The sequence below is a fragment of the Citrus sinensis genome, chromosome 3 (assembly GCF_022201045.2).
Source record: "Citrus sinensis cultivar Valencia sweet orange chromosome 3, DVS_A1.0, whole genome shotgun sequence".
Taxonomy (NCBI): domain Eukaryota; kingdom Viridiplantae; phylum Streptophyta; class Magnoliopsida; order Sapindales; family Rutaceae; genus Citrus; species Citrus sinensis.
Window position 1 is genome coordinate 19,700,057 of NC_068558.1, and position 72,089 is coordinate 19,772,145.

General features: G+C 32.9%; 2 protein-coding genes, 1 long non-coding RNA gene and 1 other non-coding gene across 4 annotated transcripts; all 4 read left to right on the plus strand.

Annotated features, from left to right (window-relative positions):
* Window positions 1-13,496: 13,496 nt before the first annotated feature.
* On the plus strand, window positions 13,497-13,605 carry LOC127901580 (small nucleolar RNA R71). The gene has a single exon (XR_008053824.1). It is a non-coding gene; the product is annotated as a small nucleolar RNA R71 (small nucleolar RNA).
* Window positions 13,606-28,286: 14,681 nt separating this feature from the next.
* Window positions 28,287-32,201, plus strand: LOC102617714 (uncharacterized). Its single transcript, XM_052435814.1, has 3 exons — window positions 28,287-29,768; window positions 30,305-31,727; window positions 31,984-32,201. Exons 1-3 carry the CDS (start codon window positions 28,287-28,289, stop codon window positions 32,199-32,201), a joined length of 3,123 nt encoding a protein of 1,040 aa, XP_052291774.1.
* A 2,310-nt stretch (window positions 32,202-34,511) lies between these two features.
* Window positions 34,512-38,470, plus strand: LOC102629858 (caffeic acid 3-O-methyltransferase). The gene is made up of 4 exons (XM_006478027.4): window positions 34,512-35,036; window positions 37,370-37,680; window positions 37,770-37,834; window positions 38,039-38,470. Exons 1-4 carry the CDS (start codon window positions 34,615-34,617, stop codon window positions 38,339-38,341), a joined length of 1,101 nt encoding a protein of 366 aa, XP_006478090.2. The 5' UTR covers window positions 34,512-34,614; the 3' UTR covers window positions 38,342-38,470.
* Window positions 38,471-39,085: 615 nt separating this feature from the next.
* LOC127901060 (uncharacterized) lies at window positions 39,086-39,647 on the plus strand. Its single transcript, XR_008053072.1, has 3 exons — window positions 39,086-39,198; window positions 39,254-39,263; window positions 39,299-39,647. It is a non-coding gene; the product is annotated as an uncharacterized LOC127901060 (long non-coding RNA).
* Window positions 39,648-72,089: the final 32,442 nt, after the last annotated feature.

The following is a 72,089-nucleotide window of genomic DNA, read 5'->3' on the forward strand; positions in this document are numbered from 1 at the left end:
TAGAGACACCACCAAAATTGGAGCTCAAAGTACTGCCTGGCACTTTAGAGTATGCATTCTTAGGAGAATCTGCCAACCTACCTGTTATTATTTCTTTGTTCCTCGATCTTGAGCAAAAAAGTAAGTTGTTGGGTATTCTAGAAGAATATAAGGAGGCAATAGGATTGACCATTATTGATATTAAAGGTATTAATCCAGTAGATTGCATGCATCGTATTCATCTTGAAGAAAATACTAAGCCTATTAGGGAGATACAACGTAGGTTAAATCCTAACATAAAAGAAGTGGTAAGAGATGAAGTAATAAAATTATTAGATGCAAGAATTATTTATCCTATTTCAGATAGCTCTTGGGTTAAGCCCCATGCAAGTTGTTCTTAGGAAATCTGGTGTTATAGTAGTTACCAATTGATTAGTGTTAAAAATTGTATGTTTATTAAGGAGTAAAAATGATATTTTGTGCTATTAATGTAATTCATATTTGTAATTATGTAACATATTGTGAATTTCTAATTATTTTTCTAAGTATTTGATTTTGTGTATTTTTGTGTGTTTATTAGGTAAAAATAATAATTTCATTCAATTTGAAGATTCAAACAAATGTACGGATGTCAAATTTAGATTTTGGAAGTCCGAGAAATTATGTCATTGTCGAGGAGGATCCAAGACTTTTGTTGTAAATTTTTATGTTCTTACCACGGTAAATGTGGTAATTGTAAAATTATAATTTTTTATCATGTTAGGTATGGTATTTGTTAGTGGAATGTGTTAGATATGCTTAGTGGATTAAGTTATGTTTATGTTTTATTAGTGGGACAAATATAATGCTAAGATGTTATTAGATTTATTTATTTGTATGGTGTAGATTTATCATGTATTAGTATAAATAGATAGAGGGAGTGAACACATCTCTTTACACTTTCTCTTCTCATCTTTCCCCCCAAATTCTTTTTCTCATCTCTCTTTGTAATATATTTTCAATCAATAAAATTATTTTTATTTCAATTTTTAAATTCCATTTTTTTAATTATGTGTTTTTCAATTTTAATAATTTCCTTTATTTCAAAAATGTTTAATTAAATATTCATAGTTAAGGGAAGGTGAAATTCTTAGTAAAAAATATGGTTTAATCAAATTCTATTTTTAATTTTATAAATTAAATTGTTTTCTATTTAATTTTATCTATATTTTATATTTTGAAATTTTGATTTAGTGTTGATAAAAATAGGAATTTGGCACAATGAATTCTTAATATCTTAGTATAAAATATGGAAAAATGGTATTTTGATTTAGTGTAGACAAATTAAGTTTTGGCACATTAAATTCTTAATCCACAATAAAATAAATGGAAAAATAATTTTAATTTATACAATTAATCTTTTGGGAAATAAAATAAAAATAAAAAGAATTTTTTAAATTGTATTTATTACTAAGAGTGGATCCATAACGCTCGCTAACTAATTCAATTTTATACTTTTTCTTAAATAAATTACATATTTTTAAATTTTATTCTTATTTGGATAAACTTAAGTAAACAAATTAAATCATTTCTCTGTGGATCGACCTCGGACTCACCGAGATATATTATAATTAGGCACTCTTATATTTAGGAGTAAATCAAACATTTTAAGTAGTATCAAGTTTTTGGTGCCGTTGCCGAGGAGATGTTAATTCGTAGATCTCAATCACCACCACCAATCATGCACGAGATCCAAGACAAAAATAATTTGGGCCAACTTAATCCTTCAATTGATCAGGGAGACAATCAATCTCAACATGATCAGAATCAACCAAGAACTTTGAGAGACTACATAAATCCAACCAGAACTGGAGCACTGTCGTGTATAGTATTTCCTCCAGAAGTGTCTCGATTCAACTTCAAACTAGATATTATCCAACGTTTACCAACATTTCATGATTTAGAATCTGAGAATCCATACTTGCATCTAAGAGATTTTGAGGAAGTTTGTAATACATACACAGACCAAAATTGTAGCATGAACATAATTAGATTAAAGCTTTTTCCTTTTTCATTAAAAGATAAAGCTAAAACTTGGCTACAAAACCTTAGATCTAGAACAATAAGAACTTGGAATAACATATAAGAACAGTTTTTGAAAAAATTCTTTCCACCTCATAGAACGAATTCTTTTAAAAGGCAAATCACTTCTTTCACTTAAAAAAATGGAAAAACATTATACAAATATTGGGATAGATTTAAAGAATTGCTTAACATATGTCCACACCATGGTTTTGAAACTTGGCGATTGGTCACTTATTTCTACGAGGGCTTAACACCACAAAGTAGACAAGTTGTAAAAATATTGTGTAATGGTGAATTTAGAGATAAAAATCCTGAAGATGCACTAGATTACCTTAACCAATTAGCTAAAACTGTACAACATTGGGATACTGATGGAACTTATGAATTAACTAATAAACCATAACTATCTCCATCTAGTGGAGGAATCTATAACCTTAGGGAAGATCATGATTTACAAGCAAAATTTACTTTCCTAGTTAGAAAGGTTGAAGCTTTGGAAAATAAAAGGTGTGGTCAAGTAAAATTTGTTCATGAAATTGCATGTGATGTTTGTAGTTCTAATGATCGTTTCACTCAAGATTGTCCCACTCTGCCCGCACTTAAAGAATGTTTGCATGATCAAGTTAATGCCATCAACACTTTTAACAAGCCAAACCCATATTCACAGACTTATAATCATGGTTGGAGAAATCATTCAAATTTTAGTTGGAGGAATAATAATAATGTACAATCTTCACAAGCACCACCTCCACAAAATTTTCAAAATACTCAGCCTTATGCACCATATGTTCCACCACCATGGAAAAATTTGGAAGACATAATGCATTCATTCATTAGGAAGCAAGATGCTATTAACAATCAAAATGCACAAACCTTTTCTAATTTGAAAGATATTTTTGCTAAAATTGCTTATGCACTCACAATTCAAGAAAAAAAAGAAAATTTCAAGCTCAACCACAACCAAATCCTAAGATTCAAAATGCACCCATGGACCAAGTTAAGTTAGTTAGAACTCTTCGTTGTGGTAAGGTTATTGATCGGCCTATTCCTGAACCATGTGAAAATAAAAATTCAAAGGGTAAGGAAGAACTAAATAAACTTACACCTAGTGAAGAAATTACTATTGTTCCATCTGAATCATCATTTCCTTATGCATTGAATAAACCAAGGAAATCAAACCATTATTCTGAAATTTATGAAATCTTTAAGAAAGTGAAAGTTAACATTCCTCTGTTAGATACAATCAAGCAGGTACCTTCATATGCCAAATTTTTAAAGGACTTATGCACTGTTAAGAGGAAATTGAAGGTAAAAAAGAGTGCTTTCATGGCTGAACAGGTAAGTATTATTCTATCTACCAAAAATAAGTTGAAATATAAAGATCTTGGTTGTCCTACTATTTCTTGTATTATTGGAGATCACAAAATTGAGCATGTTTTGTTAGACCTTGGTGCTAGTGTTAATTTGTTTCCATATTCAGTTTATGTTCAACTTAATCTTGGCGAGTTAAAATCAACTTTAACTACACTTTTCCTTGCTGATAGATCAGTTAAAGTACCAAAAGGAATAATAGAAGATGATTTAGTACAAGTTAATAAATTCATATATCCCGTGGATTTTATTGTCTTAGAAACTGAAACTGAACATGTTGTGAATAATTATAAACCAATTCATGTAATTTTAGGTCGACCATTTTTAGCAACTATTAATGTTTTGATTAATTGTAAGAATTGTTTAATGAATTTGTCATTTGGAAATATGACTTTGGAATTGAATGTTTTCAACATGTGTAGGCAACCTAATGAAGAAAATGAGAATGAAGATGAAATTGATGAGCAAAAGGAATTGCTTGAATCTTGCATAGAGGAGAATATTCAAAAAGGGAATTTTTCTGAACTTAGTGACATTTGTTTGGTTAATTCTATTGAATCAAATAAACAACTTGAATATGATACTTCTAATATAAATTTGTTGTTTGATTCTTGTCAGACTTTACAAAGTGATGATGGGAAACGAAAAATTAAGGAGGTTGGAATCATTGCAAAGACTAAACAATAAGAAACACCTAAATTGGAATTGAAACCTTTGCTAGAGGGATTGAAGTATACTTATCTTGGAGAAGAACAAACTTATCCTATTGTAATTTTTTCGACCTTATCAAGCAACCAAGAAGGTAAGTTACTATCTATTCTTAAAAAGAATAAAAATATAATTGGATGAACTTTAAATGACATTAAAGGAATTAATCCATTAATTTGCACACATAGAATCAATTTGGAAGAAAATGCTAAAACATGTCAACAACCTCAAAGAAGATTAAACCCACACATGAAAGAAGTAGTAAAAATAGAAGTTCTTAAGTTACTTGATGCGGGAATTATCTACCATATCTTTGATAGTAAGTGGGTAAGTCCTACACAAGTAGTGCCTAAAAAAATCTGGAATCATTGTTGTTAAAAATGAAAAAGATGAATTAATTCCAACACAAATCACATCTAGTTGGCACATGTGAGAACTAAGCGGATAGCCAAAAGATGCTATTTGAGGTAAATATAAAATGATATTCTAAGATCAATAAATGAATGATACATGAATAATTAAATTACAAAGGTAAAATGGGAACAATATTGGGAGCAGTATAAAGATTTCATTTGGAAGAATTTACTACATTAGATGGGCTTGGAAATCAATGGTCAATGTTGGATACTTTAAGATATTTATGAAAAAAAAATAAACATAGTACATTTTTGTGCTTTTCCGCCTAAATGACATATATCCCTAAAAACATCATCTCCTTTTAACTTAAGGATGGTTCTAACTCTTAACTTTTATACACTCTTTTTACAATTAGCTTACACTATATAAATGGTTTATTCACCCATATTGGGGGCTATCATCTCTTTGCCACCTCTCATTCACTTTCATCTCATCTCCTTACCTCTTCTTCTCTCCTCTCTCTCTCTCACACATTCTCCTCTTCTCTCCATCTTTTAGATCATCACCCACTTCTCTATTTTTGGGAGGTCATTTTCAATTTTCCACATTCATTATTTTCTCTACCATGTTATCACCCCGTATATTTTTATTCACCGTCTTCTTATTTATCAATATCAAACATCTCTAATAAATATCCAGCTTATTTATTCATCTTGTATAATATAAAATCTTATATAACCTCTCATTTATGTAGTAGATTGATGATGATTTACTCTTGTGGACATAGACCAAAAGCCAAGCCACGTAAATATTGTGCGTTCTTTATATTTATATTTATTTTGTTATATTTTCAATTTGAGTGGCTATGTTGCTCTATTGTGTGGAGATTTCATTATGCACTTCATAAGATAATGGAGCATCTTCTTGTAAATCCGGTAAAGTTATGATAGACAATTAAACAATGACCAAATGAAATTAGAACACATATATATGTATTTCAACAAACTTTTTTTTTATGCAGTCTTCTTCTTTTAAGCAAGTTTTTTACAAATTGCAAATTATTTTCTCAAATTATTTGCTACTATTGGATCATTGGTTACATGTTCAACGTTATTGTTGGTACAACTTACTTCACCTATAGTTGTTGGTGAAACAATTGTTTCCACACTTGCATACTGAATTCGATTGGGTAGATCTTTCAGTGCCTTATCAATCGAATCCAATACAAATTTGTAACTACTTTCATCATCACCAAGCATGTCTACAACTTCAGTGAAATCAGTACACATTTTCTCATATCTCTCCTACTGAATGGATAAACTCTGCATACCATAACTAACTTTCACCTTGCTATAGAATCTTCTCACATCTTTCCTCCACTTTGATAAGATGTATATTTCAGGAAGTAATTTAACACAGCAAGGACATGTCTATAAAGAATACCTCTAAATTGAAACTTTGAACAGATATAGCTAACTTCACACTTAACTTCTTCAAAAATAACCTCAAAACTCATTTTCTTACCTTGACCATATGATTTACTGATTTCACATACGAATCCCACATAATTAATTATATCACAATACACTAGTGTACACTACAAGAAAAATGATATTTTATTACAAAAAATTTAGTCACTCAAGATAACATATTAGTCACCTTATATTTTCTATGACGATAAATAAACTGTCACACGTTAATCGCGGAAAGACCGTCTTAAAAGGTTTTAGTGACCATAATTATTTTCGTCATATTAAAAATATGTTTTGTGACAAAGACCATTGTCTTAAAATTAAGTTAAAATTGTCACAAATAGTGTTCAAAATGGTCAAATTAGAAATTCAAAAATGCAATCAATGACACTTCATATTTGTCACAATATGTGATTTACAGTGACTATAATATTTGTCTCAATAGGTGATTTATAATGACTAAAACATTGGTCTCAATAGGTGATTTAGAATGACTATAATATTTGTCTCAAGAGTATGTAAATATAGTCTCGATAATTACTAAAAATCGTTATTTTAGAGGTTCAATGATACAATTACCAATCGTTGACAATTTACATATCGCGACATTACACAATCGTCTCAAGTAGTTATCATTTGTGACAATTTTTACAAATACAATTGGTAATTAATTTAGTCTCAAATTTATTTTAAGGACAATTTTTATAGTCTCACATAAATTTAATAACAATATGTAGTCACAGAATTCAAAATTTAATGACAAAAGAACTTTGAAGTGAAAAATATTATTAACATAAATATAATTCATTACAAAGAAATCTAAAATCAAAAAGGTAAACAATCAATACTCTAAAAATAAGATTACATCATAGAAGAAAAATAAAAGAAACATTACACAAAAGCATAATTAAGTAAACAACAGGTTGTTGTTTCATGAATGCTTCAACTTCCTTAAATTTGCTATCTTCTTCCTTGATTTTAACTTTTTATCTGTGTTGTGCTAAGACAATGTTGTAGTAGAAGATGACTTTGAAGGTACCTGTCATTTTTTTATCTTTATAAAATTAAAGATTTTTCCAAAAGTATTTCACAATTTGATCATCTATTATTGGTACATCATTTTTCTCTATCTATCATTTGTCTTTACATGATTAAAAAATAATATTAATAATAAAAAACTTGAGAAAACACTTAATTGGTATAGGAGAATAATCTTATAAAAGAAAATCTTATTGCCAAAATGAAAGAATAGTAAATAGCAAGGCAAATAGCTATAAATAAAAATATTTAGGTAAGAATGCAAAAATAATTAAATTCTCAATGAAACATATCCGCAATCAATTCTTTCATCCAATAAAAAAATGGAAACAATTCTAAATGAAAGACATGAGATTACAAGCACATACTTGCTTTCATTATTACTTCAAATTAACAATATAATCACAAGATTACAAGCACATAATCAACCTCGATTCACTTGCACAAATTTTACATCCAAAGCTCTGAACTTAATCGATTAAACAGTTGGTGTCAAACTTGAACTAAATTAAATTATTAAGCAGTCAATAAATCAACATTTACAGTACAATAAATATAAAGTTGAAAGAAATAAAAGATTAAGTCAAAAAATAAAAATAAGATAACTTACACATTTAGATTTTGTATGGAGACTACTTGAACCTTTTTCGCTCACTCTAATACATTTTCTTAAACAAAGTAATCGAGGAAACTCTCTCCATACAATTTTGACTAAACATACAACGACCACTTGGGGAAAAAAAAGGCTTTTTGACCTTTATTTAGTCACTTCATCTACACTTCCTAGCAAATCCAGCAAATCCAACAATATTTTCAGCAAACTTTAGCAACCCAAGCTTCAAAATCGTCCTTCCAACCAACACGTGTTTTATAATTAAAAGTTTGTAGCTTAACTTATTATTATATCGGTTGGACTCGAATAACTTATTAACTCTTTTTACTATATGAATACTAGCTATAATTATCTTTAAAAAAATAAAGAAAGATGATTAATTACATACCAAGTTGAAGTGAACAAAAATTAGAAAGATCCCATTTTCGAAAGTTCTTATGAAAGAATATTAGGAAAAAAAAATCTGATATCAGCACACCTAAACCCACTGCTCAAATTGAAAAACAAATTCATCTTAATATCCTAATTTTGCAAAAGTTTCTCAAAACCTACTAAACTTTGCTTCAAATTCCTTCATTCATTTGCATATATTTTATGTTTTTCTTTTACTAGATTCTCTTAGGAATTTTATCAAGCACCTGATAAGCATAAAAATATTCAAATAATAGATCTAAGAATTTCAATCCCTAATTTTACCAAACACAAAAATATGAATTTCACATAATCCAATCACAATTAAACTAATCAAAATTAAATTGGCTGAGTTTATATATACTCACAATTTCGAAGTAGAACGAGAGATGAGAGTGAATTTTGCTGAGTGGCTAATTTTGGCATGCATGAGTGGACTGGTGAGGGTGGCGTGCTTTTGGGCGGCGGCAAAGTGAGGTGGCCTCCATAGTCATGCGTTTTTGTTCTGTTATCATCATTCACACACACTCACGCATAAATTGGAAAGGATTACAAAAGATAAAGATGGGTAGTTTTTTAATACAAAACCAATTAAAGTGAAGTGGCCTGGGAGAGAGTGGGAGGAAATTAAATGGTTTTGTTTGGATAACAACAAAATTGGCCAGGGAATCAGTGGGAGGGGATTTATTTGTATTTCACGATTTCATTAGAGAAACTTATATTCTATTTAAGTTTAGTTATTCTTTTATTTTAATTTTTATCCAATATAATATGTATTCTTTCTGTAACTCCAACATAATTAATTATTATAGGATTCTTTTAAAAAATTAAAAAGAAGCTTGACACAACTTAAAAGTAAATTTTAACTCCCAAGTATAAGAGTGTCTTGTTGTATTATAACTCGGTGAGTCCGAGGTCGATCCACAGAGAAAAGATTTAATTAGTTTATTTTATTTTATCTAAAAATTGAAATTAAAACTTGAATATAAACAACTTAATTTAAATGAAACTATGGAATTGAACTAGTTAGGGTTATGGATCCACTCTTAGAAATAAATAAAACTTAATAAATTCTTTTTGCCAATTTGTTTTAGATTTATTACTCAAAAGATTAATTATACAAATTATTATTATTTTCCCTTTAATTTTATGATGGATTAAGTATTTATTGTGCCAAAATTTAATTTGTCTACAATAAGTCAAAATACCATTTCACCATGCCTTATATTAAGATCTTAAGAATTTATTGTGCCAAATTCATTTGTTTGTCTACAATAAGTCAACACATTCTTGACTAAATTCGTTTTATCTCCCTATTTGCTAATTCAACTTGACCATTTGTTTGAGGATGATAAGGGGTAGCAATTTTATGTGTAATTCCATATTTCTTCATTAAAGACTCAAATGACTTATTACAAAAATGCTTACCTCCATCACTGATAATGGCTCGAGGGATTCCAAATCGACTTAAAATGTTTTCTCTTAAAAATTTAATCACAGTTTTACTGTCATTATTTCGACAAGAAATTGCTTCAATCCATTTTGAGACATAATCAACTGCAACTAATATATACACAAATCCAAAAGATGATGGAAATGGACCCATGAAATCAATTCCCCAACAGTCAAATATTTCAATTTCAAGTATGGGATTTAAGGGCATCATGTTTCTTTTTGTAATTGATCCCAATTTTTGACATTTTTCACAACTTTTGCAAAATTCATATGTGTCTTTAAACATGGTAGGCCAATAAAATCCACACTGCAAAATTTTAGCAGTAGTTTTTCTTGAAGAAAAGTGACCACCACATGCTTCAGAATGACAAAAATTAATGACACTACTTACCTCATTATCAGGAATACATCGCCGAAAAATTTGATCTGGGCAATATTTGAACAAATAAGGATCATCCCAATAAAATTTCTTTACTTCAACAAAAAATTTCTTCTTCTCTTGAGCATTCCATTGCAAAGGCATTTTACCTGTAACAAGAAAATTAACAATATTAGCATACCATGGCATTGAAGTAACAGAAAATAAAAATTCATCAGGGAAAGAATCATTTATGGGTGTTATATCATTGCAGAATTCGGATGTGAGTCTTGATAGATGATCAGCAACAACATTTTCAGCACCCTTTTTATCTTTGATGGTAAGGTCAAATTCTTGTAGTAACAAAATCCAACGAATTAGTCTCGGTTTGGCATCCTGTTTACTCATCAAATATCTCACAGCAGCATGGTCAGTAAACACAACAGATTTAGAGCCAAGCAAATATGAACGGAATTTGTTTAATGCAAATACCACAGCAAGTAATTCTTTTTCAGTTGTAGAATAATTCATTTGAGCACTATCCAAAGTCTTGCTCGCATAATAAATCACAAAAGGCTTACCATCCCTTCTTTGTCCTAAAACAGCACCAACAGCAAAATCACTTGCATCACACATTAATTCAAATGGCAAAGACCAATCAGGAGATTGCATAATAGGTGCAGATGTTAAAAGACAAATTATTTTTTCAAAAGATTTTTGGCAATCATCATTCCATTCAAACGGTGCATCTTTTAATAAGAGGTTACAAAGTGGTTTAGATATGGCACTAAAGTTTTTTATAAACCTCCTATAAAATCCTGCATGTCCTAAAAAGGATCGCACATCTCTAACTGTTTTTGGTTGTGGCAATTTAGATATGACTTCGATTTTTGCTTTGTCAACTTCAATTCCTTTAATAGAAACAACATGACCCAAAACAATTCCAGAAGTAACCATGTAGTGACATTTTTCCCAATTCAACACGAGTTCTTTTTCAACACATCTTTTTAAAACTTTCTCCAAATTATCAAGGCAATCATCAAAAGAATTCCCAAACACAGTCAAATCATCCATAAAGACCTCTAAACAATGTTCAACCATATCACAAAAAATGCTTAACATACATCTTTGAAATGTTGCAGGAGCATTACAAAGCCCGAATGGCATTCTTTTAAATGCAAATGTTCCAAAAGGACATGTGAATGTGGTCTTTTCTTGGTCCTCAAGTGCTATAGGAATTTGATAATAACCTGAATATCCATCTAAAAAACAATAGTAGGGATGTCCTGCTACTCTTTCTAAGATTTGGTCAAGGAATGGTAATGGAAAATGATCTTTTCTAGTGGCTTCATTTAATTTTCTATAATCAATGCACATGCGCCAACTAGATGTAATTCGTGTTGGAATTAATTCACCTTTTTCATTTTTAACAACAGTGATTCCAGATTTTTTAGGCACTACTTGTGTAGGACTTACCCACTTACTATCAGAAATAGGGTAGATAATTCCCACATCAAGTAATTTAAGGACTTCTGTTTTGACTACCTCTTTCATGTGTGGGTTTAATCTTCTTTGAGGTTGTTGACATATTTTAGCATTTTCTTCCAAATTAATTCTATGTGTGCAGATTAAGGGATTAATGCCTTTAATGTCATTTAAAGTCCATCCTATTGCATTTTTATGCTTTTTAAGAACAATTAGTAACTTACCTTCTTGGTCGCTTGTTAAAGTAGAAGAAATCACAACAGGATAAGTTTGTTCTTCTCCAAGAAAAGCATATTTCAATCCTTCAGGCAAAGGTTTCAATTCCATTTTAGGTGCTTCTTGTTGTTCTGTCTTTTCAATACTTCCAAGCTCCTCAAATTTTGGCTCGTCATCATAATTTTGCGAAGTCTGCATAGAATCAAGCAACGAATTTATATTAGAAATATCAAGTTTAAGTTGCTTATTTGACTCAATTGAATTAACTAAACAAACATTAGAAAGTTCAGAAAAATCCCCTTTTTGAATATTTTCCTCGATACAAGATTCAAACAATTCCTTTTGTTCATCAGTATCATCTTCATTCTCATTTTCTTCATTAGGTTGCCTGCACATGTTGAAAACATTCAATTCCAAAGTCATATTCCCAAAGGATAAATTCATTAAACCATTCCTACAATTAATCAAAGCATTAGCAGTTGCTAAAAATGGTCGACCTAAAATTACAGGAATTGGTTTGTAATTATTCACAACAGGTTCAGTTTCCAAGACAATAAAATCCACAGGATAAATAAATTTATCAACTTGTACTAAAACATCTTCCACTATTCCTTTTGGTACTTTAACTGATCTATCGGCAAGCAAAAGTGTAGTTGAAGTTGATTTTAACTCACCAAGATTAAGTTGAAGATAAACTGAATATGGAAGCAAATTAACACTAGCACCAAGATCTAGTAAAGCATGCTCAATTCTGTGGTTACCAATAATACAAGAAATGGTAGGACAACCAGGATCTTTATATTTCAACTTATTATTAGTAGACAGAATTGTACTTACCTGTTCGGCCATGAAAGCACTCTTTCTTACCTTCAATTTCCTCTTAACAGTGCACAAGTCCTTTAAAAATTTGGCATATGAAGGAACCTGCTTGATTGCATCTAATAGAGGAATGTTAACTTTCACTTGCTTAAAGATTTCATAAATTTCAGAAGAGTGGTTTGATTTCTTTGGTTTATTCAATGCATGCGGAAATGGTGGTTCAGGTGGAACACTAGTTATTTCTTCACTAGGTGTAAGTTCATTTAGTCCTTCCTTACCCTTTGAATTTTCATCATTTTCATAAGGTTCAGGCATAGGTCTATCAACAACCTTACCACTACGAAGAGTTATAACTGACTTGACTTGGTCTGTGGGTGGATTTTGTTGAATTTTAGGATTTGGTTGTGGTTGGGCTGGAAATTTTCCTTTTTCTTGAATGGTGAGTGCAGAAGCAATTTTAGCAAGAGTATCTTTCAAATCAGAAAAAGTTTGTGCATTTTGATTGTTAATAACATCTTGCTTTCTGATGAATGAATGCATTGTGTCCTCCAGATTTTTCCAAGGTGGTGGAACATATGGTGCATAAGGCTGAGGATTTTGAAAATTTTGTGGAGGTGGTGCTTGTGAAGATTGTGCATTATTATTATTCCTCCAACTGAAATTCGGATGATTTTTCCAACCAGGATTATAAGTCTGTGAATATGGGTTTGGTTTATTGAAAGTGTTAATAACATTAGCTTGATCATTTAGACATTCTTTAAGTGCAGGCAAAGTGGGACACTCTTGAGTGAAATGATCATTCGAATTACATATGTTACATGCAATTTCTTGAACAGATTTTACTTGATCACTCTTTTTATGCTCCAAAGCTTCAACTTTCCTAACTAGGGATGCAAATTTTGCTTGTAAATCATGATCTTCCCTAAGGTTATGGATTCCTCCACTAGATGGAGATGATTGTTGCTTATTTGTCAATTCAAAAGTTCCAACAGTATCCCAATGTTGTGCATTTTCAGCTAATTGGTCAAGGTAATCTAGTGCATCTTCAGGATTTTTATCCCTAAATTCACCATTACACATCATTTCAACAACCTGTCTACTTTGGGGTATTAAGCCTTCGTAGAAATAAGTGACCAATCGCCAAGTTTCAAAACCATGATGTGGGCATATGTTAAGCAACTCTTTAAACCTATCCCAACATTGGTATAATGTTTCTCCATTTTTTTGAGTGAAAGAAGTGATTTGCCTTTTAAAAGAATTTGTTCTATGAGGTGGAAAGAATTTTTTTCAAAAACTGTTCTTGCATGTTATTCCAAGTTCTTACTGATCCAGATCTAAGGTTTTGTAGCCAAGTTTTAGCTTTATCTTTTAATGAAAAAGGAAAAAGCTTTAATCTAATTATGTTCATGCTACAATTTTGGTCCGTGTATGTATTACAAACTTCCTCAAAATCTCTTAGATGCAAGTACGGATTCTCAGATTCTAAACCATGAAATGTTGGTAAAAGTTGGATAATACCTGGTTTAAAATTGAATCGAGATGCTTCTGGAGGAAATACTATACACGACGGTGCTCCGGTTCTGGTTGGATTCATGTAGTCTCTCAGAGTCCTTGGTTGATTCTGATCATGCCCATGTTGAGATTGGTTGTCTCCCTGATCAATTTGAGGATTAGGTTCGCCCAAAACGTTTTCGCCTTGATTCTCATCCATGATTGGTGGTGGAGATTGAGATCTACGAATTAACCTGCCACTTGAAGATCGAGACCAATGTCTCATGCAAGGGTTATGTTATAAAGATAATATTTACACAAATTGATAACAAAATAAAATAAAATAAATAAATAAGCAAATAATATAAGTATACAAAAGAAAATTAAATAACAAAAATGGTGGTTGAACCCACCAATTAAAAAAATAAAAAATGCAAAATTAAATAAATACTGAAAATTAAATAACTGAAAATAAAAGTTAAGGGTTAGTAGTTAGTTTGGTGGTTAAACCCACCAATAAAGCAAAAAAATAAAAAAATAAAAAAATAAATACGAAATAAAATAAATGCAGAAAATTAAATAACTGAAATTAAATAAAAGTTAGGAGTTAGCAGTTAGTAAGTTAAGAGTTAGTAATTAGAGTTAGTAGTTAAAGTTAGTTTGGTCCAAAATAAGTCCAAATATGTTCAAAGTATGTCCAAATATGTCCAAAGTATGTCCAAATATGTCCAAGTCTTGATTATGTTGAGGAATTTCGTCTAGGGATTCTATTGCAAATTATTTTTAATTTTATGGTCAAACTATAATTTTTAGAAGTTTAGAATTAGCAATTTGGGATGAAAGTGAAACAATTGAAAGATATCGGGGTCCGAACGTAATTACCAGAAGATTGGGCTAGAAACGGAAACTGTTGGGGTGAAACGAGAATTATGAAAGATATGGGGACAAAAGAGAATTTAAGAAAAGGAAAAGGGGGCAAACGAAATTTTACATATAAGAGAAAAATAAAAACGGAAAAACAAACCAAATAAAAAACTTTTCCCCGGCAACGGCGCCAAAAACTTGACACAACTTAAAAGTAAATTTTAACTCCCAAGTATAAGAGTGTCTTGTTGTATTATAACTCGGTGAGTCCGAGGTCGATCCACAGAGAAAAGATTTAATTAGTTTATTTTATTTTATCTAAAAATTGAAATTAAAACTTGAATATAAACAACTTAATTTAAATGAAACTATGGAATTGAACTAGTTAGGGTTATGGATCCACTCTTAGAAATAAATAAAACTTAATAAATTCTTTTTGCCAATTTGTTTTAGATTTATTACTCAAAAGATTAATTATACAAATTATTATTATTTTCCCTTTAATTTTATGATGGATTAAGTATTTATTGTGCCAAAATTTAATTTGTCTACAATAAGTCAAAATACCATTTCACCATGCCTTATATTAAGATCTTAAGAATTTATTGTGCCAAATTCATTTGTTTGTCTACAATAAATCAAATTTTCAAAATATAAAACATGTATAAAATTAAATAGAAAATAATTTAATTTATAAAATTAAACATAGAATTTGATTAAATCATATTTATTTCTTAAGAGTTTCACCTTCCCCTAACTAATATTATTTAGTTAAGCATAATTAAAATAAAAAGAAGTAGTAAAATTGAATTACTTATAATTAAAAGAAATAAAAACAACTAAAATTGGAAATAAAACTAATTTTATTAATGAAAATAATTATACAAAATATTAAAAACACACCTGGAAATCAAGATTACAAGGAGATGGAGAGAATTTGAGAAGAAGAGAGTTGTAGAGAGATGATTAAAACATAAAAATGAGGCTCTATTTATAGAAAAATAAATTCATAATCCAGTGCTTTGCGGTCCATCATAGGCTTCATGCATGTGCTCCTCACAACCCTTAGATCAAGATCCAATGGCTGGTCAAACTTCAAAAGTCAACATCACACATGGCATCATTTGACTCGTCCGATTTACCCAAAGAACGGTTGAGATTTGGCGGGTTAATGGGTGGATCGGGTCGACCCGAATACAAAGATTCGGATCCTCCAACTTGCTTCACCAACCATTGCCACGTGGCACAATCATGGCCATTGAATCATGAACGGTTGAGATTTAGTCAAGATTGCCAATTATCCCATGCACTCATATCTATTGTAAGCTCATTTCATCATCCAATCAGTGCTCGGTCAACAGGAAAAGTCAACTTTTTTTACACAAGCCCAATTTTAAGCCGATCTTGATTGATCTTAAGGTTTTCGGACCTCCGGAATCCAAATTTGACCTCCGTTTATCTGTTTGGAGCCTCGAAGTACGTGAAATTAATAATTTTCCTAATAAACACATAAAAATACACAAAATTAAATATATTTAAAACATAATTAATAATTCATAATATATTACATAAACACAAATATAAATTATAACATAAGCATAAAATAACATATTATCGCTTGATAATTAAACAATTTTTAATACTAATCAAAGCTATAATAAGTTTGTTATTATTGGTTTAAAAAAAGTCTATTATCATTTTTTAATAATCTAAGTTAATTATTTTAAGGCTATTATTTTAATTTTTATTAATCTAACATAGTTAAACAAATTTGTATGAAGCTAAATAATAAAAAATAATGTGCGTAATTAAATTTCAAGAAAAATGTATTATTTAATAAAATACCTATCAGTTAAATACCTTTTTTCTTGATATTTAATATTGACATTTTATCTTATCAATTATTTAATAAAATACATATAAAAAATTTGTTGGTCACAAAATATAATATAATTTAAAAATATTGATTATTATTCTCTGTTTTTTGTCAATGTTGTGAAGTTTGCCAAAAAAATATGAATCAAATACTAAATAAAGTGTCTCTGAAAAAAAAAGTCATGAAATATAAAATTACTCAAGAAAAAAATTTAAACTATTATTTTTTAGTTTTGTCACAATAGGTAATTATTTGTGATAAAAAAAAATAGGGTCTTAAAAATTAATCAAAACCATATTAGGTTTGGAGACTAATATTTTTTGTCACAAATGGTTTGATCAATTTTACATCCCTCTTTTAGTTACGAAATAATTATGTCACTTATAATTACATTTTGCTACCATATTTTTTGTCATAAAAGATGATATTTTGTCAAAAACTGATCAATTTTGGAGGGAATTTAAAGTATGTCTTTTTGTGGCTAATTTTATATTTGTCGCAAAACATTTGATTAAGTGACCAATTATTGGGTCACAAAATGAATATTATTCGTTACAAAATATAACATGAGCCAGGATGAGATTATTTGCTACGACTTTAAAAGATCATCACAATAAGTATTATTTTATGACAAAATCTACAAATGTCATAAAAACATTTGTCTTAGAAAGTCAGATTTCTTGTAGTGGTAGTTAATTCTTGTTGAAATTCTTTAAACCTAGAAATAGTGTACACCTCTTCAACTTGCTTCTTCATCTTATACTTGTTACACATGGAGTCTTTTTACTAAAACACTTGGCATCTGCTTGTCATTCTAATTCAACTTTCTTTCTCAATGCATTTTTATACTATTTTACAAACTGCTTCACATTTGTTTTTGAGTTAACAAACGATAAAAAAATGCATTCATACTTTTAATTCGCTAAGTTGTTGACATTCTTGCCCAAAAATAGTTTTTCAAATAGTATGTAACCCAACGATGCCACTCATCATATAAACCATTTAAACAATTCCCATAAATCATATATTGTACTCATGTCATGCCAAGCATTCTCGAACACAGTGAGGCTAAATGAATCATAAACAGCAGAAAGTAACGAAGAAATAATGCCTTCACGTTCTTCTAAAGCCCCTAACTTCTCAGGCACTTTCTTCATTATGTGCCATAGACACCATCGATGCCTACTTATAGAAAAAAAAACATTCTTAATTGCCTTTTGCATTGTTTTGTCTTGGTTTGTAATGATACCAATGATAGGAGAACAGGACATGCATGATAGTCACGCCTCAAATAACCACGCAAATGTCTTTGTATCCTCATGTGAAATCAATTTGCTTTCTAACAAAATAGACTGACCATGATGATTAACTTCAACAAAGAGAGCGAATGGCATGTCAGACTTGTTGGTAAAATATGTGGTGTCAACTGTTATGATGTCTCAAAAATATTTGTAAGCTACTCTACTTCTCGAATCTGATTGAAATACATTATTTAATCAATCCTACTCATCCAAATCGATGCTAAAAAAAAAAAAAAAATCTTGCATTCTGCTTGCTTTTTCTTAAAGTACTTTAGAATTGTCATAGCATCTCTTTTTTCAAGTTGTAATTGCCTAACTTTGTCAACAAGATTTCTACAATCTTTTCTAAAATGAGACATTTTCATACCTACTAGCTTCGACAATAATAGAATTAATTCTGGACAATGTTAATTCTCACACAATCATTATTTTAATATGCTTTTTTGCACTTGCACTAATGCTACGATTACAAGGAAAATACTTAACTTTGTCCAGACTCAATCCATGATTGTGTTGAAGGTTCAAAGTTCGAAGAACTCATTTTCCATTTTCATTTACACAACCTCCAATTCTAGCATCACAACCAATTTTTATATTAGGTTTCGACTTCAACACATTAGTAGATTTACTTTCCAACTTGTCACTACGACCACATACAACTGTCACGTATTTTATAATCCCATCACTCCCTTTCTTCCTAGTTAACTTCTTCACATGACATCCTTCTTGTTTACTATAGGTTTTGTAAAACACCCACATTTCCTCATGACTACCAAATAACATCCCAAGAGTTGGCTTATATTTTTATAGTTTCACATCTTCAATTGCACACTCATTTTCTAAATTTTTCATTTCTACAAAATAATTAACATTTGTATTAAGAATAATTATTATAAATTTTACAAAAAATTTTAGCAAAAAATTAATCCATTAATTTTCAAAAAATTTAAATCTAAAAATTTCTAATTTAAACAGAATTACCATTATCATCTAAACTAGTAAATCACTTCTAGGAGTATTAGAGATTGTTATCATTTGATCTATAAAATAATAAAACTTTAGCTAAATGCAAGTACATTTAGAGTTGGCAGCAATACTCGCGGCCCCCGAACTCGCGGGGCCCCATTTAATTTGGTATGGGGCCCCAGAAAAATATGAAAATAAAATCGGGTCAGTTTCGGATATGGGTCTAAGCCCCAAAACAATTTTCGGGTTTGGATTTGGGGATTTTTTCGGGTCCCCTAACCTGACCCAAAAATAAAAACTAAAAAAAATATTCCTTAATTCATTTGGATTGAATCGATCGTTCCCCCAAAAGAAACTCTAACAGCTCGTCAGCCGCCGCCGCCGCCGTCGCTAATAGCTGGTTAGTTGCCACCGTTCGTCATCACCGATCAACACTCAGCCGCACTATCGGTTCTCCTGCTGCAAGGTTTTTGCTTTTCCTATTTTTCTTTATTAATTAATTTATTTCAAATTGCATCTACTTTCATTGATTTGAGTCAATTTTACGTTTTGTGTGTTTTCAATCATCTTCTTCTGATTTCATTCTCAATCACATAGCCTGAAGCACAAACTGCAGCCATGGAGAGCTCACCGAAACAGAGGCTGCAGCCATGATTTGAGTTACCGACAACCATGCTTTGGGCCTAATAAAAGAGAAAAGAATGAAAAGTTTCAAGTAGAGATGGAAAACATAAAACCAGAGAAGAAAGAATTTGACGAAATAGAGTGAGTGGTTTCTTTTTTTTTTCCATTCCTTTTTTCTTCCCTCACAAATGTATGGCTTATAAGAAGCTTTGTTTTATGGTTGATAATGGATAATGCGAAGCGTGATGTTGGTAACCGGAGGAGAGAAAGTGAGGATAAAGGAGTTAGTGAGGATTAGTTAACAGTGAAGTGTCGAGAGAGAGAGAGTGGCGCATGTGATGGGATTCAACTTTCTGTCATTTTTGACCTTTTGTTGGAGCAGGCCAAGTTACAAAATCTGTAACTTGCAGATTCTGCTTTAGGCAGCTCCCAGACAAAAGTATTTGCTCCCCTTTTTCTCCATATGCAGGACACCTGTGGTGCATGCATTGGGTGCAGTATGTTACAGAATCTGTAACCTAGTAACCTCTCCTTTTGTTTTATATTTCTAGCAATTAAAAATGTCCCGCCCAGAGAGGGTGATGCATGAGATAGGATTCAACTTTCTATCATCTTTTACCCTTTTTATAATATTTCTAACAATTGAAAAAGTCTAAAATGCTTCCTAAAAGAAAAGTTTGTTTAATGGTTTTGTCGCCAAGTGGCAAAACAGGTCGCAAACTGATTGGTAGACCCCAACCCTTTTTTTTTTTTGATAAAAAAAGAAAAGAAAGTAAATTGGGGGTGTCGCTGATCATCCTGGAAGACTTTTCTTCCACTGGTTCTTTTGTTTGGGCAGGTGGCGTTCGCTTTGTGAAACTCTGATTGGTTCTCAAAATGGTATCTACTATTGGATTATGAGGGACGTTTTAGTTTTCCTTTGGGCTCTATAAATATCGTTTATCCAAATCCAATTTTAAATTAAATGCAACTCACTCGTTTAAGTATATTGTCTTTAAGCTTCTGTTTTAATATTAATTTTACTTTTATGTGGCTATTTTATTTCTTTCTTATTTCTGTTTTCTATTTATTATTTTTCTCATTATTTTCAACACTGTGAATATTTTATGTTACGTCCATGTCATTGTTATGTCAATTTAGAAACATCATGAGTTTATATATCTCATTGATCTCAAAGGTAAGGTCTAGCTCAAGTGATAAAAAATGACTTTTCTAAAACTCATCTCCTGAATTTGAGTTTCTATAAGTACATGAATTAATTAAAAAAATTCTCATTTATTTATTATTTTATTGAATTAATTAATCTTGCAGGTCTACAATGAGTCAATCACTTCCTAATTTAATTTGAAGAATTTAGATAACTTTGCTAGTAGTATGTTATCTCCATTTTGTGATTTATATGTAATGATGATTATGATGATGATGAGTCTTCTAAAGCACAAAGATCTGATTTTTAAGCAATTTTATTTAACTGATCACTTGATTTCAGATCTTAAAAAAAGTAAGAGATAAAAGTGAATTTAGATTTTTTTCACCCTATCTTTTAAAATAAGAAAATAAAAACAACGGCGATGATAATAATAATAATAATAATATATTTTTAAAAAATTAATGAATTTGGTGCCAGGTCCTCCGAGATTGCGTTCGTGTTCACTTCATTAACATTTTTGAAGTGTGATTTAAACTTTACTCTAACGCACAATTGTACGTAGGACCAGATCAGGAGGTTTGGCAGATGAGATTTTTTGGGTTTGGGTGAGGGGGAGGAGTCAATGATTATAATAGCTAGATTTGTAGGTAATCTTTCATCATGAAAACAAAAGAATAATCAGGGTTGGTGGAGCGTTGGATTAAGAAATCAAATAGGATTTTAGTGGTCAATAATTAAGGGTTATGTCATTTTCTAGGAGTAGGTAAGATGTTGTCCTCATCCATGTATAAACATTATTAAGTTGAACTCAATTTCATGAGCAAGCTCACATGCCCTAGGATGTTTGAAAAGAATGCTTTTTTTAGATATATATATATTTTTTAATACAATTGTCTTCCACGCCCTCTACTTTGACTTTAGTTTACTGCTTCTACTTAAATCTTTCAATTCAATGTTTCAAAGTACATATATAATTTGTTTATTTTGTCACTTGAAATTTGATATTCAAATATTGGATTAAAGGTCTTATTTTCTAATGTTCTCTCCAATCATCCAGCATGGATTGTAGCCATTTAATATATGTTATTTTATTTTAAGTTATTAACCAAAAGAAAAGAAGAGCATATAGTTTAAAAAATAAAAATATATAATATACTCTTAGAATTCCAAATTACCTTGGAGCATTCTCGTCGGACCATCATTTCTCTTTTTGGTTGATCCAGCCACAATTCAAGTTTCTGCCTTCATGCTTTGTAGATTAAAACGCTTTCTTTTGGTTTCGTAAGTTAAGGATCTAGAGTTAATTTTCAAGTTTTTCCTTGGGGTTTCGTAAGTTAAACTTTCAAATTTCATGATCTGTAGGTTAAACTTTGAAGTCTGTCTAATTTGAAGTTTTCTCAAGACAGTTTCATGACTTCATCCTCAAAATTTGTTTTTGTAGCCATCTTGAAATTGAGGGAGGTGTTAAAAAATATTTGAACTATTGTCTAAGTTAATTAAGGCACCAGTTTTTTTTTTTTTTTAATTTGAATGGGTTTAAATTTTTTAGAACTCTGAATGAATTTGAATGCAAATATTTGAATGACATATTAATTTTTTTTAATATATAAATATGAGTGGCATCTTATTTATTTTTATAAATAAAAATCATCTTAAATATATTTTTTTAATTTTTATATTCTTGCAAATCAAAACAATAGAGAGACTAGATTTTACAGTTTATGGAATAAATATATTTTGTAGAGATATTTTTAAAATATAATATTTACTTCTCATTCAGACATATTTTCATTTAAATAAAAATTACAAAAGTTTACATTTTCTATTCAGATGTAAATGTCTAAAAATCAAATATAAGTTACAAAACATAAATTAGAAAATTTTAAAAAAAGTATGAAGTTAATAAAATTTTAGATTTCAAATGTTCAACAAACAACCCCTCAATTTATTAGTATTTTTTAAGTTAGCTTCTTTGAGTCATATTAATATTTTTTATTTTAAACATGTTTTCCTAGTCTAGTCAGGTTATGTAGCTATAAAGGCATGTCTGTTCTAACAAATTTAATTGAGTCTTGTATAAAAAATTTTTCTTTTTTGTTTTTTTTTTCAATCTAACTATGATTAAGTAAAAGGAAAATAAAATAAAATGAAATGAAATAACGGGTCATGTGCTAAGAGTAGTTACTTTAAGCCAAGTTTGAAGCAACCCTCGTCTTAAGAAATGCATGTGTGCATAGTGATTGATGGGACCAACATTTCATGACTGACTTAATTCCAAATGGAACAAATCATCAACAAAATTCTAATACACTCATTGAGATGTAATTACAGGCTGTAATTAATGTTATTGCATTTGTCTTTGTGCCTTATATCAAAACAAGAGTACAAACCCAAATATAAAAAAAAAATGGTCGATATGAGTATGATTTGTCCAATTAATCGTATTAGAAGTCAAAATCCGAATACAACTGTTTATTAAACGGACCTCATTTTGTTGGCCTTTTAATTTACTTGCTATAAGTAGATACACTGAACATATTTAAAACAATTGACAAAAATATAAAAATCTTTTAAAGTTAATTCACATGCATTATATTTATACAAGGCAAAGCAAATTTGTTTTACACGTTATATGTTAGTATATCATTTATTTAAATTTTCATATTTAACGCATTAATTGACTCAATTATACATCATTAATGATCCTTGCCCTAAGCCAAATAATCATCATCATCATCATCATCATCATCATCATCATGAAAAATAGAGGACTTATTTGAAATATTAGCCTTTTATTTGTAGTTTTATTTTTGGGTGGTGACACTTGCCTCTCAATTTTATAACAATGACGCTAGAAGTTTTAACTATTATCTCAACATTTGAGTATTATTGTCAAAAAATGTGGCAATTTAATTATCTGTAATTGTGATATCATGTCCTTATTAATATATTTTTTAATTTTCATGAATTATAATTATTCTCTCCATGATACATATTCGTATTTAATTGAAATAATCATTACGGATAAGTTGTCATATCAGTTGTGACTTAAGTGCTAAGATTATAATTGGGATCCCTAGTATCATCCACCTCACTTCAAAAAAATAATAACTACAATAAATAAAACTATTTTTAAATATTTAAAAAAAATTGGACAATTATTCAATTAATCAATTTTATCTTTTTTAATTTCTTCTTTTTTTTTACTTAAGTCTATTAGTCATGTTTGGCGTCTAAGGTTATTATAACGTAAGTTTAACTCATAATTTTTTAATATATTTTACTATCAACAACTTTTGTTTATGATTTGTCCATTTTAGCGCCTACCTCCCTCAACTTTACAGATTTTATGTTCTAGCCTCTTTAATTTATGTTTTCTCTTTTATGGCCCCCTTGAACCAAAACCTAACTGTGCCACTAACAGCGACACACTTGTGTGTGTGTGTGTTAAATGAGATGCAAACTTGGATTCGATAAAACATGTAGCATAGCACCAAATATGGAACATACTCTGTTTTATTCTATACTAGGCATTATCTAGAAAAGGGGCAGAGGAAAAATGAAAGGCATCGCATAGGAGTTATTTGTTTCCATCTCGATTTTTCTGCCCGTAATAGGTATTGGTATTCATTCGATTTTGCTCTCTGACTATCAGTGAACAAGGCCAAAGCTATTATATCAATTTTTTTTTAGATAGTTTTCGTGAACGGAAAAAATTAAAAAGAAATCTCATGATCTTAAAAGGAGTTTGATATCCAATGTACATATAAATCTTTTTCTTCTTCTCTTAAGTGTAAGTTAAATAAGAAAAAAGTAAAATAATTTAAATTAAATTGTGACCAATCGCCAAAAGGCATTTGCAAGAACATTTTGATTCAAGCAGTTTGGCAATTCAAAAGGTTCTCGGCATCTTACACTAACACCAAGTTTCGTTTCGATCTCCGCGCTGTCCTATGTTTGTATTCATCAAACCCTTTCTTCAATTCAAATAGGTGTTAATTAAATGAACCATAACTATGTAACCCTATTCCTAATAGATTGACTCCGAAATAGCATATCCAAATTATAAGAAAGCCCATAGAAGCCACAATTGCGGAATTTACACCTTCCCATTTTGTATTTGTTCGAGTATGTAAATAAATCCCGAATATCGTCCAAGTAATAAATGCCCAAGTTTCATCTAATTTCAGCTTGGAAGAATAGATTAGGGAAATACAAGAGTTTATTACCATGTGTCTTTTCTAAATTTAGAATTATTTCCCTTATCTTAAGTATAAAATACAAAATAATGTGTCCATCATATTACATTTAAAATCAATGGTGTTTGATAAATATAATTTTTTAAAATTTTTTACAAAATTTGTGCATAGTTATCGTATCACTTTTATAATAAATATATGGGTGGGGTTATTTGAACCTATCAAACTACTCATTAAACTCACTTTTAAAAATAAATTGTAATTATTAAAATATCCCTAAAATAAATTTTAATTTTAAACATTAAAATGTAGTTTTAAAAATAAAATTTACTCTTTGAATCCATTTTATATTCAACTTTATGTTATTTTTCTTAAACCATAAATTGATATTCTTTATTGATTCCCCTTGGCTTTTTCATGAAAATTAAACCTTCATGTAGTGGAAGACGATAAAGGAAGAATCAGTTGAAGGAAATATCGGAGACTTTTCATATTGAAATACTGGATATTATATTTTATTTCTAAAAATACCAAAGATATAATTATCACTTCTTTCCGAAACTCAAGTAGTGGTACCACATTACTAGGGCTCTGACTTTTACCATTATTAACTGCTCCAGCGGCTTTGCTTACTGCACTTTGGAATTTTTGCTCCAAAATATATAATTGAGAGTATTGTTTATGTTCTGTATAATCTTTTAATTTTCAATTTAATAAATATAATAATTTATTAATTTTAAATGAATTCAATGGGTTTAATGAGTAAAAATATATTATTATAATAATTGGATTTAATAAGGATATATTAGATGTTTAGGTAGGTTTGTTGAGTAAAATTTAAAATTTCAAAACTTAAGAGTGGATTTATTTAGTAAATAAGTTTAGTGAATAAATTGGTGGGTTTAAATAGCCTCACCCTAAATATAATTAATTAATATGTTTATTTAGTACATTCATAATTACTCCATTAACCATATTAAATAAATTATAATCATTTATATGAACTATTTAACCGGCCGCTATGAGCTGCTGGAAACTATTCTTCATTGATATCAGATTTGATAATATCAATGGAGTCATTTTGACCAAATCTACGCAATGATGCTTTTATGTCTTTCATATGATCTGGATGTTGAAAAACTGCCACTAAGGTTTTGGCCAAAACAAAATGTCATCGTAGACGTTTGGTGGTGCTCTGCCATTATAATTTGGTAGATCGATGGCAGCTCTACGCAGCAGCAGTAGCAGTGGCAATGCATCACCATACTGGCGTCATATTTTACTAAAACAAGATTTGGCCACCATTTTTTTGGCGAACGAATCTCGGACAAATGAGATAGAAGCTCAAGGATTCGTCTCATATGAGTGCAGAGAGGATACGAGTACCATGATGCTACTTATTATATTGAGGACCTCAGGTTCTTTGAAGAATGATAGTGGCGGTGCTCCAATACTTGACGATAACGTGTGGAAGGCTAAAACTTCAATTTAACTTTTTCTAGCTACCAAACGACAGAATAAAGTAACCGACAAAGGATGTGTGTAATCAAAGTAGTTTGAGGGACGAATTGAAACAACAAATCAGGTGGGTCGAAAAGTCTCTCTCCTGTTTTCTCTGAAAACAAAAGGAATGAGAGTGAGTAGTGGGGTCTTTATGACTCACTGAGTCGCTCCCTGGTGGGTGGTTTTAGTTATTGTATTCCTAGTGTCCATCTCAGTTCATTAACTCCATTTTCTCCTCAAAATCTTTAATCTCCATCAACCTTTGCAACCAACCTTAATTACAGTAAATTCACATCACTTTAAAATGGACACGGAGGAGTTAATAAAGAAATGCAGAGCCATCAGACTGACAGAAGAAGCAAAAGGGAGAGTAATATTCAAAAGCAAGATGAAAAAGAAAGGAGAAAAGATCGTAGCAGGATGTTTGATTGGCAAGGTGGTCCTAAACAGAGGAGTCAACGCTGAAGGATTAAAAACAACTATGCAGCAAGTGTGGAGAACGATGAGAGAGGTGAAGATAGAAAGTATAGGGGATAATATGTTCATGTTTAAGTTCAACGCTGAAGAGGACAAAAAAAGAATTATGGCGGGAGGCCCATGGCACTTCAACAGAGCACTCATAGTACTCAAGGAACCAAGTGGAATAGGGGACATCACACAACAAGCATTTACACATGCTTCATTTTGGGTACAAATCTTCAATGTACCCATAATGTGTATGGAAAAGGAGACCCTTGTGGAGCTAGGTGAGGTAATAGGCAGAGTGGAGGAAGTAACAACGGATGAGGCAGGGGAATGCGTGGGGAACATTGCTCGATTAAGGATAAAGGTGGATATCACAAAGCCTTTGAAGAAAATGATAGTCCTGAATAAAGAGAATGATGAGAAAAAGAGCAATAGAGATGAAGAGGAGACGGAAGGAGAAATGGAGAACATAGGGGATTGTGACAGATTGGGAATTGAGGTACATATGCCGGTGGTGTACGAAAGGTTACTGGACTTTTGTTATTGTTGTGGAATTATTGGTCATCAATTCAGAGAGTGCATCAAATACAAAAACCAGCCCCAAGATAAATTGGAGTATGGCCCCCATCTCAAAGCAGCCACAATAGCGGAGAAGAAGAAACAAGATAAAGAAAGGAATCGATGGAAGTCAGAAAACAACAGGAGTAATGGAAATGAAGCTGAACAAATAGCAAGGAAGGAAAACTAGACAGAATCAACAGTAGGGAAGCATAACACAAACCCCCCAAACCCGGAAACAATTGCAACCCGCCATCAGTAGGGCGAAGAGGTGATTCGGGTTGGAAACTCCGAGACTGATGAGATGGTAGTTGATACTCATTTAATGTTAAGGGCGCTTAACCCAAAACGTTCAGAGAGTTGCTGTACAAAGCAGTCGGAATTAGCTACTGAGGTCACATCTCCTAGGAAGGCGAGCAGTAAGGAAGACAGAGAAAATGAAGGAGACAAAAAGCGGGAAACTGAAGCTGTGTTTGAAAAGGGGGAAATGATAGAGGGAACAGAAGTATGGGAAAACGACAAAAAATGGAGTACAAAAGTAAAGAAGTTGGGCTCAGAAGAAATAAAAAAATTTAGCCCAAAAACAAACAAACCAGGGAGAGTTTAGAGCTGAGAAGGCAGAAAGAGGGAGGGAAGTAAGCTTAAAGCCCAAGATTCGTAAATGGAAGCTACAAGCCCGAGAAATGGACAATGAAAAAGAGGTGCAAGGAAAGACCATGAGGGCAAAAAGACCAGCCAGTGAATTAAACATGGAGAGCCCAAAAGCTAAGAAGAACAAGGGGGGCAGCCCACACAAGAATGAATCTATTCAACGCAGACATTACTCGCAAAAGGAAACTGAGAAGGGGAAAGAGAAAGCAAAAGGAACGGGGACAGAAGCAGGAGATGAAGCAATGCAAGCAACTCAATCGGTAGTGGCTGAAATTCAGCACCGCCGACAGATATGAAGATTATAAGCTGGAACGTTCATGGTTTGGGGAAGTCCCGAACGTTCCGAGAAGCTCAGAAACTTCTCCAAGAGCTTAGACCTCAGATTTTATTTCTTAGCGAAACAAAAATGATGGCTAAGCAAATGGAAGCCAAAAGGAGAATGTTGAAGTTCGAGAATTGCTTTGTAGTAGATAGATGTGGATTGGGAGGTGGTCTTGCGTTGTTATGGACTTCGGATGTCAGCCTGGAAGTAAAGTCGTACAGTAAGCACCATATAGATGCTGTTATTCACAATGAAAATGGGAGCTCTTGGAGATGCATAGGCGTCTATGGTCACCCTAAATCAGAGAAAAAAAAACATACTTGGTCGCTGTTACGAAGGCTAGCAGGTATGTCATCATTGCCATGGCTCTGTTTTGGGGATTTTAACGAAATTTTTAACCTGAATGAAAAAGTGGGGGGAAATGAGAGGAACCCAAGTAGGGTGCACGAATTTAGACAAGCTGTAAGGGATTGTAGGTTGCTTGACTTAGGGCTAAAGGGTTATCCTTTTACATGGTCAAATAGAAGGTTTGGACCCCAGTTGATTGAGGAGCGTTTGGATAGATTTTTTTGTAATCAAAATTGGGGCAGTTTGTACCAAGAGACAGCAGCCAAGAATTTAATCTCTTGGAGCTCTGACCACAGTCCCATTCTGATGGAATTAATTGGGAAAGAAACGGGGCAAAGATACAAAAGAAGAACTTTTCGAAGAGTGCACTACGAAGACATGTGGAGCGGGTATGAGAAATGCAGGGAGATAGTCCAGCAAGAATGGCAGAAAAAGAGTAGATGGAATGAAGAGAATCCAGTTGAGTTGTTCAATAAGAAGGCAAAAGAATCCTTGGGTGAGCTTCAGCTGTGGAGCAAGAAAGAGTTCGGAGGAAGGCAGAAACAATTGGAGCAGCTTCAGAACAAGCTGAAATCAATTCGGCACAGTTTCAGCCGTTATGATTGTGGAGATGAATTGAAGAAAACTGAAAATCAGATTGATAACATTCTTCAAGATGAGGAAATTTTCTGGAAGCAAAGGTCAAGAGCAGATTGGTTGAAAGAAGGGGACAAAAACACAAAATTCTTCCACGCAAAAGCTTCAGCTAGAAGAAAAAAGAATAGAGTCGGGGGGATTCTTGATGAGCAGGGGAAGTGGACGGAGGACAGCGACGAAGTAGAGAGGATCTTTTGCGAACACTTTACGAAACTCTTTTCAACAACAACCCCTAATGAAGAGCAAATGGAAGCAGCGCTTAAAGATACGAGCGCAAAGGTGAATGAGGAGATGAACTTCCAGCTTGATGCACCATTTATGGAAGAAGAAATAGCTGAAGCGCTGGCTCAGATGTGCCCCACAAAAGCGTCTGGTCCCGATGGATTACCTGCCGCATTTTTCCAAAAGCACTGGGGGTCAGTAAAAGAGGGAGTGATCACCACTTGTTTGCACATACTTAACGACAAGGTAACCTAGCTCCCCTTAATCACACCTATATAGCTTTAATTCCAAAAACCACGAAACCCAAATCAGTGAGTGAATTTCGGCCTATAAGTCTTTGTAATGTTATTTATAGAATTATTGCCAAATCAATGGCTAATAGGTTGAAGCATATCCTTGATAAAATTGTGTCTCCAAACCAAAGTGCGTTCATTCCAAATCGTCTTATTACAGATAACATAATCATTGGTTATGAATGTCTGAATAAGATAAGACAGGGAAAGGGAAAAAAGAATGGGATGATAGCCCTAAAATTAGACATAAGTAAAGCATATGATCGGGTGGAATAGAACTTTTTGAGGTGTGCAATGCAGAAGCTGGGTTTTTCTTCTAATTGGATTGAGTTGACAATGAACTGTATCACTACTCCCTCCTTTTCAGTTTTGATAAATAGGGTGCCAAAGGGTCAAATTCAGCCCCAAAGGGGATTGAGGCAGGGCTGTCCTCTATCACCATATTTATTTCTTTTATGTGCAGAAGTATTCTCCAACATGTTGATTCAGGCTGACCAAAACCAGATCATTCATGGCCTGAGGTTCAACAGCAGCTTGTCAATTTCTCATTTGCTATTCGCGGATGATAGCTTAGTGTTTTCAAGAGCAACACAAGAAGACTGCAGCAACTTAAAATGCATCTTTGATCGTTATGGTTCAGCTTCAGGGCAGATTTTTAACTATGAGAAGTCAAGCATGCTTTTTAGCAGCAATGTGCATAATAGCCAAATTGAGATCATCAAGGGGATTTTTCAACTCAATGTCGTTTCAAAGCATAACAAATACCTTGGGTTACCATCTATGGTAGGGAAAAGAAAAATAAGCTTCTTCAATGAGACAAAATTGCGGATTTGGAACAAGTTATCAAGTTGGCAGAATAAACTCTTTTCAAGTGGGGGTCGAGAAGTGCTCATCAAGGCAGTGGCTCAAGCGGTTCCGGCATATGCAATGAGTGTGTTCAAGCTCCCGGCAAGCATTTGCGAAGACATTCAAAAGGCAATAGCGAGGTTTTGGTGGGGCTCTTCATCAGATCGCAGAGGCATTCATTGGGCTAAATGGGAGAAGCTTTGTCAAGCAAAGATGAGAGGAGGAATGGGCTTCCGAGATTTTACAAGTTTCAACCAAGCTTTGATTGCGAAACAAGGGTGGAGGATTATTCAGCATCCTGAATCTTTAATGGCAAGAGTGCTAAAGGCAAAGTACTTCAAACAATCCAGCTTCATGGAAGCAAAATTAGGATCAAGACCATCTTTTGTCTGGAGAAGTATTTTATGGGGTCGACAGATTATGCAGAAAGGTTTAAGGTGGAAAATTGGATCTGGAAACCAGGTGTGCATTTACAAGAGCAATTGGTTACCAAGACCGGAAGCCTTTAAACCATTCTCTCCTCCAACATTGGATATCCAAGCAGTAGTTGCTGACCTGATTGATGAGAACCAGAACTGGAAGAAGGAAATGATATATCAGCACTTTATGAAAGAAGATGCAGCCATGATCGTTCGAATTCAGCTCCCAAAGACTCCAAAGCCTGACCAGTACTTGTGGCACTATGATAAATATGGGCAATATTCTGTTAAAAGTGGATACCAGATCGCTTTGAAGCTGAAGTGCCCAGACAGCCCGTGTAGCTCAGACAGCTCGTTAAGCCAATGGAATGTTATTTGGGCTGCTGAATTACCAGAAAAAATTAAGATTTTCATGTGGAGAGCAGTGAAGAATCTCTTGCCAACATCCTCTAATCTTTGGAGAAGGAAGATTGTGGGGAGCCCTATTTGTCGAAGATGTGGAGTGAAAAATGAGGATGTGATTCATGCATTATTGGATTGCAAAGTAGCCAAAAAAGTGTGGAGGAATGCTGGTTGTGCAGAGGAAATCGAGAAGTTGGTTCAGCAGGATTTGATGGCAATGCTGGTAGAAATTCAGAGAAAAAAAGGTAAAAAAGAGCTGGAATTGATAGTTGTTCTGTGCTGGACCATTTGGTACTAACGGAATCTTTTCATCTTTGAAAATAAGAGAGAAGATTCACAGTTATCAATTGCTAGAGCTGAGGCAAATTTGGATTCATTTAGAAGAATTAAAAAGCCATCTTCAAAAATTCTGGAAAAGCAGCAAAGGAATAGAAAGCAAGTCTGGAACCCTCCCCCCAGTGGCTGGTTTAAAATTAACGTGGATGCAGCAATGAATGTTAGCTGGGTTGGGTGTGATTATAAGAAATTCTAATGGAGAGGTAGTGGCAGCTGCAGTCCAACGATCCTGTTTTCAGCTCAGCAGTACTCACATGGAAGCTGAAGCTGTAATCCTGGGTATTAAGAGTGCTCAGAGGGCAGGGTTCTCCCCAATGATCATAGAAACAGACTCGCAAGAAGTGGTAGACTTAACATTGAGCAAGAAAATCAGCATAACATAAACCTCTTGGATAATTGCAGACATCCAAGAAAGCATCCAGAGTTCGAATCGGTTTTCAATTCAATATACACCAAGAGAATGTAATGTCACAGCTCATGATTTAGCCAAAAAAGCTTTAGAGTTTGAAAACTCTGTTTTTTGGGAGGGATCATTCCCTCCGCAAATTGTGTCCTTATTTCCCAGTATCAATCAATGAAAGCTATATTTTCATTTAAAAAAAAAAAAGTAACCGACAAAGAGATTTTTTTTTTTTTCGGGCTGCTTACATGATATGTGTAGTATCCTGCCTTAGACTAAAATTCTCATATGACCTACTCATTTGTCTGAGCAAATATAATCATATGATTAGAAGTTGATAATAAAAATGAGATAAATAAGTAAAATTTTGATTATACATAAAAAAAAATACTTTTGTACGTCAAAATATTCCTTAAAATTTGGATGTGCTTAGATCATAAAAGGATCCATAAATCCCTGCGGTACTAGAAATGTCCTCGTTAATTAGGTAGTGATAAACAACAGATGACAATGGAGAAATGTGGTTAGTGATAGTTAATGATGGTTTACAAGTAAAATTTTTATCAAAATAATAATACAACATAGTAGTCAATACAAAAATAAAAATAGCGTAATATGTCCTATGTAATCAAATAATTCTTTGAGTCGAGTAAACAGAGGCGAATCTATGTTGTGAGTAAAAAAATATGAAGAGAAGAAAAGAGTCTTGATTGAAAGTTAGTTTTTACTTTTATTTTTAGCCTAATGGCAATCAAAATTTCTCCCAATCTATGTGAATTGAGTTCAAATCCCACACCGTTATAAGCTATAGTAACCGACACTCAAAGTGGAAATTTAGCTTATTTCATTGAAAATTTTATATTTGACCCGCTTCCTTTATAAATTTTTATTATAGCGTTCTTATATTTATATTTAGGGATATTATCATTTTCCCACCAAAGGTATTCTGACACATCATGTCAGTACCACGGTTTGGTAAAACCATCAATTTATCACCAAACGTTTAAACTATTAGTATTTTCTCACCATTCCGTTAAAACTCAGTTAATATGTAATAGAAAATTCATAAAAGGTCAATTTTACCCCTGGAGCGTAAAAGACCATGTAATTAACCTTTTATGAATTTTGTAATTAAATCATCATTTGTTGTTTTTCCTTCTTAAAGGGCAAAAATTACCCTTTATGAATTTTGTAAAATTGACCGTGTGGTGCTAGGTACTTCATAAATTGATTTAATTGATTTAATTTATTTAATTTTTAAAGGGCAAATTTATTTATTAAATTGACGAGTTAAAGACAATTTATTCTACTACTAAAAATCAATTTATGAAAGGAAAAAAAAAAGAATGTGCAAAAGAAGCATTTTAATCTTTGATATGATGATAATAATTTTACACAAAAAATTAAATAAATAAATTTGCCCTTTAAAAATTAAATTAATTAAATTAATTTATGAAGTACCTAGTACAACACGGTCAATTTTATAAAATTCATAAAGGGTAATTTTTGCCCTTTAAGAAGGAAGAACGGTAAATGATGATTTAATTACAAAATTCATAAAAGGTTAATTACATGGTCTTTTACGCTCCGGGGGTAAAATTGATCTTTTATGAATTTTCCGTTACATATTAACTGCGTTTTAACGGAATAGTGGGAAAATGCTAACAGTTTAAACGTTTGATAGTAAATTGATGGTTTTACCAAACCGTGGTACTGACATGATGTGTCAGAATACATTTGGTGGAAAAATAATAATATCCCTTATATTTATATTTCTTCATTCTGATCTCTGATGAGAAATTTAGCCCAAGGAATGCATTTGATTTGTTACTTTCTTTATTAATTTTCCACCAAAATTTTGAAGAAACTTTGCTTCCTAAGCGCTCTTGCTCACTTCATTTTCAACGGTCTAACATTTTACGTATTCTTAAAAAGTACTTTGTTTTGAAATCTAAAGAGAGAAAACACGCTCTTCTATATTTGACTACTACACTCTCTTATTCCAACTACTACCACCACAAAGCCACAGCCAATGCTGTGCTTTGCACTTCTAGGTGAAATACAAAAAGAATGAACCTAAGAAATTAAAATAAGATCTCAAGAGATGGATTAAAATTGGAGAATAGCTGATGTCAAGAAGACATAAGAGATTGAGTGAGAAAAGAGAAGATTGGGACTCTGGGAGAGTTTAGTGGGGTCATGTTTAGGTGGTGGACAGTTGTAAAGAACCAACCACTCGGTGGTAGGTCATTGCAAAGAGTTGTAACCCTTTTGTGTTGTATAAATAGCTCCACTACTTAGCTTACTCCACTCCGTGCCATTACTCAAATTGAAGGCTTCACTAATTTCTCTTCCCCGAAAAAAGAAGGAAAAGAGGGAGAAAAAAAAAGCACAAAATGGGTTCAACCAGTTCAGAAACTCAAATAAGTCCAGCCCAAGGCGCGGATGAAGAGGCAAACCTCTTGGCCATGCAATTAACCAGTGCCTCAGTCTTGCCTATGGTTCTCAAATCAGCCATTGAGCTTGATCTTTTAGAGATCATCGCTAAATCTGGGCCAGATGCTTTCATGTCTCCAAAAGACATAGCTTCTCAGCTGCCCACAAAGAACCCAGATGCCCATATCGTGCTTGATCGTATATTGCGCCTTCTGGCGAGCTATTCAGTCCTTAATTGCTCTTTGCGCAATCTCCCCGACGGCAAAGTTGAGAGGCTTTATGGCCTTGCCCCCGTTTGTAAATTCCTCACTAAAAATGAAGATGGTGTTACACTTTCCGATCTTTGTCTCATGAACCAAGACAAGGTTCTCATGGAGAGCTGGTAAGTCATTTTTACTCCTTTTCTTTCTCTCTCTCTCTTTTTAAGAACAATTAAAAAAATTTATCAAGTAGTAATTTAAGACTAATTTCTATTCGAATTATTGAATAAAATAAAAGATAAAAGATATGGCCTCTATTGGGAGCTCTCCTCGATGAGGGGAGCCCAACATGGCCGTGAGTTCACCACAGCACAACTAATGAAAGTCGCTTTTACTCATCTCTAATGTTCCAATCTTTTCCTTGCGATTATTGATGACCACTAATATTAATTATATGTAGAGAGTCTAAATATATGTATTTTGATATTCTGGTTGTATGCATTTTTAAGGTGCTGCTAAATTACAGTTATTATAACTTACACTGGATATAAAAATCTTACGAATCCCATCATCTATCATAACATTTTACATGTTTTTAAATGCATTTTACATGATTTTAAATGGGTTGTAAATTATAGTAGCTTTAATTTATCAATTGCCGTATTTTTATCATTTACGATATGGCTTTCTTTTCACATCATCCGTTAGTTTTTAAAGTTTGATCCCACATAATATAACCTCAAATTTTTTTTTTTTTAATTTAATAACATTTTAAAGTTTCATAATGGTTGGTTTGACGACTTCGTCGGCTCGTATCATCCCTTGATGCTTGCTAGTCATTATCAAATACCCACCAAACTCTAATCAGCAAAATCTAGAATCAACACATCCCTAATTTCTATAAAAAAAATAATAATAATAATAATAATAAAAGAGTATTTACTATACACGTGTATTGTATATAGTACAAAAGGAGTGTTGGTGGGGGATGGGGACCACCTGGTTCAGTTTTGGGCCCACCACTACACAGGCTTTCAGTCTTTCACCACTGAATTTTTATTATTTCGTTTTGTCTTCTCGCAATAGAATGCAGATAAATTGTCAGCATATTCGTTCCAACCAATTATAAAAAGTAAACGATAAAAATGTTCTAAGAAAATTGACACCCGGACCCTACGGCTTTCTCAAATGAACACTCAAAGTCGCAAGCCACAAGGTTTCTGTGGAGCGGTTAGGTATTGATTTTCATCACTCAAATTAAAAAACGTGTTTGGTAGGATTTAATAACAGCATTTTTCTTTTCTGAATGAAAACAAATTATATTTATTTTATAATGCTAACAAAGAAATTTAGAAATATAAAATATTTGTTCATCACTTTATTCATGAGACCCGCCTATATTTTTATAACATACTTACATACAAATTTTGGGTTCGGCACTATTATTAATGCTCTTTTGCCTCTTTTTCATTTATTTTTATATTTTCTTATTTTTAAAAACTTCAAATTGCACCTATACTTAGTGAAAAGACAAGAAAAATTTGACAATGGTTTGATGAATTTTTTTTTTGTCTTCTTAACAAAAATTATATAATACTTTTTTCACTGTCTTTCAATGTTCATATATTTTTAGATAAAGAATCAAAACATTTTTATTTTTAAATACTATTTAAAAAATAAACTACCAAAATACATTTTCAAATTTACTAAGTATTAATCATATCTATATCATAAAACAAATACGAAGACAACAATTAAAAAACATTACCAAAAGCACCTTAAAATATTATCTACACTCCTTTTTATATGCTATTCCTTTTTGTATACTATATCTTTTAACGAGAAAATTTAAAAAAAGGAGATTTTAGAGTTTTACAATAAATGTAAATATTATTTTAATATTTTACTATTATATTTTGATTTATAATATAAATATTAAACATAAATATTTGGTTTTACATGTTTCGATATTTAGAAAATTTTCTAACAAATTAAAATTATCAAATTATTTTTGTTTAATTTTCAAAATAATTTTAAATTATAGTTATTTTATTTATTATATCTATTTAATATAATAAATTTATTTTTATGTAACATAAGATGATTGGTTGAATGGTAATAATTATTCTTATTATGAAAATTTAGAGTTTTTTTTTTTTGGTTATTAGTCAAAGGGTTGATAATAGTTAAAAAAGAAAAGGTCTATATGATTATTTCTGAAAATTTAGGGGATTTTTGTTAAGTGTCATTTTCCCTAAATAATATCTTTGAATTGAGCTTTCGTACATTAAAAGGATGTACCATATAAAGCTTTTCATGGTCAAATAAAGAAATAATGAATAATATACGCCATTTTAAGAAAGGGCACTTTCATCAATTGGGTGGGTATATATTTATTTATCAGAGCATTTATAAGAATAAAATAATAAGAGGATAATATTATTACAGGGTAATTATCCAGCTCCCGTATTGGGAATCAACAACATTGCTCACAAATTAATTTGGCATTGTTCAGGTACTACTTAAAAGATGCAGTGCTTGAAGGTGGCATTCCATTTAACAAGGCCTATGGGATGAATGCATTCGATTACCATGGCAAAGATCTAAGATTCAACAAGATTTTCAACAATGGAATGTCTTCTCATTCTACCATTACCATGAAGAAAATTCTTGAAAATTACAAAGGGTTTGAAGGCCTCAACTCAGTTGTCGACGTTGGTGGTGGAATTGGAGCCACACTTAACATGATTATCTCCAAGTATCCATCGATTAAAGGCATCAACTTTGATTTGCCACATGTTATTCAGGATGCTCCAGCTTTTCCTGGTATATATAAATTAATCATTGTCCCTTTACTTAAATATTTCTACAGCAAGTGCATTAATTGTTATATTCCATTGTTGAATTTGATGTAGGTGTCGAGCATGTTGGGGGAGACATGTTTGTTAGTGTTCCAAAGGGAGATGCCATTTTTATCAAGGTGAATTTTGAATGCACAGTTATACTAATTTAGTGGCTAGCATCTTGCATATTTTCAAGGCTCTGTTTGGCAATGTGCTGTGGTTGTTGAATTATGAATGTTTGATAATACTGGCACCTGTTTTTATTTCACAATGGACACAACACTGCCACCAAATGGAACTAGTATCTTTATTGATTGAAATATTATTATGTTTTTTTATAGTGGATATGTCATGATTGGAGTGATGAGCACTGCGTGAAATTCTTGAAGAACTGCTATGAAGCACTCCCAGTAAATGGGAAAGTCATTGTTGCTGAATCTATCCTCCCAGTAACCCCGGACACAAGCCTTGCATCCAAAGTAGTCATCCATGTCGACTGCATCATGTTGGCTCATAACCCGGGTGGCAAAGAGAGGACTGAACAAGAGTTCAGAGCATTGGCTAAGGCTGCTGGATTCCAAGGTTTCCAAGTTGTGAGCTCTGCTTTTAATACTTACATTATGGAATTTCTCAAGAGTGCTTGAGTCTTTTGTTCTACTGGACTTGCATCTCAAATTACCGTGGCTTTCCTATATACGTGTTTCTCTCCATTGCAAAACAATAAAAAAGTTAATTTCAGTTTGCTTATTTTTAATAAATATTAATTTTGTAAAGTTGATTGCATGTTATTGAACTAATTTTGGAATTGTTGTTGCAAAGAGTTGATTAAAGAGTGATTTTGAACCATTAAAGATTCAGTTTTTGATGTCTCTAGTCCCTAATTATCTTCAAAATCATCTTTTCCACGGTGGACATATATATTATTTTCAAAATTCTGTATTGCAAATGTGTTTCTTCGTTCAGTATGGCTTAAAAATTATCTTAGCATAAATCTTGCAAGTCCAAACATATCCTTTAAGAAATTATAAATGTAATTTCATATATATATATATATGAAATTAAAGTTCTTTTATCGGACTCTGAAGGAACATAATGAGCTTTAAAAAGATTTAGACAGTGAATGGCGTTAGGGGTCAGAAATGTGTTTAACTAGCTCAAGAAAAGTTTCTTGTTCTTTAGTCAACAAATTGAGTTTTTTTGTCTTTAAATAGGATTCTGTATCTGAATCACTATTAGGGGTGGGCAAAATCGGGTTCGGGTCGGGTTCGGGTCAACCCGATCGGGTTTCGGGTTGTTCGGGTTAGACAAAGAACAATCCGAACATAACCCGAATTAATGACCCGACCCGAACCGACCTGAACTATATTCGGGTCGATTCGGGTCGGGTTATTAATTCGGGTTATGTTCGGGTTGGATCGGGTTGGATTTAAAATGGGTAGAATTGAGTTCGGGTCAATTTGGGTGAGTTCGGGTCAATTCGGGTCAGTTCGGGTCAATTCGGGTTAATTCTGGTCGGTTGAAATAGGGTTAGTTCGGGTCAGTTCGGGTCAATTCAGGTCAGTTCGGGTCAATTCGGGTCAGTTCGGGTCGGTTGAAATCAGGTCAATTCGGGTCAGTACGTTTTTTTTTTTTTTTAAGAACCCGATCGGGTATTCGGATCGGGTCGGGTTTGACCCGAACCGATCACAACCCGATCGGGTTTGTAAATTTCAAACCGATCGGGTTTCGATCCCGACCCGAACCCGAAATTTATCGGGTCGGGTCGGGTTGGATCGGGTCGGGTCGGGTAAAATGCCCACCCCTAATCACTATCACTAGATATAGATGTATCTGAGTCAATTAACTCATCAACTTGTAGAGGCTCACTGTCTCCCGACATGAAAGACTCAGAGTCAGAAGACTCTAGAAGCAAAGGAGCTACTTTAGAAAGTATTTCTTCAGCAAGGCCAAGCTCATGGAACTTTATGCTCATTCGATAGAATTTTGCAGTGTGGCCTTTCTTTCCACATTTAAAACATGTGGCTTCTTTATAATTAAAAGGAGCTTTTAATTTTGCTATGGCATCTTTCCTTTTAGAAAAGGGAGCCTCTAAGTTACAATAATTGTACCATACATTTCTCATGTGAACCACACAAAATTATAGGACCCACAATTTGTGTGGTTCACATGAGAGATGTATGTTACAATTATTGTAACTTAGCATTTGCCTTTAGAAAAATAAGGTTTCTTAAAAGGCTTCGAAGGTTTCCTATAGGAAGGTTCTCTAAACTCGTGGAAGGGTTTCCTATGGCTTTTAGATTTGTAATGTTTCTTATAAGGTTGCGAAGAACACTTACCATTACAATCCTTAGAAGTGGAGGCTTTAATCTCAACAGGAGGTTCACCATAGTCAATGGTCAGGCTCCTAAGTGGAGGATGTTCAGATTCTATGATCCTATCACTATCAGAAAGATTTCATTCAGTAATTTTCTTCCTAACAGTAATGGGATTTGATTCTTTAAAAGGATAAGTAATTTTATTATCTGAAGCATACATTTCAAACCAATCAAAAAATAATCCTTAGAAGTGGAGGCTTTAATCTCAACAGGAGGTTCACTATGGTCAATGGTCAGGCTCCTAAGTGGAGGATGTTCAGATTCTATGATCCTATCACTATCAGAAAGATTTCATTCAGTGATTTTCTTCCTAACAGTAATGAGATTTGATTCTTTAAAAGGATAAGTAATTTTGTTATCTGAAGCATATATCTCAAACCAATCAAAAAATAATATATGGACTTTATGCAAATTAACAAACTCATAATAAGTTTCTTGAATTTCTTTTCTTTGGTTTAGGAAATTCTTAAAAAACCAAAGTCTTTTTTTCTTTATTAGTGTCAGAATAAAAATCATTGTGAAGAAGAGTTTAATCTAATTCAAAATAAATTTGTACAGAAGCAGAAAAAAGGAGGAAATCTGATATTAAACCAAGCTTGTTGATAATCCCAATAGGAAAAAGATAAGCAATGGTTTAAGCTTCTTTGAAAATTGACAGGGAAAGTCTTTGGTTTGTGGAGTTGGTCGTTCCACTGCTTTGGGCTCAAAACTTTAAAAATGGTTGCCGTGGAATAGGCAGGCTCAGAATCCCAATAGGAAAAAGATAAGCAATGGTTTAAGCTTCTTTGAAAATTGACAGGGAAAGTCTTTGGTTTGTGGAGTTGGTCGTTCCACTGCTTTGGGCTCAAAACTTTAAGAATGGTTGCCGTGGAATAGGCAGGCTCAGAATGAGATTCACTGAGGAAGAAATGTTTGAATTTTACAAACTCAGTGAATTCTAAGATGTCTTGATAGAAAGACTGGGGTTTTGACAAATCTCATGGTTTGAAAAACCAACAAGAAGCTTAAACCATTGCTTATCTTTTTCTTATTGAGATTATCAATAAGCCTGGTTTAATACTTTTTTTTTATTCAAAACCCAAAAAAGCCTCATTCTTGGTTATTTTTCTTCAATTAAAAAATAACCGTCCAAAGTCTCCCAAACTGGTTTCAACAATGGTGGAACTATTTTGGGTGAAGCCCAAATATTCTTACCTCTAACGCCATCCACTGTCTAAATTTTTAAAGCCCATTATATTCCTTCAGAGTATATATATATATATATATATGAAATTAAAGTTGCTTATTTTCTTTTCTTTGTATATTTATATACTGGTAGTCGTTCAACACTTCTGATAGCGAATTATATACTGGTAGTCTTATAATAATTAATGAAAATTATTCTAATAATAATTCTTTAAAATATTCCTATTGAATGTGTTTTACTTTATCTTATTTTTGCAAATGATATTAAACAAAATTTTGAATTTAAAAAAAATTAAAATAACATTTTTGTTCTCATTTTTATTTTATGAAAACAACAATTGAAAAACAATACTGACAGGCGCTTAAGTTCTTCAACTATAACTCGAAGCCTCTATTAAGCAGAGCCAAGCCACGCTGGCAGCTTCAATTATAACAAAATACCAGAACTTATACATAAAACCATGGCATCCGCATTTATAGCAAAATACAAGAACTTATACACATAAACTCTAAATATAAACAAGTTCCACTACCAACTTGTAGTTACAGAGAAATGCATAACGAATTACATGGAAAATAATTATTATATTAACGACCTTAGAAACTGTAAATGTGATGCCAACACAGTAATACACTAACACTTAGTTAACTCACACTAGTTTGTGGTGTCATGATTTTGGTATTAGTACTATTATTAACATTATGACACCATAGCATCAAAATGTTGCGATATTATATTAATATCTGTAATTATTGTTACTATGTTATTAGTGTTTGATTTATTAGTTAAAAAATATATATAAAATGGGTCATTGCATGTTCACTCGTTCACATTTCTTTCCAAATCAGATTACAATTCACTAGCAAAATGATTATAATGCACTAACCAGACTCAAATTTAAATTACAAAATCATTTCATTACATATCCAAATACATTATTACACATTACAAAAACTAGATATCTAACTCCTGGTACTGAATATAGCGAATACATAAATAAACTAAAAAAATCCATCGTTGATGGAATCATCAGTATTGTTAAGAAAAGGTAAAGTTCAACAATACCAAAATCTTTCAAATACCATCCAGAATTCTTCTCAATATTCAATTGTATCCTGTAACAAAAATCCTCTGGCGATATTATAATTCTTATTCTCCTACATCGATAGTTTATCTTCCACACAATTGCCTGAGGGACAACAAACAATAACAAATTAGCCGCATTAATTACAATATCAACAAACATTAAATGCCAGGAAACTAGCGTTGTAAGTACCTGAGGGTCACTACTAAAAAAAGGCTAAATAATAATTGTTTTTGACTTTCATACACCCTATTAGACGACGGTTGCTCAACCGTCATTAAAGCCTGTATTAAAAAATTTCAAAATGATGATTTTTATATGTCATGGATTTATGGTGTATCATCCATCACAAATCTCTTATACACATATGATAAAATGCTGTCGTGACATTGTCTAGGTGTGACTAATATTTGACATGAATAATTAAGTATTTAATTAAAAATTAATATTTAAATATATATTAAATAACTTTAAAAAATTAATATCTAATTTGGCAAGAATTTTTAAAATTATTTTGGTGGGTATTCAAATTAATATTAAAATTATTTAGGGGCGAATTGAAACTTAATCTAAATAAAATAGTTTGGCGGGAATTAAAATCTGTTTTAAATTTTAGTACCTATTTTTTCAAATAATTATTTTTTATTTCACAAGATATATTTATAATTCAATAATAGAAAAATTATTGCTAAAATTCTTAATTTAATGTTAATAAAATAAAAAATAATTACAACTACATGAATATTTTTATAATTGTTAATTTGTTATACAAACTTTCCTAACCAAAATAAACACCAAACTAAATTTCAAACATTTTCGTAAAACTGCGGTCTCTGCTACCCCACGCCAGCTGATCCTTTTTAATATTTTCTTTTCCTCTCTTGACTAATACTACTGCTCCCATAATCCTCTGAATATTCTTTTCCATTATAGCTACTGATCGAACCAACATATTTGATGAGATGATGATTTCTCTACCGCTACTACTGCCGCATGCAAATGCTTATATAACCCAGAAATCATGTCCAACAACATCTGTATAAAGCAAAAAGCAACTCAATCAACCATAAGCAACCTTGCAAACCAAATAACCAGAAACAAGCCATGTAAATGATAAAAAATTAACCTAACCACTGAACCACAAATCAACAAAGGCAACATTTTATCATGCTCAATCCTCAACAGAAACTGTGTGATTTATTTCTTTTAAAGTATTTGTTAACACTTAGAAATGATGTAGAAAATGAGATAACCTATTTGGGATAATCCACCACTAGTTAAAGCTAAGAAAATAAATAATTATCAGCTTCCATAGTCTCAGCTCTTTTTTCAAGTAAACAATTATCATGTTCAATCCTCAATAGAAAACCATGTGATTTCCTTCTTTTAAAGTATTTGTTAACACTTAGAAATGATATAGAAAATAAGATAAGCTATTTGCAATAATCTATCACTAGTTAAAGCTAAAACAATAAATAATTATTAGCTTACATAATCTCAGCTCTTTTTTTACTAAATTATACATGCTACTGCACAGAATAAAAAAGCCACCAGAGAAAGCTAACTATTCTAAGCCAGCAAAACACTTGCACTCTGTATAAGGAAAGAGATTAATTTTATTCCCATAAAGTATTCCCCCTTTTCCAAATACATTTTGATCACACTTATACTAATTTAGTTTATCATTTACCCTCCACTTGGTTCTTTTAAACCACATGCAAATGATAACAGAGAAAGCCAGAATGCACCTTGTTAGAGCAAATGAACAAATTTATAAGCAAATACATTAATTAAAACTAACAAAGTACATGTGCACACATGCACTCACACACCTTTAAATTAAAGAGTAATTTTCTTCTGTAAAGAAAATTGCTTTCAACTACAATTATACATTAGCATCCAATCTGCAAAGCCTTTGAAACCTAATACAACTATACCTTTCAAAAACTGACTTTTTAGATTTCTGTCTTTCCATCTCATAAGTTCCAGATTTATTTCTTTATTTTTTTAAAAAATTGTTTTGTTAATTATCTAATTTTAAAAACTGAGTTCATTGCTTCATAGTAATGATGAATTGTTTGAATGCAATGATTACAATATGCTTTTCAGGCAGTTCTTGTCCAACAGGTGGTCTGACTTGAGTTATGATATAAACATTGCATTGAAAATGAAAATAAAAAATTTTGCTGTTCAGAGACAATATCAAATGTAAGTAGCATACCGACAACTCATTTGAAAATTCCACTTTAATTACAGCTTCTCTGCTACTGATCTTGATTTGGTAAATCAACTCTTTCAAGATAAGAGTTGCTGGCTCCTAATTCTCTGAAAAATCCATCTGTTAAAGTTGAAGTAAAACTTTGAGTAATGAAACAAGTATGCTCTTTGGCATTTTTGCATTACATATTGTGAACTTATGGGTGGGATCTCCTAAATGTCAACATATATTTTCATCTGATTAGTAGCATGCATTCATAACAAACAATGAGATAAGGACAATAAAGGCCTCATTGACAGCATTTTAATGAGCATTGAGTGTCAATGGCTATTAGAACAAGGATATATGTGATAAAAAATCAACCATCAACAAGCATATGTTTTCATTTGAGGACTTCATTTTCGTGAACTGTGGTTGAGCAGCAGCTTGCTGCATTTGAGCTAAGCCTTTGTAAGAGTGAGTTGTGTGCTATAAATTCCTTGCAATTTTTTTTGGTTCAAGGTACAAGAAAATTATCTTTTCTTCTTTTTGTTTCTTATCTCTGTCAAAATAAGTTTATCTCTCCCTGCTAACAACTTTAAAATAGTTCCATCTCAAACATTAACTTGTAAGAATTCACCATGCATCAATCAAGGTTACCCAACCTATAATTTTGGAGTTACTAGGAGGAGAAAGTTCTCACTTTCCACTCTTCCAAAGTATGATGATAAACAAAATAAATGCCTATATTATTATATATTGGAACAACTGCTAAATAAACGAAACCTACCAGCAATAGGACACTAAATGTGGCATGATCTCTGGATATGTATGTGTCAATCTCGCTCTGTATATCTGGGTCTGCAAAGGAGCTCATCAGACTATGAAAACAACAAAAATTTATGGGCGAAAACCTAACAAATTAGATACCATCCTAATGATATATAAATTTCTACTTTTTTAAAATACAAATTAACTTCTTCGAGATGAGAAGAATAAAAGCTGAAACCATATCAGGGTGTCAAACCAAGAATTGACACTATCCAAGCCACTTCCAGCAAATTTTGTATTCTTTTTCATAATAAATCAATACATAGGGAACCATGTTACTGATTCATGTTCTAGAAATATCGATGGTCATCATTCAAATTCCCAAACACTCGCGAGGACCCCTAATACCTTCACCACAACCGGAAAGTAGCCAGCAACGGCCACACGAAGTTGCAGTTTCTAGCGCAAATGGCACCATGATCGGCGCGATCCGTTGGATTTTTGACCCACCACCTGAGTTTTACTGTTCACAACAACCCCTTCAAAATCCGAACCCACCACTGCCGAGAAGCCGCCAGAGTTGCCGCGATCAGCCAGCAAATTTGCGCGGGCCGCGAATCTCGATCTGCCATATCCCGCCATACGTCGGCACTACCACCGGTTCCATCGGTCTTCGCATGGCCTAAAGTTCTTCAATTGAACAATGACGGCTGATTTGAGTGGGAGGCTGAGTACTATGAGTTGAGTGAGTGAGAGGCTGAGGTCTTTGTCGTCTTCTAATACTTTTCTGTCAAATCGATCGATGGCGGCTCTGAATGTTTTGTTTTCTTCGGCTGTGAGTGAGAGTTAGGGCTGTGTTGTTGGTAAGGTTAAGGCTGAGAGTGCCGTCGACTTTGTTAGGCTTAGGACTGCTTTAGTTTCAAAGATGAAAATTTGAACACTTGAGAAATTTTCAAGGGAATTTCTTGTCACTGTTTTATCGCAAATCGTGAAATAAATTTTGTTATGGTTCAGAGATAGACAAACTTAAGGCAAAATTATATTGCAACTGTGTTATCTTAACACAGTTGTAATATAGCTGGACCTACAAGCTTAATAGTTATTTGGTTGATATATGTGTGATGCTATGAATTTACTACAGTATTTTATCTTGATTTTATTTATTGAATTCCATATTTTGCCTAACCACCCATTTAGTGGATACTGGCTAAGAAGGAGATTTAAAAAGATCTGACTTAATAGAACAAATTAAAACAATATATGGTTTTAGGTTGAGTTTCATAAGTCGAATTAATTTCCATTTGAATAAGGTCACGCTTGATCTAAAATTAGTGAAGAATTAAACATTAAGATTCATCTTGTAGGGCAATTGCAACTAGGGGTGGGCGTTTGGATCGGGTTGACCCGATCCAAACATTTCGGGTTCGGTTCGGTTCGGGTTAAAGCTTACAATCCGTTTGGATTAAAAATCTAAACTCAATCGGGTTGTATTTCGGTTCGGGTTGAACCCGAACCGAATAATCAACCCGATTGGGTAAAAAAAAAAAGTTTAAAAATATAAACATAAACCTAACCCTAACCTTACAACTCCTAAACACACACTTCTCACTTTCTCAACCGTCACTTGACTTCTCCACTTCTTTTTCTTCTTCTTCTTCTTCTTCTTCTCCTTTTCTTCCTCCACTGACAAATATCATCTTCTTCTTTTCTTCTTCTTCTTCATTTCTTCTTCATTTCTTCTTCTTCTTCTTCTTCTTCAAATCTTCTTCTTCTTTCCTTCGGCTGCTGCCAAGCATCTTCTTCTTCTTCTTATGTTCTTCCTCCATTGCCAAATAATTCTTCTGCTTTTTCTGATCTCCATTAATCATTTAATAATTTATTTTTTAATTGTTAGTTAATTTCTTAGTTTTCTTTTGTTAATTTTTTTTTGTGAAATGTTAAATTCAGAATTCTATACGTTAATCAGTTAATTTATAAATAAGATTATAGGAAATTTGTGTGATATTTAGTTAATTTTTTCTGTTTTTGGATAGATAAAATTATGGTTTCATAATATAAACGAACCTGAATTTATAACCCAAACCGAACCGAACCGAATTAAATTCAGTTTGGTTTGGGTCGGGTTTATAGTTTGAACCTGATTGGGTTGAATCTTCTAAACCGAATGGGTTGAAACCCGAACAACCCGAACCGAAATCCGATTTGCCCACCCCTAGTTGCAACCTAGAACGCATAATGCTATATCTAATGTTGACGTAACAACTAGTAACTATTATATTACATTTAGATATAAGATATCCAATAGGCGACAACTGAGGATGCATGAGAGATTCTGCCCAGTGCTGTAGTAAATATTGTAGTAACATAATTTTAATTGGAAAAATAGTCAATACCATTAAGTGAGTTTAATCACTTAACTACTCATTTTTCATTGAGTTTGTCTTTGTGTTTGATTTAAGATTTTCCTTTTATTATTTTTTTATTGAATTTTTTTAATCAAGTTAGTTTATTAGTTTCATTGATTATCTTATTTTAATTTGGTATGAAATTGCACTGTTAAGATTGCTGTAACAAATCATATAACATCAATTCCTATGGAGTTTATCTGAATACTCATTAGTATAGTACTTGTTGTGTACACTTGCACATTGACACCTATAGCATTAAGCAAATCACCCAACAAATATATATCGACCTAACAGGAGATGATTAGCAAAATATCTTCATTAATTAATTACCATGGGTATTAAGCCCTTTTTGTTTACTTCATATAGGCTGCGATCAAAATTAGTAATAGCACCTTTGCCGTTGCACTTAATTGTAACTTTATGTAAAGACTTAAAAGAAATATACAAAAATTTTAATCCATTAGTTTATAGAGATTATCCAACATTATAAGTGGAATGATTTACTAAAGAGAACACTTGATAAACTAAAAATTATAAGAAAAATTTTTTAATAATTAAAAATTCTCTTAAACAGATGGGTTATAACAACAATAAATATTAAAGTGACCATGGATAACAAATTAGCTAAAAAAACTATTATAAGAAAAAATGCATGAAAAAAACTACATACTTTAAGCTAAAGGGAACACTTGATCAATAGAAAAATGTGAAATATAATCAAATGAACACAAATTTATCCAAATGTGTAGGATAAAAAGAGAAAAAGTCCATAAAGTCAAGTGATTTCATATCATAAGCACAACTAAGAGAGCAACATGTATGTACCTATATTATGAGGAACATAGAATCTTATCCACTTTGATTGATGCGTTCAATTTTGCTAAAACTGATTTTTGGTATCAACTTCAACATTTTCAAAATATCCTCAATACTAGATTTTATAAATTACTGAAATCATTATTGATACTCAGGACTCACCTATGTTGCAAATATTGCAACGTGCAACATTTTTTGTCCTTATGCATAATTGCCTTAGGATCTGAAGGGATTCCATCTAATGGCTGGGATGAGTCATTACAATAAGTAAAGTAGCCAGATGCAACAGTTGACTACAGATAAATATAATAAAAAATTAAATAATCCAAAATAGTTAAAATTAGGTGATTGAATCTGTGTGGAGAGGACATCATCGAAATCGTTGCAAAAACCTATAAATAGCTTAAGTCTATTCCACACATAGTAAAATCGGATCATCAAATTAATTGTCAATGGAATTGCGGTCATATGAGGCTGAAGTAAATATGAAATCGCGGCAAAAAGATTGTAGACAACTATATCACTATGGCAGCCAATTGTGTCCAACATTGGGTGGAGTTGAAAATTTAGGAATTAGGCCAATGTAACTCCTTGGCAAAATAGTGGAAAGAAGTCTCTTTGATCTGTCAATAAGTTGTTCGATCGGACGCAACATATAACTACGGATAAGAAATTGTTAATTTTGTTTGTAAGTTTTAATGGTGGCAATTAGGTAGGATAATTAGTTATGATTTTGATGGAAGAATCATAGAAAAGGAGAATTCTAAGAAGGAAGCATTATTTTATTTCTTTGTAACAAGCACAAGATAGAAGAATCAAGAGGCAATTAATTTATTGGACAAGAAATTGAACAAGGAGCGTGCATGTAGTTTTTAATAAAGCCTTGAATCAACTATGCAGGTGGAAATTGCTTTATTTTTTCAAGGATTATTTGGTTATATGGCTAATTAATAAGGTGTTACTTGTATGGCATGTCATTACATGCGTGATTTATTGTATGCTTTGTTGGTGACCAATTATGGACTTTGCATATTGTGTTTATGAATTAAAATTTTGTCTTGCTACTAAACTGCAATTGGTAGATATAAACATGACTTGCTTGGTTATGAAAGCAAGCATGTTGAAATGGAACCAATTGGGGGCAAGCCCCCTTCAAATGCTTGAGGAGATGCAAGCATTTGATTATATGGCTAATTCATAAGGTGTTAGTTGTACGACATGTTATTATTTGCGTGATGTATTGTATGCTCTTCTGATGACCAATTATGGATCGTGTATATTGGGTTTATGAATTGTAATTATATCCTGCCATAGAACTGTAGCTAGTAGATATACACATGACTTGCTCGGTTATGAAAGCAAGCACATTGAAATGGAACCAATTGGGGATAGATCCCCTTCAAATAAAATGAAAAGGGAGGGAAAGCAATATAATCTATTGATGAGAACAATTAAATTTCCATTCCGATGTTAAAAGGGGCATGAGTTGTTATGCATGATTGTTATAAATTGGAGAGACCGTCATATTTATTTTGTTAGCCTAAAGGCTACACATATTGTAATTTGATGATAACAAATATGTGTTTTACGTGATATGATAAATATTATATTTCGCATTTTCACTAGTTCTTAAAGGATAATATTTATGCTAGTGAATCACATGAAATCAAACTCAAGACATTCAACGGACAATGGTTTGATCAAGAACAAAGTTTAGCTCAACAGAGTTATTATTGCGACAAATTCTTTTAAAGTTGGTATGAATTATTATATGCATGATTTAGTATTTGAGAAGCTCAAGATTTTGTTCAATAAATCATTACTTTTCATAAACCAAAAGATATATTTATAAGACAAGTATTTTTTGGATTTGAGTGTTTTACAAATTTTGGATTAAATTGAAATTATTTTGAAATTAATAAGCATTATGAAAAACCTCTTTGAAAAGTATTATAAAGTTTTGGTCATATCATATTTTCAGAAAGTTTTGGGAATAACGAGTATTATTTAGAAATTCTGAATTTGGACCTATTTCCAAAAATATAAACATTTTTTTGTAGTGTAATTTGGAGTGTATATCAGTTTCTTCCAAAGAAATTTATTTGTAATGAGATGACCGATAACCGAACTCCTTACTTGATAAAATACTAGTCTCACTACGACAAGTGTGTATCTTGGCACATCTCATCACTATCCAAGGTACATTCTCTTGATTTGATTCCCTCTTTACTCTAAGACATCATTTACATGATTTTGAAGCATAATGCGCCTCAAACATGTCGATGCAAATCTTGCAACCTTGAAATTAAACTTATTCCTCAAGAAAACTTTGCGTAGTTCTAATATTAAATTATACTTGGAATCGAGCAAGTTGCCCACACAAATCATTGGACCCATAACTTCTAACAAAGTCCTCTGAAGGTAAAACTAAAGCAGCAACTATCCAAGGTACATTCTCTTGATTTGATTCCCTTTTTACTCTAAGACATCATTTACATGATTTTGAAGCATAATGCGCCTCAAACATGTCGATGCAAATCTTGCAACCTTGAAATTAAACTTATTCCTCAAGAAAACTTTGCGTAGTTCTAATATTAAATTATACTTGGAATCGAGCAAGTTGCCCACACAAATCATTGGACCCATAACTTCTAACAAAGTCCTCTGAAGGTAAAACTAAAGCAGCAACTAGAGGGTTAAAATACTAGCCTTATTACTACAAGTGTATATCTCATCACGTCTCATCACTACCTAACTCCTTACTCAATAAAAATACTAGCCTTATTATGACAGGTGTATGTCTTGTCATGTGTCATCACTACCCAACGTATAGTCTCTTAATTTGATTCCCCCTTTACTATCAGACACCATTTACATGATTTTGACATAATGCACTTCAAACATGACAATGCAGATTTTGTGACCTTGAAATCGAACTTATCCCTCAAGAAAACTTTTCATAGTTCCAATATTAAATTATACTTGGAATCGAACAACTTGCCCACACAAATCATTAGACCCATAACTTCTAAGGAAGTCCTTTGAAGGTAAAACAAAAGTAGCACTTATTGAGGTTCAACTACTAGCTCCTTACAATGGGACGTTGAAGTAATAAGTTAACTTTGACTTGGTTCATGGTCGTTCTAAAAACGAGTGAACTCTTTCCTATAACCGATTAGACCTTTATCATGCACACCATCTCCATCATTGATAGTATTATGGATCACCATTATCAATAGGAGCATAAAAAAGATCATTATCTCTATCATCAATTAGGTTATATATATATATATATATATATATATATATATATATATATATATATATATATATATATCCTTCTAGTATCAGAGCCAAGGGGAGGATAGTGTAATATAGTTTAGAGACTTTGTGTTTAAAGACTTGTGTTTTCTTTGATTTTTGTTTGTATGGTGAATTCCTTACTGGTAGTAAGTCCCGTTTTAGGATAAGGATTTCCGCATAGAGCAGTAAAACCATACCTGTAGCCATACTGACAGGACTAGGAATAGAACATAGGTTTTTGTCCATGGATTCTCTACTCTGTAGAGCATCATCTTTCTCTAGCTCTTCTTCTGGAAGAACTAGTGATTTTAAGAATGTTGTGAATTCGGAAGAATTTGTGATTAAAGATTTCAATAAAGCAATTGATAACTGGGAATTACCTAAAGTTAATAAAGAAATGATTTATAAAACAAAAAAGTTTGATTTTCTAAAGAATGACTATGTTATAAAAACTGAAGAAAGGGACATAACTCTTTCAAAGCCTTTTGAAACAATTCATTTGTTTTCAGAACAATTTTTAAAGAAATTAAAAGATAAAAATTTTAATTATATTTATATTGGATTAATACAAGTCGGTATAAAACCCCTTACTAAAAAAGGTCTAAATACTTCCATCCTTGTCGTTCTGAGAGATGGTCGATTCATCTCTTTTGATGATTCTTTACTAAGTAGTATAGAATCAAGTCTGTGTAAAGGACCCATTTCATTTAATTGTTATCCAAACATAACAATTTCTTTAAAAGACAAAAACATTTTAAAAAGTATGATTTTACAAATCAAGACCCACAATTATGATATGATTTAGGGATCTATCCCTGTAGCTTTAATTTATAAAATTTCTTACAAAGCCATGATTTCTGCGTTTAGTACGCAACATAAATTCCAGTAAAAAAAAGATGAGACTCTTCTCCTGCAGATTGACCTGTCTAAAGCCAATACTGTTATTCCAAAACCTATCCAATGGAAAGATGTCAATCTTCCCGATGAATGGATTCTTGAAGGAGCCACTGCCCCAGTGATTCCAAAACAACTTAAGCCAAATACAGAGTTGTAAAATGTGACTCAGTATTCAGATGGTAAAGTCAAATTATCATTTCGAAGATCTACATCAACCAGATTCTCTGATAAAGATTCATGTTCAAGCGTTCCTTCATTGGAAAGAAAATTTTCAAAAGTACCTTCTATTATAAATCTCCCTTTCCAACCTGTAAAGAGTCAACCCAGGTTTTCCACTTCGGATATACCTAGTTCCTCTATTCACTCTGTTGACTATACCACTAGTGTTCCACACCCAATCTACACTAGCAGTCAACATGAACAAAGACAAGAGGAGAAGGAACCCTCTCCCCCAACTTCTCCTACATTTTCTACTGTCACGGAAAATGTGATAAATGTTATTGAAAATTTTTTTAAATTGGATAAAACTCTCCTCCATAATGATTTTTATTCAGATAATAATAAAGAAAAAAGACTTTGGTTTTTTTAAACATTTTCTAAATCAAAGAAAAGAAATTCAAGAGACATATTAAGAGTTTATAAATTCACATAAAATTCATATATTGTTTTTTGATTGGTTTGAGATATATTCTTCGAATAACAACATTTCTTATCCTTTTAAAGAGTCAAACCCTATTACTATTAGAAAGAAAATCCCTGAATGGAAACTTTTCGATAGTGATAGGACCATAGAATCTGAGCATCCACCTCTTCGGAGTTTAACTGTTGACCATGGTGAACCTCCTATTCAAATTAGAGCCTCACCTTACAAAATCCCTAAACCAAATGATTCTGATGCGAATTTAAGTAGTATTATTCAACAGAATAATTTCTGTAATACTAACTTAAATACAATAGGAAAACAGTTGACTAGGATAGAAAGCCAATTCCAAAAGTCAACCATAGTTGTTTCTCCTATTAGCACAAAATCGGATTTTGACAAAAAGTTAAAGGAACCTATTTTTAAACCTTTTCAGGTTTCGAAAATTAGCCAGAAGTTTGTTCAAGAGTCAAAATCGGATTTTGCTAAAGCCATTAGAGACCAATTAGATAGAATAAAAGCTTCTTCTTCTTCTTCTTCTTCTTCTAAGGTCCAGATAGCCCCTGATAGTGCCCAATCTAGCAAGATTGGTGTACTAGAACATGACAATGTTTCTATAGCCTCTTCAGATATAAAAGCATTTAATGATGAACCATCTGCTCCTAAAGCCAACAAAATCCATTGGGAATTAGCCTTACCTACTATCAGGACTCCACCAGATTTAGCTATAGATAATAGACCGAGTGCTTTAAATCAATCGCGATTTAATGCATCTTCTGTTTATGAGTGGAATATTGATGGCATGTCTGAGTACAACATCTTAGGGTTATTGCAACAGATGACCATGGCAGCTAATGCCTATAAAACTCAGGCGGGAACTTCTGATAGAGCCATAGCAGAAATTCTCGTTGCTGGTTTTACTGGTCAACTTAAAGGTTGGTGGAATCATCTTCTCACTAAACAGCAACAATTAGATATCCTAAATTCCATCCAAATTGATGAGAATGGAGCCCCCATTCTTGACGAATTCAATAGTCCAATTCAAGATATTGTTGCTACCCTGATTTTGACTATATCCCTTCATTTCATAAGTGACCCTTCGCACCTTAGGGATAAGAATGCTGAGTTACTACACAATCTAAGGTGTAGGAAACTTAGTGAATTCCAAAGCTATAAAACCACATTCTTTACTAGGTTTTTCCTTAGGGATGATGCAAATCACATAACTTGGAAGGAGAAATTCCTTGCAGGTTTACCGACCCTACTTGGAGAAAAGGTTAGGAATTCCATTAAAGCACTGTATGACAACCGTATTCCTTATGATGAGCTTACCTATGGTGAACTCGTCAGTTTTGTCAACAAAGAAGGTTTAAAGATTTGTCAAGATTTGAAGTTACAGAAACGACTAAAATGAGAGCTTAGAAAATCTAAGCAAGAATTAAGTAGTTTCTGTAAACAATTTAACTATGACCCTTTTAAAACTTCTATTTCTAAGGATTGTAATGGTAAGTGTTCTTCGAAACCTTACAAAAAACATTACAAATCAAAAGGCCATAGGAAACCCTTTCAAGATTTTAGAGAATTTTCTTATAAGAAAACCTTGAGGCCCTATAAGAAACCCAACTTCTCTAAAATGAAAGAGTTTAGAGCCAAACCAAAACCCCCTTTAAACTATAGAGAAGCCACATGTTACAAATGTGGGAAGAAGGGCCATACTGCAAAGTTTTGCAGAATGAACAGAAAGCTCCATGAGTTTGGCCTTGATGAAGAAATTCTTTCTAAAGTTGCCCCTTTACTTGTAGAGTCTTTTGACTCTGAGTTTTCCATGACGGGAGATAGTGAGCCTCTACAGGTTGATGAGTTAAATGATTCTGAATCTGTTTCTTCTAGTGATTCTGACACCAGTAATTCAGATTCTTATTTAAAGAAAATCAATGTTTTGACCAAAGACCAAGAAATCTTTCTTGAACTTGTTAAACATATTTATGATCCAAATCTTCAAAAGGAATACCTTGATAAACTTCTAAAAACCTTGGATTCTAACAAAGCAAAAACTCCTAAAGTTCCAATTGTTAAAAAGAATTCTTATGATCTCACTGAAATTTTGGGTACAAAGAAAACAAAGAAAACAACCCCTAATATCCAAGATCTTCAGAAAGAAATCAAAGAAATTAAATTTGAGATCAAAGAATTAAAAGAAAAACAGAAAAATAATTCTGAAACTATTCAACTTCTTTTACAAAAACAATTAGAAGATAATTCTGATAAAGAAGTTGAATCCGATGGTGATAACGAACAAAACCTTGAAAACATTGAATCTGTACCCAATGATTTTCTGTTTGTTTTAAAACAAATCACCACCAGAAAATATTTGATTAAAATCACTTTAATTTTTTCTAAAGATTTTAAAATTGACACCATTGCCCTCTTTGACACTGGTGCTGATTTAAATTGTATCAAAGAAGAGATTGTCCCTAAAAAATTCCATGAAAAGACAAAAGAAAGATTGTCTGCGGCCAATAATTCAAAACTAAAAATCAAATCTAAAGTTGACGCCTCTATTCATAACAGTGGTTTTGAATTTAAGACATCTTTCCTTCTTACAAATGACATACACTATACTGTCATTTTAGGAACCCCTTTCATAAACCTCATTACCCCGTATACTGTCAATTATGATGGTATATCTTTTAAAGCAAAAAACCAAAAACTTATTTTCCCCTTTATTGAGAAACCAAAAATAAGAAACTTAAATATTGTTAAAGTTTGTTCTATTTACGAGAACCAAATCAATGCCATACTTAAATCTAAACAAAATAACTCATTTTGTTTTAAAAAGGATTTAAATTTACAAAGAATTGAAAGTCAAAGAAAAATCTCTGATTTTAAAGATCTCATTGAAAAAAAAATATGTGCTGATTTGCCATCTGCTTTTTGGAACAGAAAACAACATTTGGTAGATTTGCCCTATGAAAATTCTTTTGATGAAAAACAAATTCCTACTAAAGCTCGTCCAATCCAAATGAACATGGAATTGGAACAGCACTGTAAAAATGAAATAAAAGACTTAGACACTAAAGGACTCATTGTAAAATCTAGATCTCCTTGGTCTTGTGCCGCTTTTTATGTAAATAAAAATTCCGAAATAGAAAGAGGAACACCAAGACTTGTAATAAACTACAAACCCTTAAATAAAGCATTAAAATGGATTAGGTATCTCATACCTAATAAAAAAGATTTGCTCCAGAAATTGTGTTCTGCCTTTATTTTTTCAAAATTTGACATGAAATATGGTTTCTGGCAAATTCAAATTCACCTTAATGACCGTTATAAAACTGCCTTTACTGTTCCTTTTGGACAATATGAATGGGCTGTAATGCCATTTGGACTAAAGAATGCACCCTCAAAATTTCAAAGAATCATGAATGACATTTATAATCTATTTTCTGAGTTTTACATTGTTTATATAGACGATGTTAATTTTTTCTCAGACAATTGATCAACATTTCAAACATTTAAAAACCTTTTACCTTGCCACTAGAAAGGCTAGCCTAGCTATTTCTAGTTCTAAAGTCTCATTGTTTCAAACAAAAGTCAGATTCCTTGGTCACCATATTTCTAAAGGAACTATCACACCTATTGGGCGATCACTTTTGTTTGCTGATAAATTTCCTGATAAAATTCTTGATAAAACACAATTACAAAGAGTTTTAGGAAGTTTAAATTATGTTCTTGATTTCTGCCCTAATATCAATAGGATATCTAAACCATTGCATGATAGATTAAAAAAGAATCATGTTGCATGGACAAATAAACATACTAAAGTTGTTAGATTAATAAAGAATTCTGTAAGAAACATACCTTGTTTATTTCTTGCTAATCCTGCTTTACCTAAAATTGTTGAAACAGATGCATCCGATTTAGGTTATGGAGGAATATTAAAACAAAAGGAAGATAATAAAGAACAAATAGTACAATATGTTTCTGCCCACTGGAATGACTGTCAGAAAAATTATTCTACTATTAAGAAAGAAATTCTTTCTATTGTTTTATGTATTTTTAAATTTCAAAGTGATTTACTAAATCAAAAATTTTTACTTAGAATTGATTGCAAAGTTGCAAAACATGTTTTAGAAAAAGATGTTCAAAACATTGCATCAAAACAAATTTTTGCACGGTGGCAAGCTATTTTAAGTGTTTTTGATTTTGATATAGAATTTATTAAAGGAGATACAAATTCTATCCCTGATTTTCTAACTCGGGAATTTCTCCAAAACAGATAAATGCCGCTCAAAAGAAAGACAAAGGGAAAGGGATTCTTAAAGACCCTGTGTCCCAAACACCTTCTAAAGCTTCCCAAACCTCTCCACCTAAAGAAAAATTGCTTTCTTCTGCCATGCCAATCAAGTCTTGGATCAACATGATAGAGGATCAAGAAGCCCAGTCTAAAGCGCTTGCCTCACATGAACAGGTAAATGAATGGATGAAATCCATTTCTAAATCCCCTGAGCTTATGCTCGTTTTACAAAGTTTTTCTCAAAGCCAAATTTCTCCTAAAGAAAATATTCCTAAAGAGATTTCAAAACCATCTTCTCAAAATGTGGTTGTTTCTGGTGAAAGTTCATCTTCCCAAATTGTTCTTTCCCAGCCAAAACTTTCAAAGAAAACCTCCGATTGGTTTGATAAAACCCATTTCCAAAACATTTTATCTATGAAGGATGGTTTTTACCATACTGATCCTTTTCAAGCTATTTCAAAGTTTTTTCCCAAAGGCTGATTTTTTAAACCTTGAGATTTGACAAAACCCTAGTCTTATTATCAAAGCATTTTAGAAGCCATTGAGTCTGTAAAATTCAAACATTTGTTTCTCAGTGAAACTCATTCAGAACCAGCCTACTCCACGGCTACTATTCTAAAAGTCTTGAGCCCAAACTAGTGGGGAGACTAACTCCACAACAAAAGAGCTTCCCTCTAAATTTTCAAATGCGTTTACCTCATTGTTTGTGTTATTGCTATTGGGATTACCAACAAGCATGGTTTAACACATTTTTCATACAAAACCCAAAGAAATCCCATTCTTGGTTATTTTTCTTCAATTAAAAAATAACCGTTCAAAGCCTTCCTAATTGGTTTCAACAATGGTGGAACTCTTTTGGCCCCATACTTTAGATCTTAACTCCAAATGCCACCCATTGTCTAAACCTTTTTAAAACCCATTATATCCCTTCTAAATCTGAGAAAAGGTTTTCCCCCTTTCTCTGTTTCTGTACAAATTTCTTCCTTCCATGTGTATGGATGTGAAATTTCAGATATCATACCCAAGAAGCCCAACTCATTTTACAAAGAACCTTTAAAGTAAAATAGTGGTCAAATTTTGACGAACAGACCAAATTAACTGACACTCTGATCCAAAATTGGCTCTGTTCTAAAGGTTTCTTACCCCCCACCATTAAAGATGTCAAAGCCCAAGAAACCTTTCTTACCCAAAAATCCAAAGCCCAATCTCTTTTGGCCAGCGTCAAAACTGAAGAAGAATATTTTAAAGTTATGGAGCAGCTCCTCACTTCAAGATCAAAGTCTTCAGTTGTTGACTCCTCTGATGACGATGGACAAGATGAAAAGCCATTTATTTCTCTTGGAGACGAAAATGAAGACGATTGTTTTGGAATTTTCTCTCCGATAAAGTATTGTAAATAGTTATCATTTGTATGTAAAAAAAAAGAAGTAATTATAGTATTTCTTCTGTGTATTTATCCTTGTATTCAGTTGTATTACTTTCCTTTCTTGCATGTGAATATGTATTTTTCCTCGGGTGGTCCCCTGGACACAAGTGAGATCGCACATGTCTTTTCACCCGAATCTTTAAAGAATATCCAAAGACAACTCCAAAGACTACAGTTTCGCTACAGTGATGAAGCTACGTTTCGCTACAGTGATGAAGCTACAGTTTCGCTACAGTTGTGAAGCTACAGAATCGCTACAGTTAAAGATCCAATCTTTGTATTTAAATCGGCAGGAAGACTGAGACTCCTCAGATTTTTTTTAGAATTCTACTACTTTCTTTCTCTCTCTTCTTCCTATCTGTCTTTTTCTCTCTGGGAATCAGAAATCAGAAGACGATAAGGAATTTTCCTGTCTTCAGATTAATTTCCCATTTCTTCTGTAATACTTCCCTTTAAAGAAAAATAAAGCAAGAAAAATCAAATGTAAGATTTGAAATTTCTTTTAAAGTTTGTAATTTTAAAGTTCTGTATATTTAAATTTCTGCAATTTATCTTAAAGCATTTTAATTTCCGCAATTTATTTTAAAGCATTGAAATTTCAGTAATTTAAATTTTATGCATGCTTTACAGACTGATCTGTATCAGATCTGCCATATAACTACTACGTTCCTCTGAGGCAACGAGACCAGATCTCAATCCTCAGTTGTATATTCTCTTCTCCCTCTTTCCAATCAGAGTGCTATTTCTGGGATCCAAATCTAGTACTATCTATGAGCCTTTAGATCTGTTGCTAGGCTTGATAAAGAATCTAATCCATATTTGGTAAAGAATTAATTAAATGGGTATATCGGCTGGAAACCAAAACATGCGGGATATTGATATGTTCTAAGTCAGATCTGGTCCCTAAGGCAGACTAGTCTCTACATTGATCAGGTAGAACAAAGCCACGTACCAATTTAATTATAATTAAAAGCAATCAACCACGTATCAAAGTACATCCATATTATCCATTTATTTTCTTTTGCTTTTATTAAAATCTGAATTAGCTAATCTTCCTAAAACACATCCATCCTTCGATCCTATTTTCTTTTGGTATATATATATATATATATATATTATCTTTGATTAATTATTTTTCTATTTTAATTATGTTAAGACTATTAAGTCTTTAATCTCAATAAGACTCACGAATCTTGATGAGTAGAAACACCAAGAACACAATCGAAACAAAAATGTCAGAACAAATAAACAATATTATAACAAAAAAACAGGGGCACAAACCAACACACTTGAAGGAAAATTTACTCTTTGTTATTGATCATGAACTAATCCAATCGTGAGTGGATTTACAGAAGATTTTACACAGATCACAATAAAACAGATTCTGTGAAAAAAGATGAACAAATCAAGACAAAAAAGACTCTGATACAAGCACTAACCATCAACGCTTTTTATATTGATATACTGAATACGTTATAACAGATTATAATGAATTCATGCCACGTTAGCAGACAATATCTATCAAACCCCATCAACTATAGTCAATCTGCACAACAACTCTTAACTTTTCCATATTCTCCATTTCAGTCCACACACATGTCTTCACATTCTCCACCTTGCAGTTGATTCAGTTGATCATTTCAATAACACAACACCTAAAAACCTTCATTCAACTACAATTCACTCCTGAATTTAGTTAGGTTTGGGCGAGATGCCCCTCAGATTCACACAGAATTCAAATTTTGCAGTGGAAAGTATTTTTGTAAGAGCATCAGCTGGATTCACACTTGTATGGATCTTGGACACAATTACGGTTCCCTTTCCAAGCTCATCTATGATAAATTGGAGTTTCACATCAATGTGCTTGGTTTTTTCATGATACATCTGGTTCTTTACCAAGTGTATGGCACTTTGATTATCATAGAAAACCTGAATAGTTTTCTGATTCAACCATAGCTCATTAAGCAAACCTCTTAGCCACATGGCCTCCTTTACTGCCTATGTAGTTGCAATAAACTCAGTTTCAGTTGAGGATAAAGCAACCATAGACTGAAGTGCTGACTTCTAGCTAATCAGGCACTTGTTTAACATAAACATATACCCTGAGGTTGACTTCCTTCTGTCAAGATCTCCAGCAAAGTCAGAGTCTATAAACCCCATGACTTCATTTATATCACTCTTACTCTTCCCATACATCAAACCACAAGTAGAGGAGCCCTTAAGGTATCTAATTATCCATTTGACAGCATTCCAATGAATCTTGCCAGGATAACTGAGAAATCTGCTGACAACACTTATTGCATAGGCTATATCTAACATGGTGCATACCATTGCATACATCAGGCTCTCTACAGCCTGTGCATATGGGAATTCATTCACCTGAGACTCATCTTCTGATGACTGAGCTGCTGTTAACTTGAATTGGGGACCAAGTGGAGTCTGAACATGTTTATAGTCTTGCATCTCAAACCTCTCTAGAACTTTCTTGATATATTTCTCTTGACTCAAGAACAAAGTGCCAGCAGATCTGTACCTTGTAATGTCCATCCTAAGGATTCTTTTTGCATTACCAAGATCCTTCATTTCAAACTCAGCCTTCAGCATATTCTTCAACCTCTCTATCTCCAACTTGTGTTTGCTTGCAATTAACATATCGTCAATATACAGAAGCAAATAAGCAACTCCACATTGATCTGATCTACCAAAGTAAACACAGCTATCATATTTGCTTTTGTGATAGCCTTTTGAGACCATAAAATCATCAAATCTTTTGTACCACTGTCGTGGGGATTGCTTGAGTCCATACAAGGACTTATGCAGCAAACAAACATAATCCTTTTTTCCTTTGAACTCAAAGCCTTCAGGTTGTGCCATCAATATCAGTTCTTCAAGATTACCATGAAGGAAGGCTGTTTTTACATCAATTTGCTCAAGCTCCAAGTCAAGTAAGGCTACCATGGCTAATAAGATTCTTATTGAACTGTGCTTAACAACAGGAGAAAAAATTTCATTAAAATCTACACTCTTTCTCTGTGTAAACCCCCTAGCCACTAACCTTACTTTATATTTGGAAGGTTCAACATCTGGAATTCCTTCATTCTTCTTGAAGATCCACTTACAACTAATCAACCTTTTATTACCTAGATTTGGAACAAGTGTCCAGGTCTGATTTTTTTAAAAGGACTCCATTTCATCTTGCATTGCCTCAAGCCACTTATCACAGTGCACACTTTCAATAGCTTCAGAGAAGTTAACAGGCTCTTCAATTGCCACATCATCAGCACACAACAGTGCATAAGCAATTAAGTCAACATAGTCATACCTCACTAGTGCTCTGACTTCCGTTCTAACCCTATCTCTTACTAACTGATAAGTCTGCAAGTCAGCTTGTGGTAACTCTAATGACTTATGTTCTTCAACTTCAGCTATGGTCCTCTCTTCATAATCAACTGCCTCTTTTTCACTGTCTTTATCTCCAAACAGCTCCACCTTAACCTTGGAAGTTCCAGACTGTTTGTTAATTGTTGAATCATCTTGTAGTCCAGTATCATTTTCTACATTTTCTTTCAGCAATGCAGATTCATGAAACACAACATCCTTGCTGACTATACACTTCCTTTGCTCTCTACACCAGATTATGTACCCCTTAACCCCATCAGGATATCCAACAAAGACTTATTTCAAGGCCCTTGCTTCCAGCTTGCCTTGATTGATGTGGAGATAAGCAAGGAACCCAAAAACTTTGAGATTTTGGTAATTTGTAGGTTTCCCTTCCACAGTTCTTCTGGTGTTTAGAAGCCAATTGTAGAAGATGGGCTTCTGTTAACTAAATAACTTGCTGTATTGACAACTTCTGCCCAGAAGCTTCTTGGAAGCTTTGAATTTATCAATATACTCTGGTCTTATCTACCAAGGTCCTGTTCATCCTCTCAACCAAGCCATTCTGCTGAGGGGTGAACCTGACTGTTTTGTGACTTTTTATGCCATGTTTTTGGCAATATTCCTCAAATTCTCTTCTACAAAATTCCAATCCATTATCAGTTCTCAAGCATTTGAGCTTGAATCTAGACTAATTTTCTACCAAAGATTTCCATACCTTGAACTTTTCGAAGCCTTGATCTTTGGTCTTGAGTATGTAGACCCACACCTTCCTTGAGTAATTAGTGACATGAAATACCTGCAACCACTCAAGGATGGGACTTGAGTAGGCCCCCAAAGGTCAGCATGTGCATAGTCCAAAACTTGCTTAGACATATGCTCCCCTTTGTGAAACTTGGACCTGTGAGCTTTGCCAAAAATGTAGTTTTCACAGAACTCCAGCTGCTGGATTCTATCCCCACCAAGTAGCCCTTGTTTACTGAGCTCTTGCATCCCTTTGACCCTCATATAACTAAGTCTAAAATGCCACAACCTGGTTCTATCTTCTTCAGAAATAGTAGAAATTCCCTCTTGAACAGGCACTGATGAGCCTTGCAATACATATAAGCCATTCCCTTTAACCCTCTTAATCACTATCTCAGTCCCCTTTCTTATCTCTAAACCACCACTTTCTGATTCAAAGAAATACCCTAAGTTGTCTAGTGTTGGTTATTTTTAATAAGCAATTACTACCAATGCCAATGTGCAAATATACATAACAAGTAATAAAGTGATGAGTGTTCAAGATCGTCTCCACATGGATTAATGTTACTCAAAATATTAAAGCAATCACAATAGTGCAAATCAACTTAGGACTGAAACAAACAATTGTAAAGTGATTTCTAACGTAATCAAGGATTGTGAAAGAATTAAATAAAATAATACTGTAATGAAATAAACTAGATTAAATGTGTCTAAAATTCAATTGAGATCATAGTAGTTGAACGATCAAATTCTCCTTATGGGATGACTGTTGTTTATCAAGTGAGCACCAGTTGTTATAGCAAATGCTGCATCACTAGGTAGAATAAATCTGCATCCTCAACTATCGCATATTGAAAATCTCATACCCTGAAATCTATTAACAATGACCAGTTGCTGATATACTTACGGTATGACATTATAACTTTTAGTCTCTCTACCCTACAAGGTGAACACCTATGTCTAGTGTGTCACAAATCTTATTTTAAGTATTGCCCTTACGGGATTCAAGATAAGCTAATCCAGGAAACTCAACTTAAAATCAAGTAATACTCTAATAATATCCGTTAAGACATGCCCTTTTTCTGCTCTATCTTAACTGAAACTATTAAATGGGTAGTCAACCGAAATAACAGTTATATTTATAAAAACTACTAGAGTAAAATGCTACAGCAGTGCCATAACAACATATAAGATCAGTCAAGAACCCATTGGATTATTGGTCACTCAACTACAAGTAAATTAATTCATAATCTGAAAGAGAAAAATAAACATAAATATATTGATATCGGAATACATCAAAACAATTAAAGGAAAAAGATAAATATAAGTTGAGCACGGTGAAAGAAAAATCCAAATAATTCTGCACGATTCTCCAATGTTGCCGAAACAACACTCTTCAATTCTGATCTCTTTCTTATTTTCCTTGCAATTATTCTAATGATAATTCCCTTGTCGCCTTTCTATGTGGTGCACGCCTCCTTTTTATATTACAAATTAGGGTAAACAAAAGCCCATGAGCGTGCATGCGTTAAATTAGGAAACATCCGCTGACCCGCGCCCAAGTTTTCTCCTGCATTGCTCCCAGATTGCTACAGCACGGGTTGCTCTAACATCCGCAATAGCACCGCATCATTCTCGATTGAGTTTTTCTTCTTTTGTGGCCATCATCTTTCCTCCTCTTGCTCCTCTAATGTCTCAACATCCCCTCATGAGTTAAGACTTTTTGGGAACTTACAATTATGCACCTGTTTTTAGCACAAATTACTTTGATTCAAGCAAAACTTATTAAGACTCAACTAAAATGAATGTTTATGCAAAATGTAACCAAAATGTAATAAAAACACCTTATTTGTTCTCTAAGTGATCTTGATTCAAGTCTAGAATTGATGTAATAACTCTCATTTCTTAGAGTTCTAGACTTGATGTAATAAATCAGTTCTAGACTTAAGCTTCTTTCTGCCCATAGTGTGTGTGTGCTTCCTTTGATTGAATTCCAGATATGCTGTAACATCACCAAGGGACTGCATGAATTTCAGCAGTGATCACACTTCATTCATAAATAGGGTAACATAACTTTCACATACTCAAACTGTGATGTTTTTAACATTGATAAACTGGGGAGTAATCAACCTCCTCACTGTAACATTTATCTTTCATGTGAATGTCAATCACTTGTAATGATGACACCCAATTACTCAAACCATGCCCAGATCAGAGTTGTTGCAGCAATATTTACAGTATAATCTTATCTAAAGGTATCTTTTACTTAAGGCTGAACATGAGGCTCATGAACAGATCTGACTACTCAATGCCTTAGACAGAGGACTTTTTTTTGTTTATTTATTTATTTGCTACAGCATTGCTCATAACTCTCGCTACCCTTAACACAATTCTGCATATGGAGTACATACTCAGATCTGATTACTCAGCAACTTAAGCCATTGGAGTAGAGTTTATTTCAGAGATATCACAGTCAATCATATAATTCAACCAAAGTCCAAGTGTTGGGACATAATTTCACTTCTATCTATAACTATCTCTACTTGACATTCTCATAAATACTGAAATAACACTCAATGTTTCTTCATTAGGTTTTTAAATCCATACACAAATATTAGATAACAATGCTTCACACAATACAAGCATAAACACATACATTCGGAAACACAACCCTCCCAAACTTGAGAGTTGATGTGTCCTCACAAGTATACAGAACAAAGGCACACGAACTGACAAAGATATGGAAGACCTTAGAAAATATCACACAAATTGACAAACAGAAGGAAAGAAAAAGTTTTTTTTTTATAAGAACTGAACAAAGTTTTTTTTTTTATAAGAACTGAACTAGTAAGGAAGAATACTCCCCTATGGTGGGGACTGCGGCACATGACGGGATGCTATCAGCGCTTCTTGGATGCACTGCACAGTTTATCCTTTGGTGAAGCTTGTGGGGAAGTAGCTGGCAATGTCTTTGTATTTTTCGTCGCGAGGCTGGTGAGAAGAGTTGTGGCTGGGGTTGCTGTAGTAGTGCCTTTAGACGTACTGCCTTTTCTTTTATTGGATTATCGCGGACTGGTGCGAACAGGCTGGCTAGGAGTTTACTGTAGAGGAATTAAAGTTGATGCATCAGCTGTCTGGCCCTCAGCTGTGATGGCAGCAATGATCGCAAGTAGTTGCTTGGCTTGTTCAGGTGTAGGTGTAACTCTGGCTGCTACAGCAGCTAGCTCGGCATCAACTTACTCCATTTCATCTTCAGAGGCTGAAGGTGTTGCCATTTTTTCTTTACCTTTATTATTTCCCTTACCTGTAAGGACTGGAATAGATGGTTCATCCTTAAGGTCTTCCTCTTCTTCTTCTTGAATAATGTGTTTTTTCCTGGTTTTGGGTTGGGTTGGGATGGTTGGTTCCTCACGTTCTTTCTCCGAATTGTCATCTGCCTTTGAGGGTTAGCTATTAGTCTCGGACTTGTCACCTTCGTCCTCAGGTGGGTCAGATGGTTCAGCATCTTCTTATTCGACCTCTGCTTGTGGTTCAGTTGCAGCTTTTTCTGCTGGTTCATCTGTGGCAATGGCTTCTTCACTGGCTTCTGCTGGAGCACCTGTGGTATTGGTTGTTGAGTGTTAGAAAATGTATATTTATAAAGGAGAAAATTATCATTTTACACTTCAAGTTCCACTAACATTCTTACTTTTATGTATTTAAATTTCTTGTCATTTAATTATGTGAGTTGTATTATAATTAAGTATTTTATGTATTTTAGGGGCATCATAGTCATTTGACAATGAACGAGAGATCAAACGGCAAAACGGACATCACTTTTGAACTCAGGACGGTCGAAAACCTTAGGAGGAACATAAAAGGAAAAATGGCATTGTTCACATGTACGGTACTATTCATATGTACGGTACTGTCTACGTTACTGCTCACGACATTGTTCACATTGACGGATCGATGACGTGGCATTGACCGATGATGTGGCATTGACTGATGAGGTGTCACGATCCTGTTGGACTAAATTTCTTATGTACTGTTGATGGTGACGTGACAGCATATCAGTGGACTAAAAATATCGCGTACGGTACATGCATTACACAGGATTATTTTTAACCAAACCGCGTCACTGTTCAAGCCGGGTCAAACTGTGTTACTGTTCAAATCACGTGGTCAAACCGCGTACTGTTGACTGATGATGTGGCGAAATCCTGAGCGTCCAAACTATTTTTAATCTGATGGCTATGATTTGCTCAATGTATCCATAAAAAGGGGGCCTCCCGCCCTAATTTGATATCTCTGAATCCATTTTTTAGATCCATTTTCTGTAATTCTTTCTCCATCTTGTATTTTCTACGTATTTTAATAAATTTTTATTTTACCCCTAGTTCAATTATGAGTAGCTAATTTTCTTTCAAGCTTGGGTTGAAGGTGAAGTCTTAACGTGTGTCATGTGCTTTATTTGGTAAATTTATTTTCTTTTCCCCTCTAATTTTTGTGGATGATTTGACTTTTCATCGACAAATAATAATAATCTTGTCTAGATACTGCCTTGGTTATACCGGCACCCAAGTACAAAGTTATTATTATTTGGCACGATAAGCCCTTAGCACCATACTGATTAGAGTGTGGTTCATGAGGTGTGGATTCCCCCCTCATGATTTAATTGACATTAATAAGGAATATTTAACCCACGGTGCATGTTGATGCGGATCAAGATACCCAAGTACGTCAATTTAATAGATTTCTCCTCAATTTATTCTTGCCATTTTAATTCAAATTAATTCAAATCACTTTCACCACAAATCCAAACACCTTCATACAAAATTAATTCTACATATAATTAAAATCCACCTCCTCGTGGAATCGACACTCGTCACCATTAATCTATTCTACAATAGATTCGTAAACTTGCGAGTTCAATAAAATTTGCACAACAAGTTTTTGGCGCCGTTGCCAGGGAGGTAAGTAATTTTAATTCATAGAATTAATTTTTGTGAATAATTCCATTTAATTGTTTTCTTGTATTTTTTTTCTCTTTAAAAAAAAGAAAAAAAAGTGAATCTACATTTAAAGGTTAATATTTCTTTTCTTTTTCTCTTCTTTAAAATTCTGTAAGTTAATTTTCAATTTATTTTTCTTTGTAATTTTTTTTGTTTATCTTATTAATTTATTTTTAGTTAATTTATTTCACGTATTTATTTTTGTGTATTTTTCTAGAAAGGTTTTAACAGCGTGATAAGGTTAATAACGTAATTTCTCTTTCTTCTTTATTTTTATTTGTTTTGTTCCCATTTATTTTTGTGTTTCTTGCATGCATGGTCGTAGGTCATTATTACCTAATCTTGAACCTATAGATCTTGAACTAGAAAAAATACTTCGCACACACAAGCACGTTAAAAATAAATTTGGAATGGATTTACAAGCACCACAAGAGAGCCCATTTAAGGACTACTTTAGTTCTTTAGCTAATTTGAGCACATCATGCATAAGATACCCAAATGTAGCTGTTAGGAGTTCTGAATTAAAACCTAGTGTGCTAAATTGTCTCCCAACATTCTATGGCCTAGAAAATGAGGACCCATATAATCATTTGAATGATTTTCATACTGTTTGTCAAACATTTAGATATGAGAATTTTTCAGATGATGATGTTAAACTTAAACTATTCCCATTTTCTTTAAAGGATAGAGTTTGTTCATGGCTCAATACATTGCCTGCTAATAGCATTTTATCATAGGAACAAATGGTAACAAAATTTTTGAATAAATATTTTTCAGTACATAAAACCAATGCTATTCGCAGGGAGATTTCAAAGTTTACCCAGAGAGAAGACGAGCAGTTTTTCGAAACACGGGAGCAATTCAACGGGCTACTCTTGAAGTATCCACATCATGGATACGAGAAATAGCACCAATGCCAATACTTTTTGGAGGGATTATTGCCGAATGTTCAAGAATGGCTAATGGCAACAAGTGGAGGAGAGCTAATGTCAAAAAGTGCATAAGAAATTTGGGAATTCTTCCAACGACAAGCGGATAATTCCCAACAACGAAACTCATCTCATCATCAGAATCACCACCGAAACTCGAGCTCAAACGATTACCCAACACTTTAGAATATGTATTTTTGGGAGAAGAAAGCACTCTACTGGTAATCATCTCATCATCCCTAAATGATGAACAAAAAGGTAAGTTCTTGGATGTTTTAAAAGAGTACAAAGGAGCATTAGGATGGACCATAGCAGGCATTAAAGGTATAAACCCAGTAGACTGCATGCATTACATTCACCTTGATGAAAATGCTAAACCTACTAGGGAAATGCAACGTCGGTTAAATCCTAACATGAAAGAAGTTGTTAGAACTGAAGTCCTTAAGCAATTAGATGCAGGTATCATTTACCCCATTTCTGATAGTTTATGGGTCAGTCCTGTACAAGTTGTCCCCAAAAAGTCAAGAGTCACAGTAGTTACGAATGCTGATAATGAATTGATACCCACTAGAGTGACTACAGGATGGCGTGTATGCATTGATTATAGAAAGTTAAATTCTGTCACACGTAAAGACCATTTTCCTTTACCATTTATTGATCAAATGCTTGATAGATTAGCAGGCCATGAATTTTATTGCTTTTTAAATGGCTACTCAGGATATAATCAAATTCCCATAGCACCAAAAGATCAAGAGAAAACCACTTTCACTTGCCCTTTTGGCACTTTTGCATATAGGAGGATGCCATTTGGATTATGTAATGCACCTGCTACATTTCAACGATGCATGTTAAGCATTTTTTCTTATATGATTGAACGATTCCTTGAAGTCTTTATGGATGATTTCTCTGTCTTTGGTGACTCGTTTGATCAATGTTTACATCATCTAACACTAGTTCTACAGAGATGTACCGAGAAGAACTTAGTCTTGAATTGGGAGAAGTGCCATTTTATGGTAAAACAAGTTATTGTTCTCGGTCACATCATTTCAAGCAAAGGTATTGAGGTTGACAAAGCCAAGGTGGATCTCATTTCTAATCTTCCTCCACCCAAAATAGTCAGAGAAGTAAGATCTTTCCTTGGGCATGCTGGTTTCTATAGACGTTTCCTTAAAGATTTTAGCAAAGTTTCTAGACCCTTATGCAATTTACTTGCTAAGGATGTACCTTTTGTCTTTAATGATTCATGTCTTGTGGCGTTTGAAAAATTAAAGCAATTGTTGACATCATCATCCATCTTTCAGCCCCCAAACTAGAGCTTACTATTTGAACTCATGTATGATGCATCGAATTATGCAGTATGAGCAATATTAGGATAAAGAGTTGATCGAATTCCCCATATTATTTACTATGCTAGTATGACATTGAATAATGCACAGTTGAACTATTCAACTACTAAAAAAGAAATGCTAGCAGTAGTGTTTGCATTAGAGAAATTTCGATCTTATCTCATTGGTTGTAAAATAATTATATTCACAGATCATGCTGCTCTTAAATATCTTCTTACAAAGAAAGATGCAAAAGCTAGATTAATTCGTTGGGTGTTACTTTTGCAGGAATTCGACTTGGAGTTTAAAGATAAGAAAGGCACAGAAAATGTTGTGGCAGACCATTTCTCTCGTCTCCATTTTGACACAATTACTGAACCTTTAACATTGAATGAGTCATTTCCAGATGAACAATTGATGAGTGTGGAAGTATTACCATAGTATGCTAACATAGTGAATTATCTTGTTACAGGTCAACTTCCAGAGCATTGGACCAAGCAAGACAAAGTCAAATTTTTTGCGGAAATAAAGAATTTCTTTTGGGATGACCCTTATTTGTTCAAGTATTGTGCAGATCAAATTGTTAGACGATGTGTCCCAGAAAGTGAAATTCAGAATATCCTTTCATTCTGCCAAGAATAAGCTTGTGGAGGCCATTTCAGTGCTAAGAAAACAGCAACTAAAGTTTTACAATATGGTTTTTATTGGCCAACTATATTTCAAGATGCTTACACTTTCTGTTCTTCATGTGATAGGTGTCAACGAATGGGGAGCATTACACGAAGGAATATGATTCCATTAAATCCAATTTTAGTGGTTGAGATTTTTGACGTATGGGGTATCGACTTCATGGGACTCTTTCCCCCTTCTTTTGGCCATCAATATATATTGGTTGCTGTTGACTACGTATCGAAATGGGTAGAAGCAATTCCATACAGAACCAATGATCACAAAGTGGTGATAGGATTTTTGAAAAACAACATTGTTTCGCGCTTTGGATTCCCTCGAGCAATAATCAGTGATGGTGGTGCCCACTTTTGTAACAAAGCATTCAAAGTTCTTTTGACAAAATATTCAATCACTCACAAAGTGGCGACCCTATATCATCCGCAAACCAGTGGCCAAGTTAAGATCTCCAATCGAGAAATAAAGGACATATTAGAAAAGACGGTGAAGCCGGACAAAAAAGATTGGTCATTAAGACTTGATGATGCATTATGAGCATATAGAACGGCTTTCAAGACCCCGATTGGGATGTCACCCTACAGGCTAGTGTATGGAAAAGCTTGCCACCTACCTGTCGAACTCTAGCATCGTGCATACTTGGCCATCAAGAAATTCAACTTTGACATGCAGTAAGCTAGCTCAGAAAGAAGATTACAGCTGGTAGAACTTGAAGAAATTCGCAATGATGCATATGAAAGTGCCAAGATTTACAAGCAACGAATGAAAGTCTTCCATGACAAGCAAATTATGAGAAAATCGTTCACTCCAGGTCAGAAAGTGCTTTTATTCAATTCTCGCTTGCACCTATTCCCAGGTAAGTTACGCTCTCGATGGTCTGGTCCCTTTATTGTTCATACTGTTTTTCCACATAGGGCAATTGAAATTAAAGACCCAAA

Coding starts and splice junctions, on each gene's coding strand:
- LOC102629858 (XM_006478027.4), top strand. CDS start 34,615: ATGGGTTCAACCAGTTCAGAAACTCAAATAAGTCCAGCCCAAGGCGCG. Junction 37,681..37,769: donor GGATGCTCCAGCTTTTCCTG/GTATATATAAAT, acceptor AATTTGATGTAG/GTGTCGAGCATGTTGGGGGA. Junction 37,835..38,038: donor GAGATGCCATTTTTATCAAG/GTGAATTTTGAA, acceptor GTTTTTTTATAG/TGGATATGTCATGATTGGAG.
- LOC102617714 (XM_052435814.1), top strand. CDS start 28,287: ATGAAGATTATAAGCTGGAACGTTCATGGTTTGGGGAAGTCCCGAACG. Junction 29,769..30,304: donor TGCACATACTTAACGACAAG/GTAACCTAGCTC, acceptor ATGTTGATTCAG/GCTGACCAAAACCAGATCAT. Junction 31,728..31,983: donor AGAAATTCAGAGAAAAAAAG/GTAAAAAAGAGC, acceptor AATGAATGTTAG/CTGGGTTGGGTGTGATTATA.